The following is a 70,507-nucleotide window of genomic DNA, read 5'->3' as shown; positions in this document are numbered from 1 at the left end:
GTTGGCAACCGTACAAGCCTCACCTTTGTATGGCTGCAAACTGAAACAATAGCCTGTTTCAGAGTCACACAAAATACATGATTTTATGCCATATTTCACTGGTTTTTGTGGGTTGTAAACCCTAAATGAAAGGCGCCCCCGCCACTTCATCATCCCCTCGTTTATGCAAATGTCTTTGTTTGGCTGGTACAGTGCCTTGAATTTTTCCAGCAGGTAATTGAGCACCTGATTGACCCTGTAAAGTCTATCGGATGCGTCAAATGTTGTTGCCGTATTGAGATGAAGGAATCTCAAAATGTTTTGGTCGCGGTTCCTTGCCATTGTTTGACCAAAAATAGGGACTGTATGTAAATGATGTACAGACCAGTACATCGCAAGGGTTGGTTTTTTCACAAATCCTGTGATAAAACTGAGCCCAAAAAATAATTTTAGTTCCGCAACAGTCGTTGGTCTCCATCGCAGTTTCTTGCAGTGAACACCACTGGGGTTTGTGTGAAAATAATTGTCTGCGAAGCGATTGGTGGCATCCGCGGTGTGCTGCAGAAGCTCATCTGTGAGAAACAGCTGCAGGAAATCAGCTGGCTCCTCAGACTCCAAATGGGCAGCGGCATTCAGTGGTCCAGGGGTTGCTGTAAAGTCGATTTTCCTTGCCTTGGTTGCCATCCAGTGTGACCAACAGAAGCAGCATCATGCTCATCTATCACGCCATGCAGGAGAAGGTTGGGTTTGTGGGAGTCGTGGTATTTTTGCTCTCGCTTGAACGTATGCACACACTCAATATTTGTTGAACTGTGTGAGCCTCACAGACAATTTAATTGGGTGTGCCAACGAGCTGCGCCAACGAGCCATCCAGCACGATCATGTGTGTCCACTGAACTTCAAAGCCGGGCAGGGGAGCGGCTTCTCCGACGTCGAGTCGACCCTTGCCCGCTCTCTTTTACCGGACCACCCTCCCCCCCGCGGTTGGATGGCGACGGGAGCCGGGCAGCGGAGCGGCCTCTCCGAAGTTGGGTCGTCCCTTGCTCGCTCTGTTCTACCTGACTCTCTTTAACTCTTTCATCATGTGTAAAGTGGGTCACATGGTTTTCAGCATTTTCTGTCTTCAGGAAGTTCACCCACCATCACAAATTGGTCACCAAAATCCCGGATCGATGTATAGTGGAAGGCCATGTTGGAGAAGGCCACCAGGTACTCGAATATGGCAAAGCATGTGTAGACTGAGGACAACAGAAGGCAGAAGATGCAGCGTCAGTAAGTGGACACTTCCGCTTTTTGCCATGTTTATCATTGAGAAATGACATTTAAAAAAAAAACACGGGCCAAGCTGTAGACTTTGCGAAATTCTCTCTAATGATGCGATTGTATGTGCTGTATTTGCCGGAACACATCTACAAACAAGTTCTGTCTTATTACAATATCCTTTCATGCAATTCCATGACAGACAAGACATAAGTGCTGCTTTTAAGGACATTTAGCAAATGTAGACATGAGTGTACAGTGGGATTTACAAAGTTGAATTACTCAAAAACGGCACAAGTTATTCAGCCTGAAATGACACTTACAATATGAGCAATATAATTAATTGAACATCAGGTGCGCACACACACATACACACACCGACTGACAACAACAATTACTTTACTTCAGTTCCATAGTTACTTTATTTTTAGAGTTGTGACGATCACGTGATGGTCAATTGGGGTCGATCAAGTCATTTTAAGATGAGTCGTATGGGTAAAATCAGATTTGGGATTGGGAAGTCACTATTTTAGATGGATACTGTAATATTCAATACTGGTTAACGTCTCTTCTATTTTAAGAAACAAAAAGATGAGTTATTTAAAAAAAAAAAAAGATAACTGAAACTAGAGATTACGTCATTACAGCGAACTGTAATTACAGCAAAAATGACCTGCGTATTTGCCTTTGACAATTAATTTCATGCAAGAGCTTTATGGGTTTAATTTAAATGTATTTATTTTGGTATAACTGTAAGACTCTTCAGAACAAAGAAGATTGAACTGTCAATTTAACTTCACTTTATTACACAACAGTTTGTGACCTTCACTCCACAAATATGTCATGTATAAAAATGAACTGAAACTAAAAACCAAAACTAATAAAACTCAACTAAAATGAAGAATTTTTAAAACATGTAAAGGAACAAACCTGCTCTAAAAACAAATTAAAACTCGCCATCCATCCACGAACCGCTTTGGAATTTAAAGTTTTAACAAACTACAGTCTAATGTAAACTCCCAAATAATTTATAAACTCATTCCATTAGTCATTATAAGTATCATCTTAATATGAGTCTTCATTGGGTGACAGAAACTAAATCATGTGAAAATTGGCTTCAAAAGTAAAACTACTGTACATGGAAGTAGACCATCCTCACTGTACAGTTATGCTCCACTTTGTAGGTTCTACTATATAGTATCTAATCTCTCACTGCATTGTAGGACAAACAAATCAGGACTGTGAATGAGTCAACAATACCCACGCACTTGACCGAGCCATTAAAAGTGATCACGTCATGAAGGCTCACCTCCATACAAAAAGAAGGAAACCCCAGTAGCCACGCTGCAGCACAGGTTAAAGACAGCGAGGGTCTTCTTGTACCAGTATGAATTCAGCTCCTGTCACGGAAACGTGTTTGATCATTACCAAATCACTGAATACACGCAATGCTTCTCTTTATGAACCTAACTCCATTGAATGAGAAAATCAAAATCCGTAAACTTAAGTTGAATTCACCTCTTTGTTCACAGAGTGACTTGTGATCACAGACCACAGCCTCCATGTCGTCAAAATGTAGGCTGTTGAAGTTACAACGAACAAGACGAAGCCAACTCTGTGAACACCTATAGAGAGGAAAAAATGAGATATTATCCGTTTGGGCTGCACGATATTGGGAAAAAATGACATTGCGATTTTTGGGAAGGCTGCGATATATCCATTGCGATATTGACTAATTAGCAGGGGGCGTGAGCAAACGGTCTGTGCAGTCTCAACAATGGAGAGCATAGTGTAGAGTGCTGCTTTTATGAAACAAACCAAATGTTTCCGTGTTCCTAAAAAAAAAAAAAAAAAGAAACATTGCACGTCCTACGATGTGATTATTGCGCATGCGCACATCGCAATCGCGATGTTCACACCGCATATCGTGCAGGCCTATTATCCATAGTTCATACACTTCACATGGTTTTTTTTTGGGGGGGGGGTAAATCCATGTAGAAATTCTGGATGGGCATGATAATGAATTTTAATGTAGCCAGTGAGGCATGGGAAGTTGAGCTATATATGCGTAGACACAATATTGGTGGGGCACTATACTTACACAGAAAATGTGAAAATGATTTGGTTCTAGGCATGGGAATGATTACCTGTTTGACAATTTATCGTGGTTTTAAAAAGTCACTTTCAATAACGGTGTAACCTGTCCATAAAGGTCCATCTCATCTTTTTTTAGGGCACTTTTAAGCAGGGAAAAAAACAGGCTGATGAGCAACTTTTAGAAGTTCATGTTCAGAGGCCAGTGGCTATTTTTTTCCTCCTTCTCAGCAGAGCAAAGAGAGGAGGGGTGAGCAGAGGACACGGAGGGGAAGAGAGTCTGAACTCGGGAGGGAAGAAAATGAGAGAGAGTAACTGCGCTAATAACTCAACCATACTTAAACTGATGTCTTTTTGCTATATTGATTAATGTTTATTGTATTATTTAGAAAAACATGGTACCAGCCCGCACAAGATAGCCCTAAGAGCAATATGAGTAGCCTGTGAGTCTGTTTAAAAATTGCTCACAAATGATGGGACACTAAGATGAATGAAAACAGAATAAGAATGTGAAAATATTTTCATTTGTGCATTTTTATTCATGTAATCAATTAAACTTAACCTTAATGCAGTGGAAGGCCGTGCATTTTACATGCAGGCCTTCAGTGAAGTCCGACTTAATCCGACTTGAATAAATACCTCTCATAACACCATCATTGATGACACAACGGCTGGAGAAACAATATCCAGAAAGACACTGACGCACTACTGAGTGAGTGTTGGACGACCTAGCTTCTCTTGAAAGGTCAGTCTGGAAAATGTCCTCGCAAGTGCATCTCTATCAAATCCACACTTTTCCCTCCTTCGGCCATTGAGGTTGAAAAAAAGCGAGAATATATTTTAGATTTTCGAACAGTTGCCAGATAAGACTTTCTGGTGTGTTGAATCCGCAAAGCGCTGCCCCCTCACGAGTGAGTATGCAATCACCATACGCGTTCATCGCCTTCAACGTGAGGCCAGCGAGAAGGCCTTACTGTCATCAACTCGTGATTTGATTGGCTTTCGCAACTGTCTATCAACTGTAAAAGGCCCCTTGAGACACAGAACAGAGGCCTGCAAGATTGTCTTTGAAGGCCTTGGACGAATAGTGCGCCCTACTGGGATTGTGAAATCGAGCTAGCTGAATTCTGGATTCTGATTGGATAAAAACTCTAACCTACAAATTCAACACTCGGATATGACCTCAATATGAGGAATATGATCACGATTATGTTAGGCCAGCCGAGAAGGCCTTGACCGCTCACCACTTTCTTAATGTACCAAATATTCAAGATTTTGTTAATAAATAAAATAGATTTTGATCATTGCACAATTATTTTTTAACCAAACAGCTAAAAAAAAAACTGCCATTTGCCAGCTATAATTTCAATGCCGGGATACCGCCAGAAAATAATATCGATCACTATTTGCTGCATGTTGTCTTATCAGAGATTAAATTTGAATGCTAGTTGCGTTTGAGGAAAAAAAGCGTGGTTAGAGAAGTCGGAAAAGTCAATAAGATGAAACGACTGGATAATAGTAAACTACATGCTCTCTGTTTTCTGGCAAGTTGTTAGAGGAAGAAGTGCATATCAGCAGGGATGCACTTTGAAAAACGGAATTACTCCCCCAAAAAATGCCTGATTTAAAAAACAATTATCTTGTTAACCGATTAATCAATTTCGGGCCTTTTCACAAGGCACTAAACATATTCACGGTGTATCTGCTGATGTGGTGGGGCCACAGAATGCCACGTCATGTCACAGAGCGACAGCAACAGCCCGCAAATTAAAAAAATAAATAAAAATTCTATTCGAGAGTTGGTGTCGTGATGACGTCAGGAAACGTCTGTTTCCGACTGCTCTTTTGCTGATTTTTACCGTAAACGTCATAATTAAACTCTACAAGTGCTGTTTGTCTCTCCCTCCTTCTTAAAATGAGCAAAGCCAAGATTTTCTTAAGCCACAATGACAGATACATCTTGCCTTAGGTCGTTCTAATTGTCGTCTAAACCAGCGGGAAAAGCCTCACTGAGCAAGTGCAGTGTGAGAAGGCCTTTTACTCACTGGCGTTCTCCGTGGATGTAACAAAGGTGAGCAGGAGCAGGCAGCAGATTTCAGCCAGGTTGCATCCGAAGGCTGTCCTGCTCAAGGTCAGTGCCCATCCCTTGCTGGCAAAGCGACCACGGTAGAACGAAAAGTAGGTGGTTGCCAACACGAAGCGCGGTATCGAGTGGAGCCCGATGCAAAATTGCCATATATTTTGTGCTGGCACACGGCTGGTTGCGGCGCTGATGGATGGGAGGTGCTTTGCCTGGTGGGGGACACACACTCAAATCAACTGCTTAAACTTCAATAAAACTCAACACCACAACCAGGGCTAGGCAATTATGGAAAAAAAAGAATCAGGATTTTTGATTGATATTAAAATCAGGATAAACAAACACAATTTTTCATTCATTTCAAAACTTCAATACTGAGCTTTTAATATAACTTGAAAGAAAAAAAAGGAAAATAAATTAGCTCACAGCCCTTCGACTTGTTGCCTGACAGGCGCCACAGGTGCATCAAGACAAAGAGTAACAGACTGAAAAACAGTTTCTTCCCGAGAGCCATCTTCATGCTGAACTCACGCACACAACTACCCTTACCTTGTAGAACCGCAACATAATGTGTTTTATTTATCCAATTTGATATTTATTTTCTATTTATTTATTTAATCTTTAATTAATGAAAATTCATAAATTTCATTAAATTATTGTTCTATTGCACTGGAGAGGAGAGCTCTTGAATCTCGTTGCATACCGGGTACAATGACAATAAATTCTGATTCTAATTAAAGAAGATTAAAAATGTAGAAGAATAAAATGAATGAATATTGTCATTTTTTTTCAAAGATTCGGAAGAATATAAAGCATTTGTGGGCATCCATTATTATAAGGAAAATCTCTCCTGCACCTGCTCATGCTAATTCTTACTAGCCACTCAACATAAATATACAACAAAAGGTTACGGGTACATCATACATTTCAGAGTCGGGAATAAATAAAAAACAAATCTTTTACATCATGATTTGAATCAACAATTCAGCTTTTACCATTTTTTTGGGGAGAGGATAAGGACTGTGGCCACTCTGGTTAGGACTTACCTCTTCAAAGTCGTAGAAGATGCCAATGAAGAGGGAGACAATTAGACCAGCAAATGGGACAAGCGCCATCACTCTCACAAAAGTAGTGAACGTCACCTGAACGAGGGGGCGATACTGGTCTAATTGTCTGTCTGGCATGTGAATCATCCTGGGTGATGGCAGAAAACATGGGGACATGTTATGGAAAATTTACATTTTTTAATAGCCTGGATCTAACTCAATCAAATCGGTCCACTTTCAAATCGTATCGAATCGTCTTTTGTGGAGAGATGCACATCCCTACGCTGTTGTTAGGTTTCAGCCCCCCTCCCCCACTTTATAACAAGAATAAGTAAGAAACAACAGTAACAAAAAAACTGATTTGCCATTGCCCCAGGAGTGATCATTTCAGTGAGAAGAGATAAGGTCTGTAAAGTATACTTTAATTCTTGACCCTTGGGGTATTTTGGTGAACACATGTCAGAGATATGCTGTTGATATCTGAAAACTGTGTTAAACAGTGAAAAACGTGACAATATGTCATCTTTTTATAGTTTTGTATTACCACACCTCTCTCATAATGTCACCGAAATGCTGTAGATATCTGGGAAATGTGTTAAACAGTGAAAAAACGACAATAAGTCATGTTTCTATAGCTTTGTATTACCACGTCCCTCTAACTCCATCATATATTTTATTAGTATTTTTTTACAAACGTTCTATGTTCACACTGCCTTGAATGTGTTTTTGCATGAAAATTAGTTGAATCCGGCAACGAGAGAAAAAACGTTGCAAGACGTCAGTTATCCAATCTCAATGTCTAATCCCGGTCATGGAAGTAATGAGGGACAGTATTTCGGTCATTTGTGTGGCATAAACTGCCTTCCCGTGATGTCACTAGACGACGCTACTGAGTCAAAAACTAATAATAAATAATAAACAAACATTTAAATGTCAAATACGTACTTATAATCGATGGGCTATGCTCGGAGGGACCTGAAGAGTACTGGCAGGCAGGAAATTGCAGGGTACCTTTCGAAATAAAAGCTAAGGCATTGTCTGGCATGGGCACCTTCGGGCGGGAAAAGCATTTTCAATCCGGAAGTGGTGGTGGGATTCTTTCAAAATAATAGTAAACACGCTCTCAAACCAACTTTTAAGACGCGCATGAACGGCGCTTACAACCGGCGCGTTATTTTCTTCCCTTTTCGTGACTATGAGGGCAGCCTAACCTCATCATGGTAAAGGATAATGTAAATGGCAGTCAATTTAAAACTGAACAAAGGTTAGACTGCTCGGAGCCACTTTTGTGATCCTGGCATGGAAGTCCATTGTTTCAGAGGGGTCTCGTTCACACCTCCTGTGGTGCAGCTGTGATCTAATCTTCCTGCATTCCTCTCCTGAGTGTCTGGTCATTAGCATGGTCTAAACTTCAGTTACACTTAAAGGATTTCATACTTTTGACTATTAAAGGAATATAAGAGTTTGAGCTTAACATAGTTCATTAGATGTTGGTGCATCCAATGTATGAAAATGTGATATTGTAAAATGCTGAGAGTGTGACTGGTGGCGCGAAACTGGTTGCGGGGGTTGTGCAAGAATGGAATGTTTTAGAAGCAGAAGGCGCTGAGCGAGACGAGATGACTCCGGGAAGGAGCGGCCATCGGGGGATCGCACGCAGGAGGAGCCACGGGATTCGGCGGGAGGAGAAAGACCAATGAGAGCGAGCTAAAGTTAACTGCAATACACATAGCCAATAGAATCATGCCAGGATGCCTTTGTCTGTGCCATTTTGCATGTTGTATAGTATGAATCAGGACTGGGCTAACTCGGAGGTAGAACACATTCGTTGGTGGCACGAGAGGTGTAGACTTGTATTGAGAGGGATCCGAGATTTAGGTGCCATGTAGAAAATCTGTATTGGGAATAAATCCATTCGTGCGTGAAAATGCCGGCTTCCTGATACCTTTCTATTGCAGAACGAGCGCGCATATTGTTGGATGAGTGAGAGTTGGGTAAGGTCGCAAATTGGAGTCAGATTACTAATTTGAGTTTACATTGGGTTAAAGTTAAATTCTAACATTGATATAAAGATAAATTCCAACAATGGTTATCTTATGTCATAAAATGATTGAGTTGTAAAACAGACTCTGAGACCCAGTTAGAAAATGCACATTAACGGCGCTCATTATCGCCGGCACTATCTCACCCCCTTTTTGTGAGAATAGCAGCGTAAATCGCGTGTCAGTCACGTGATCATGTTTTTTTGTTTTTTTTTTAAATACTTTTTATACCGTTACTCCAAATGATCATGATGCACCTGCTCCTGAGATCAGTATGACTATAACCCTCATTTAAGTCAGTTTCCCCTCACTGGATGCTGCGTCAAGTTACTTATTGCCAGTCTCAGAGTTTTTTTGTTTTTGTTTTTTTGTACTTTCGGCTGTGAATAAAGTTGTATTGTTTTGTATGTTTAACTATACTGGCTGCGACAAAAATGATTTTTAAAAAAGCATAAAATCGAGATGGGGCTATGTTAATCAACCAACCATCTGCTATAGTTGACTTATATGATGTTTCCAATATTAAAATTGACACTAGACTGACTGAACGGCTTCATAAATATGTATTACGCTGGAGCATTTATCAAATGACAGAATATGAAAGGTGAGATGGCGACAGTTGTGTCATGACCCGTGCCGGGCATGTCAATGTTTTTGTTATTGTTTTCTTCCCTCCTTCCTGCCATGTGCTTCTGTTTTTGTTTTGTCAGCTGTGTTAGCGTTTCCCCTCAGCACTCGTCATCACCAGCCACGCACCTGCTTCCCATCTGCTCCCCTAATGACTCGGACTATTTAAACCTCCCAGAACGACAACGCAGTGTCGGTCATTTTCGCCTCTGTGTCTCGCTTTGTTGCCGCATTTCATGGACTGCCACGACCGCGTTTATTTCCGGCCCTGTTCATGCTCTCTGGTTCCTTGTCCTTGTGCCCGTTCAGTCTTGGTTAGTTGCCTTTGTTGTTTTTTTGTCCACGCCCCGTTGTTGTCCCTGCTGAGCTCTTCAATAAATCCCCTTTAAGTTTCACCTACCCCGGCTTCCTCGCTTCTTGGGTCCACCTCCTCATCGCCGCAAGGCGAAACCTGACAAGTTGTCTATTTTTGATTTTGCATTTGTTCTCTTTACTTAACTGTAAGGAGTGGGGTTGGATCAAATCAGAGTGTCTTTTGGTCTTTGTAAAATAACATTGTAATCAGATTATCCTCAGGAAAGGGGGGGGAGTTTATTGTATTCAGAGGTCAACAATTGGCTCTCAAAAACAGAGGTGACACTGACACCCACCATAAGTGTTGCGCAGCACAAAGGTGTTTTAGGTCTTGGTAATGCGTATGTAATGAGTAAACACACCAGAGTGGGGGGCACGCATGTTGCAAATTGAGAGACTTCTTTGACATCAGCACGAAACCAGAATGACATCTGTATTTAAGAAAATGGCTCTGTCAGAAACGTTTATTCCCATCACCAATCCAGCCTTGCTCGGCAGCCTCTCCGGGAGGACGCAGAGACAACCTGCTCTGCAATGAAAATTCAAGACACAGTCAGTTAGGATAGTCCATTCTTGCCTTTGATACTTTACCTTCTAGGTCCATCTTCATTCGCCATGATTAATGATTGTAAAAACAATATTCTGTTTGTGTACAACCGACTGTTCAAGAAGACAAACCCAAAAAGTTGAGTCAAGTCAAATTTATTCAATCAAATAGTCTCAAAGGATTTCAAAAGACCACAACGCTATCTCCAGATCTTAACCCCCCGGAGAGCAAAGAAAAAATGAGAAACCTTGAGAAGGGACCACAGACGAGGGGAATCCTCCTTCCAGGATAACCAGGCTGCAATGCATGTCGAGTGGTAACGGTTAACAGATAATGCAGTGCGCAACAACGCAAACTCAAGTCACGTGAGAGTCCATTTAAGAAAGAAAGCGCTGCGGGATGACTCCTTCGAAGAAGTAGGTCCTCCTTAACATCAGGGAAAAAAAGATGTGTTAGAAGTAAGCAGTTTTCATTTTTCTTCATCTTCTGTCTTAATAGAATTTAAGTAGTTTTTTTTTTTTTTTTTTACCATAAGGGAAGATTTCTCAGTTAAAAGAAAACGTTTTTTAAAAGTGGGCTTAAAAAATGAAAATATTGGTGACAGGCACGGTGGATGATTGGTTAGCACGATGGCTTCTAAATCAGTTCTGGAAAGAACATGATCTGGGAAATAAAAATGATGGCAATAGAAGGCTTCGTACAACAAAAGAACGCACGCATTTGATAGAACTCCGCAGTAAGTTCCTGTGAGTGACCCCAACAGTTCTTTCATTTCTTTATCACCAAACCTAAACTGTGCTTGTGCACATTTGGAGTGCAAAAACACAACGACTCTCTGTGTTGGCTTCAAAACCTGCAATTACAGGCAAAAACATTTCAACATAATTTTGGAGACTAAAAGATGATCACAATGTACAGAGCGAAATCTGTGCAATAACAAAGCTGTGTAGTTGGTGAGGAGATAGACATACTATGGGCCCATTATTGTAGCAAAACCATTTACAAATGTGTATTTCAATGCACAAATGAAAATAATAAAACCATCTCCTCAAAAAAACAATGACAGACACCTTTATTATAACACCTTCTGATAATAAGTACAAACAGCATCGACAAATCACGAATGCAATTACTTTCCACGGGGCGCAAGCATGAAAATAGAGGTTTAAAAAAAATTATCCTTACGTTCGACAAAAGGTATAAAATGCCGTGGTGCACGTATTTCTCTCAAGTGGCCATCCCAGAGCTGTATAATAACAAAGCAGTCTTCCCAAACAGAGCTATTTGTGTCATCTGGTTAAAATCTTCCTAGTTTCAATATCGCAATGGATATATTGCAGCCTCCCCAAAAATCGCAGTTTTTTTCCCCAATATCGTGCAGCCCAAATGGATAATATCTCATTTTTTCCTCTCTATAGGTGTTCACAGAGTTGGCTTCATCACGTTCATTCTGACTTCACAAGCCTACATGTTGTTCACATGGTGGCTGTGGTTGATGATCAAGGGTCACTCTGTGAACGAAGAGGTGAATTCAACTTAAATTTATGTATTTTGATTTTATCATTCAATGGAGTTCGATTCATAAAGAGAAGCAGTGCGTGTATTCAGTGATTTGGTAATGATCAAACACCTTTCTGTGACAGGAGCTGAATTTGTACTGGAACAAGAAGACCCTTGTAATAGAGTAGTGTAAATTAAACGTTTGCTCGGTACGTCTAAAACCGAAAGGAGTTATACAAATGGTATTAGGTCGTAACTCTTTTATAAACATGTTTTCTCTGGAATTTTGGATTCCCTTTTCTGGTAACTCAGACAGTACAGCATTACTTGTTGTTTTTGCTGGAAGATAGGTTGAGGGGTCCCATTTTCTCGGTACGGATAACACGGTCGAGTAAATTAAACGTTTCTAGGTACGTTGAAAACCTTGAGGAGAGAAACTGGGTTTCTCTGGAAGTCTACTCACATTTTCACATTAAATTTAGGAAATAAATAAGGCGTGATTTCTGTGGTTTTTATTATTTTTATTTGCATTGGAATTTCTTTGGTAAACAAACTGCATTTTTGACTGAGGAGTGATCTAAAGTTGGTGTGCCTGCGCAGAGACTGGCTGCGAATGAGGAAGTGAGGGACGGCGGAGTCCGAGAAATTCCGTAGAGAAAGCAGCGGAGTCCTGTGTACACCTAAATTCCGTGTGTGTATATTTGCGCAAACCGTATGTAAAGTGAGTGAATGGTGTGATTGGAGATTGCAAATTCCACTTGGTATTTTATCCCATGTAATACAGTAGGGTTATAAACAGCAGACTGGTGTGGATGCAGAGGCAAGAATTCTCCACCTGAAAAGGTAGAAGTGAGAATAACCACAACAGGAAATTTGAGTTGCTGTCCTACTAATAAGAAACCGGTTTTTAGAACACCCTAAGTTTTGACAAAGCAGTCTTCCCAAACTTTCCATCTCACTATGCTCCACACCTGGTACTTTATCATCTGGTTTCCAACCATCTGCATGTCTACCTCTTTGAACAAACCATCCCAATTCTCTCCATCCTAATTCAAAGGGTTTAAATAAAGATATGTGTGGTGTTATTCCCTTGTGTAAATGCTCTAAAGTATGAGGCAGTCTAACTCCAGCACCTACAGTCCCCAGATTATCGGTGTACAAATAATCGAGCACTATTCTTTCGGGTGTGTGTTTGTATAATTCGGTCTCAGTTAAGATCTGGGCCTGGAGTCTGTTTATACCACATTGTTACGTGGCGGGCGTTTTTATCCACTTCATTCTGTGTTTTTTTCAAAAAGTGTCTAGCTTCTCGAAGCAATTTTTCCCCAGTACAAAATGGTGGTTTGTTCGTCACGTGTAACAAATAATAAAAATGTGGTTCTCCAATGCCTTTTATCACACACAAATCTGTTTTTGTTATTTCATGTTTCCTTTTCACCACCATAGTTCCCCCAAATGTCGGTACTAACGCTAACCCCAATCTACACATCCCATCTCTTCCCAACAAATTTACTGGACAATTTGGTACTACCAGTATTGGTATTTTACACGATCCCCCTAAAGGGTCTCTTATCCAAACGGGGTGTGTTTCAGAAACTTCAGATAACTCTCCCTGAGCCGTCCTGACAAATACTTTGTTGTTCGTCATTGAAGCTCCAGGAATTGGTTCTTTAAAGGCAGTTCTACATGCTCCCGAATCACAAAGAAAAGTAATTGGTCTACCATTTACTGTTAGCTGTACTTCTGGTTTGAAATGATCAAATATTAAAATATCTTGTAGATTTAATTCAGCGTCTACCTCAGTATTTTATATCTCATTTTGTGGGATATTTATTTTTCCTAGTCATGCTTTATTTTTATCGTGGGGATTGTCGCCAAAAATAATACGAGGGCAGTTGTTCGCAAAATGTCGTATCTCTCCGCAACTCCAACAAGTGATATTTCTAGGACTCACATAGCCTCGTCCTCGATCTGTAAGACCTCCTCTAACTCTTCCTCTGGGGGGTGGTTTCCAATCCCACCTTTGAAGCAGCCCCGCTTTTTGATTAAAACCTTTAGCACGGTTTTGGAAATAAAATTCATTTTCCCCAGTCTCAACAACGAAAGTATCTGCTTTTTTCTTTTTAGCTTGCAATATTCGTTCAGCATGTAACGCTTGGTTAATGTATTGTTCTAGCGTGCCTGTTGCTCTATCTACCCAATGTTTTTCAACCCATTGGTGAATGGTGTGGTGCGCATTTGCGTGTAGGGCATTATTTAACTGCTCCTCAAAAATGCTCCCTTCAGTATGGTCTTCAGGAATGCCGCTGTTTGCTTTGAAACGCGCAGTTAATCTTGCCCTGTAATCGTCAAACGATTCTCCTTCCTTTTGTGTTATTCTTCCTATAGCCGTATAATTAGCTCTTAATTTGAATTTTTCTCTAGTTCGCTCCATTAGTCTTTGGACGCGATGTGTGAGTTCTCGGCTATCATGGGCTAGAACAGCCTGACACTCTTTTGGTTCCCAATCGCCTCTAATGTTATGCCAATCACCTTTCAGAGCAGCCATCCAGATTTGTTGGACTTCTATTCCGTTTAAGTGGTAAGACCTTCTGAGGTCTTCCATTTGCTGCAAAAATTCGTTAACATCAATCTTATGGCACGTAATACCTTCTACCGCCTTTTTAACGTCATCCTGTGTCCATGTTCGATGCACTAAAATTACTGGTGACGCATCATCAATGTTAGGGTTAGCAACTTCTATCATCGGAAAAGAATCTTGAATTTCTTCTTCCGATGGGGAGCCTTTTAGTGACTCCGGAGAAAAAGTTTTTCCCATTGTTATTGAAAATCTAACACCTAAATTCCCCTTAATTCACGTATGTATAGCTTTATCCACGGTCGGTTCGGGTGATGGTGGAAAAGGAGAAGTAGGAAGTGGCGGATATAAGGATGATTGGAGGGATTTTGTATTTTTTACTACCCCTACGTCCCGTCCTGTTTCGTTATCTTCTTTTCTCTGAAACATAATTTCATCCTCCTCCCATTTCCCTTTATTTGCGGTTTCTTTTTTGGTTTTGTTATTTTTATCTAGTTCTCGTCTTAGTGCCATTGTCATCCAAAATTCTGTATCTTCATATCCGTCTTTATTCATCTTTTTTACATTATTCTTTCGTTTCATTTTTATTTTATCTTGTAAGTCGACTATTTTTTGTGTATTAAGCTGACCAGCGAATTCACATTTTGTTATCCATGAGTTTAAATGTTTTACTTATTCTGGACATTGGCTTTCTATAAATTTCCAGTCCTTACACATCAATTGTTGCTTCGGATCCTTTTTTTCAGCTTTTTTACTGTTTGATTTCCCCATGTTGGAAGACAGCGGCTCACCTAGGGTGACTAAACTGTCCTCCAGTCCCTGAACAGGCTGACAATTACTCTGTTTTAGGTAATTCCCAAGCTTCTACCACAAATGGCGGGGAATTCTTGCCTCCGCTTCCCAGACAGTTGTCAGTTAATTTTCCTGTTCCAAAATGAGGTTGCAAGCCTCCATTCACATCACACTTTTTCATTCACACTATGTTTTTTCTTCTTTTCATTTTTTTTCTTTTCAAACGCGCGTAGGATACACCCTGTTATCCTCTATCAGTTTTATAGACTATCTCTGTCTCTTCACCTAACATTGACTAGTATTCTTACAGTTTTACACAGTTTTAAAGACTTACTCTGTCTAGTCGTAGAGGAGTCCGCCCTCCTATATCCACGGAATTTAACGACTGATTTGCAGAGGAGTCCGCCCTCCTGTTTATGCGGAATTTAACTACGTACTTTCACATGCACTCATTCATCCCATTCGGAAATGAGTGACTTCCCAAAGATGAGCTGAGTATCTTCCGCCGCAGCTTCCCTTCTACCTTCAGTCTCCAGCAGCAGAGTCGAGGACCAGGTCCAAAAAAAAAGGAAAAAAGAAAAAGGAATCTTCGTCGTGGCCACGATTGTCCCCGGCCGTCGGCTTCGCTCCTGGACACCTCCAGTATATTGGGCTCACAGCTCGAAGGACCAATTCTATGTCAGGTTCGCCAATTTGACATATAGGGTTCGTAGCTAAAAGAAGAGAGGCATTCAGCTCAAGTGGAGACAGAGAGGTTAACAAAGTTTATTTGGCAACTTCATCTTCCTTCTGTTCCTCGATGCTTTTCACACATTCCCTTTTATAACATCGGGGAATCAGATTACACTTCAAGAAATCAGATTACACTCAAGGGTGGTACAGTTCGTCTACTCAAAACTGGTTTAGTCCGGTTTATCGTTGGCGTGCCGCTGTGAGTCGCAGCTGACTTTGACGTCAACTTCCTCTATCAGGACCCAGCACGATGTTGATTCCTTCAGCCTTTGATGCCAACTTCTTCTATCAGGACTCATCATGATGTTGTTTACTTCATCCTCACTTCTGAAGAAGTGCCGCCGCCCTGCCAATTGCAGACACCTCCCTGCAGTAGAGGTGTCCTCCTGTACCTCCACTCTGACTGTAAACACTCAGCATAGTTGACTCTTTTAAACTGCAACATGGTATATGCACTACATATTAAAATAAGCTGCATCACGGCAAATGTATAATAACCTCTTCATATTATTCTAACAATACCTGTCCGGTGAGGCGGTCAAGCAGCACAGACACAATGTTGGCAACCGTACAAGCCTCACCTTTGTATGGCTGCAAACTGAAACAATAGCCTGTTTCAGAGTCACACAAAATACATGATTTTATGCCATATTTCACTGGTTTTTGTGGGTTGTAAACCCTAAATGAAAGGCGCCCCCGCCACTTCATCATCCCCTCGTTTATGCAAATGTCTTTGTTTGGCTGGTACAGTGCCTTGAATTTTTCCAGCAGGTAATTGAGCACCTGATTGACCCTGTAAAGTCTATCGGATGCGTCAAATGTTGTTGCCGTATTGAGATGAAGGAATCTCAAAATGTTTTGGTCGCGGTTCCTTGCCATTGTTTGACCAAAAATAGGGACTGTATGTAAATGATGTACAGACCAGTACATCGCAAGGGTTGGTTTTTTCACAAATCCTGTGATAAAACTGAGCCCAAAAAATAATTTTAGTTCCGCAACAGTCGTTGGTCTCCATCGCAGTTTCTTGCAGTGAACACCACTGGGGTTTGTGTGAAAATAATTGTCTGCGAAGCGATTGGTGGCATCCGCGGTGTGCTGCAGAAGCTCATCTGTGAGAAACAGCTGCAGGAAATCAGCTGGCTCCTCAGACTCCAAATGGGCAGCGGCATTCAGTGGTCCAGGGGTTGCTGTAAAGTCGATTTTCCTTGCCTTGGTTGCCATCCAGTGTGACCAACAGAAGCAGCATCATGCTCATCTATCACGCCATGCAGGAGAAGGTTGGGTTTGTGGGAGTCGTGGTATTTTTGCTCTCGCTTGAACGTATGCACACACTCAATATTTGTTGAACTGTGTGAGCCTCACAGACAATTTAATTGGGTGTGCCAACGAGCTGCGCCAACGAGCCATCCAGCACGATCATGTGTGTCCACTGAACTTCAAAGCCGGGCAGGGGAGCGGCTTCTCCGACGTCGAGTCGACCCTTGCCCGCTCTCTTTTACCGGACCACCCTCCCCCCCGCGGTTGGATGGCGACGGGAGCCGGGCAGCGGAGCGGCCTCTCCGAAGTTGGGTCGTCCCTTGCTCGCTCTGTTCTACCTGACTCTCTTTAACTCTTTCATCATGTGTAAAGTGGGTCACATGGTTTTCAGCATTTTCTGTCTTCAGGAAGTTCACCCACCATCACAAATTGGTCACCAAAATCCCGGATCGATGTATAGTGGAAGGCCATGTTGGAGAAGGCCACCAGGTACTCGAATATGGCAAAGCATGTGTAGACTGAGGACAACAGAAGGCAGAAGATGCAGCGTCAGTAAGTGGACACTTCCGCTTTTTGCCATGTTTATCATTGAGAAATGACATTTAAAAAAAAAACACGGGCCAAGCTGTAGACTTTGCGAAATTCTCTCTAATGATGCGATTGTATGTGCTGTATTTGCCGGAACACATCTACAAACAAGTTCTGTCTTATTACAATATCCTTTCATGCAATTCCATGACAGACAAGACATAAGTGCTGCTTTTAAGGACATTTAGCAAATGTAGACATGAGTGTACAGTGGGATTTACAAAGTTGAATTACTCAAAAACGGCACAAGTTATTCAGCCTGAAATGACACTTACAATATGAGCAATATAATTAATTGAACATCAGGTGCGCACACACACATACACACACCGACTGACAACAACAATTACTTTACTTCAGTTCCATAGTTACTTTATTTTTAGAGTTGTGACGATCACGTGATGGTCAATTGGGGTCGATCAAGTCATTTTAAGATGAGTCGTATGGGTAAAATCAGATTTGGGATTGGGAAGTCACTATTTTAGATGGATACTGTAATATTCAATACTGGTTAACGTCTCTTCTATTTTAAGAAACAAAAAGATGAGTTATTTAAAAAAAAAAAAAGATAACTGAAACTAGAGATTACGTCATTACAGCGAACTGTAATTACAGCAAAAATGACCTGCGTATTTGCCTTTGACAATTAATTTCATGCAAGAGCTTTATGGGTTTAATTTAAATGTATTTATTTTGGTATAACTGTAAGACTCTTCAGAACAAAGAAGATTGAACTGTCAATTTAACTTCACTTTATTACACAACAGTTTGTGACCTTCACTCCACAAATATGTCATGTATAAAAATGAACTGAAACTAAAAACCAAAACTAATAAAACTCAACTAAAATGAAGAATTTTTAAAACATGTAAAGGAACAAACCTGCTCTAAAAACAAATTAAAACTCGCCATCCATCCACGAACCGCTTTGGAATTTAAAGTTTTAACAAACTACAGTCTAATGTAAACTCCCAAATAATTTATAAACTCATTCCATTAGTCATTATAAGTATCATCTTAATATGAGTCTTCATTGGGTGACAGAAACTAAATCATGTGAAAATTGGCTTCAAAAGTAAAACTACTGTACATGGAAGTAGACCATCCTCACTGTACAGTTATGCTCCACTTTGTAGGTTCTACTATATAGTATCTAATCTCTCACTGCATTGTAGGACAAACAAATCAGGACTGTGAATGAGTCAACAATACCCACGCACTTGACCGAGCCATTAAAAGTGATCACGTCATGAAGGCTCACCTCCATACAAAAAGAAGGAAACCCCAGTAGCCACGCTGCAGCACAGGTTAAAGACAGCGAGGGTCTTCTTGTACCAGTATGAATTCAGCTCCTGTCACGGAAACGTGTTTGATCATTACCAAATCACTGAATACACGCAATGCTTCTCTTTATGAACCTAACTCCATTGAATGAGAAAATCAAAATCCGTAAACTTAAGTTGAATTCACCTCTTTGTTCACAGAGTGACTTGTGATCACAGACCACAGCCTCCATGTCGTCAAAATGTAGGCTGTTGAAGTTACAACGAACAAGACGAAGCCAACTCTGTGAACACCTATAGAGAGGAAAAAATGAGATATTATCCGTTTGGGCTGCACGATATTGGGGAAAAATGACATTGCGATTTTTGGGAAGGCTGCGATATATCCATTGCGATATTGACTAATTAGCAGGGGGCGTGAGCAAACGGTCTGTGCAGTCTCAACAATGGAGAGCATAGTGTAGAGTGCTGCTTTTATGAAACAAACCAAATGTTTCCGTGTTCCTAAAAAAAAAAAAAAAAAGAAACATTGCACGTCCTACGATGTGATTATTGCGCATGCGCACATCGCAATCGCGATGTTCACACCGCATATCGTGCAGGCCTATTATCCATAGTTCATACACTTCACATGGTTTTTTTTTGGGGGGGGGGTAAATCCATGTAGAAATTCTGGATGGGCATGATAATGAATTTTAATGTAGCCAGTGAGGCATGGGAAGTTGAGCTATATATGCGTAGACACAATATTGGTGGGGCACTATACTTACACAGAAAATGTGAAAATGATTTGGTTCTAGGCATGGGAATGATTACCTGTTTGACAATTTATCGTGGTTTTAAAAAGTCACTTTCAATAACGGTGTAACCTGTCCATAAAGGTCCATCTCATCTTTTTTTAGGGCACTTTTAAGCAGGGAAAAAAACAGGCTGATGAGCAACTTTTAGAAGTTCATGTTCAGAGGCCAGTGGCTATTTTTTTCCTCCTTCTCAGCAGAGCAAAGAGAGGAGGGGTGAGCAGAGGACACGGAGGGGAAGAGAGTCTGAACTCGGGAGGGAAGAAAATGAGAGAGAGTAAGTGCGCTAATAACTCAACCATACTTAAACTGATGTCTTTTTGCTATATTGATTAATGTTTATTGTATTATTTAGAAAAACATGGTACCAGCCCGCACAAGATAGCCCTAAGAGCAATATGAGTAGCCTGTGAGTCTGTTTAAAAATTGCTCACAAATGATGGGACACTAAGATGAATGAAAACAGAATAAGAATGTGAAAATATTTTCATTTGTGCATTTTTATTCATGTAATCAATTAAACTTAACCTTAATGCAGTGGAAGGCCGTGCATTTTACATGCAGGCCTTCAGTGAAGTCCGACTTAATCCGACTTGAATAAATACCTCTCATAACACCATCATTGATGACACAACGGCTGGAGAAACAATATCCAGAAAGACACTGACGCACTACTGAGTGAGTGTTGGACGACCTAGCTTCTCTTGAAAGGTCAGTCTGGAAAATGTCCTCGCAAGTGCATCTCTATCAAATCCACACTTTTCCCTCCTTCGGCCATTGAGGTTGAAAAAAAGCGAGAATATATTTTAGATTTTCGAACAGTTGCCAGATAAGACTTTCTGGTGTGTTGAATCCGCAAAGCGCTGCCCCCTCACGAGTGAGTATGCAATCACCATACGCGTTCATCGCCTTCAACGTGAGGCCAGCGAGAAGGCCTTACTGTCATCAACTCGTGATTTGATTGGCTTTCGCAACTGTCTATCAACTGTAAAAGGCCCCTTGAGACACAGAACAGAGGCCTGCAAGATTGTCTTTGAAGGCCTTGGACGAATAGTGCGCCCTACTGGGATTGTGAAATCGAGCTAGCTGAATTCTGGATTCTGATTGGATAAAAACTCTAACCTACAAATTCAACACTCGGATATGACCTCAATATGAGGAATATGATCACGATTATGTTAGGCCAGCCGAGAAGGCCTTGACCGCTCACCACTTTCTTAATGTACCAAATATTCAAGATTTTGTTAATAAATAAAATAGATTTTGATCATTGCACAATTATTTTTTAACCAAACAGCTAAAAAAAAAACTGCCATTTGCCAGCTATAATTTCAATGCCGGGATACCGCCAGAAAATAATATCGATCACTATTTGCTGCATGTTGTCTTATCAGAGATTAAATTTGAATGCTAGTTGCGTTTGAGGAAAAAAAGCGTGGTTAGAGAAGTCGGAAAAGTCAATAAGATGAAACGACTGGATAATAGTAAACTACATGCTCTCTGTTTTCTGGCAAGTTGTTAGAGGAAGAAGTGCATATCAGCAGGGATGCACTTTGAAAAACGGAATTACTCCCCCAAAAAATGCCTGATTTAAAAAACAATTATCTTGTTAACCGATTAATCAATTTCGGGCCTTTTCACAAGGCACTAAACATATTCACGGTGTATCTGCTGATGTGGTGGGGCCACAGAATGCCACGTCATGTCACAGAGCGACAGCAACAGCCCGCAAATTAAAAAAATAAATAAAAATTCTATTCGAGAGTTGGTGTCGTGATGACGTCAGGAAACGTCTGTTTCCGACTGCTCTTTTGCTGATTTTTACCGTAAACGTCATAATTAAACTCTACAAGTGCTGTTTGTCTCTCCCTCCTTCTTAAAATGAGCAAAGCCAAGATTTTCTTAAGCCACAATGACAGATACATCTTGCCTTAGGTCGTTCTAATTGTCGTCTAAACCAGCGGGAAAAGCCTCACTGAGCAAGTGCAGTGTGAGAAGGCCTTTTACTCACTGGCGTTCTCCGTGGATGTAACAAAGGTGAGCAGGAGCAGGCAGCAGATTTCAGCCAGGTTGCATCCGAAGGCTGTCCTGCTCAAGGTCAGTGCCCATCCCTTGCTGGCAAAGCGACCACGGTAGAACGAAAAGTAGGTGGTTGCCAACACGAAGCGCGGTATCGAGTGGAGCCCGATGCAAAATTGCCATATATTTTGTGCTGGCACACGGCTGGTTGCGGCGCTGATGGATGGGAGGTGCTTTGCCTGGTGGGGGACACACACTCAAATCAACTGCTTAAACTTCAATAAAACTCAACACCACAACCAGGGCTAGGCAATTATGGAAAAAAAAGAATCAGGATTTTTGATTGATATTAAAATCAGGATAAACAAACACAATTTTTCATTCATTTCAAAACTTCAATACTGAGCTTTTAATATAACTTGAAAGAAAAAAAAGGAAAATAAATTAGCTCACAGCCCTTCGACTTGTTGCCTGACAGGCGCCACAGGTGCATCAAGACAAAGAGTAACAGACTGAAAAACAGTTTCTTCCCGAGAGCCATCTTCATGCTGAACTCACGCACACAACTACCCTTACCTTGTAGAACCGCAACATAATGTGTTTTATTTATCCAATTTGATATTTATTTTCTATTTATTTATTTAATCTTTAATTAATGAAAATTCATAAATTTCATTAAATTATTGTTCTATTGCACTGGAGAGGAGAGCTCTTGAATCTCGTTGCATACCGGGTACAATGACAATAAATTCTGATTCTAATTAAAGAAGATTAAAAATGTAGAAGAATAAAATGAATGAATATTGTCATTTTTTTTCAAAGATTCGGAAGAATATAAAGCATTTGTGGGCATCCATTATTATAAGGAAAATCTCTCCTGCACCTGCTCATGCTAATTCTTACTAGCCACTCAACATAAATATACAACAAAAGGTTACGGGTACATCATACATTTCAGAGTCGGGAATAAATAAAAAACAAATCTTTTACATCATGATTTGAATCAACAATTCAGCTTTTACCATTTTTTTGGGGAGAGGATAAGGACTGTGGCCACTCTGGTTAGGACTTACCTCTTCAAAGTCGTAGAAGATGCCAATGAAGAGGGAGACAATTAGACCAGCAAATGGGACAAGCGCCATCACTCTCACAAAAGTAGTGAACGTCACCTGAACGAGGGGGCGATACTGGTCTAATTGTCTGTCTGGCATGTGAATCATCCTGGGTGATGGCAGAAAACATGGGGACATGTTATGGAAAATTTACATTTTTTAATAGCCTGGATCTAACTCAATCAAATCGGTCCACTTTCAAATCGTATCGAATCGTCTTTTGTGGAGAGATGCACATCCCTACGCTGTTGTTAGGTTTCAGCCCCCCTCCCCCACTTTATAACAAGAATAAGTAAGAAACAACAGTAACAAAAAAACTGATTTGCCATTGCCCCAGGAGTGATCATTTCAGTGAGAAGAGATAAGGTCTGTAAAGTATACTTTAATTCTTGACCCTTGGGGTATTTTGGTGAACACATGTCAGAGATATGCTGTTGATATCTGAAAACTGTGTTAAACAGTGAAAAACGTGACAATATGTCATCTTTTTATAGTTTTGTATTACCACACCTCTCTCATAATGTCACCGAAATGCTGTAGATATCTGGGAAATGTGTTAAACAGTGAAAAAACGACAATAAGTCATGTTTCTATAGCTTTGTATTACCACGTCCCTCTAACTCCATCATATATTTTATTAGTATTTTTTTACAAACGTTCTATGTTCACACTGCCTTGAATGTGTTTTTGCATGAAAATTAGTTGAATCCGGCAACGAGAGAAAAAACGTTGCAAGACGTCAGTTATCCAATCTCAATGTCTAATCCCGGTCATGGAAGTAATGAGGGACAGTATTTCGGTCATTTGTGTGGCATAAACTGCCTTCCCGTGATGTCACTAGACGACGCTACTGAGTCAAAAACTAATAATAAATAATAAACAAACATTTAAATGTCAAATACGTACTTATAATCGATGGGCTATGCTCGGAGGGACCTGAAGAGTACTGGCAGGCAGGAAATTGCAGGGTACCTTTCGAAATAAAAGCTAAGGCATTGTCTGGCATGGGCACCTTCGGGCGGGAAAAGCATTTTCAATCCGGAAGTGGTGGTGGGATTCTTTCAAAATAATAGTAAACACGCTCTCAAACCAACTTTTAAGACGCGCATGAACGGCGCTTACAACCGGCGCGTTATTTTCTTCCCTTTTCGTGACTATGAGGGCAGCCTAACCTCATCATGGTAAAGGATAATGTAAATGGCAGTCAATTTAAAACTGAACAAAGGTTAGACTGCTCGGAGCCACTTTTGTGATCCTGGCATGGAAGTCCATTGTTTCAGAGGGGTCTCGTTCACACCTCCTGTGGTGCAGCTGTGATCTAATCTTCCTGCATTCCTCTCCTGAGTGTCTGGTCATTAGCATGGTCTAAACTTCAGTTACACTTAAAGGATTTCATACTTTTGACTATTAAAGGAATATAAGAGTTTGAGCTTAACATAGTTCATTAGATGTTGGTGCATCCAATGTATGAAAATGTGATATTGTAAAATGCTGAGAGTGTGACTGGTGGCGCGAAACTGGTTGCGGGGGTTGTGCAAGAATGGAATGTTTTAGAAGCAGAAGGCGCTGAGCGAGACGAGATGACTCCGGGAAGGAGCGGCCATCGGGGGATCGCACGCAGGAGGAGCCACGGGATTCGGCGGGAGGAGAAAGACCAATGAGAGCGAGCTAAAGTTAACTGCAATACACATAGCCAATAGAATCATGCCAGGATGCCTTTGTCTGTGCCATTTTGCATGTTGTATAGTATGAATCAGGACTGGGCTAACTCGGAGGTAGAACACATTCGTTGGTGGCACGAGAGGTGTAGACTTGTATTGAGAGGGATCCGAGATTTAGGTGCCATGTAGAAAATCTGTATTGGGAATAAATCCATTCGTGCGTGAAAATGCCGGCTTCCTGATACCTTTCTATTGCAGAACGAGCGCGCATATTGTTGGATGAGTGAGAGTTGGGTAAGGTCGCAAATTGGAGTCAGATTACTAATTTGAGTTTACATTGGGTTAAAGTTAAATTCTAACATTGATATAAAGATAAATTCCAACAATGGTTATCTTATGTCATAAAATGATTGAGTTGTAAAACAGACTCTGAGACCCAGTTAGAAAATGCACATTAACGGCGCTCATTATCGCCGGCACTATCTCACCCCCTTTTTGTGAGAATAGCAGCGTAAATCGCGTGTCAGTCACGTGATCATGTTTTTTTGTTTTTTTTTTAAATACTTTTTATACCGTTACTCCAAATGATCATGATGCACCTGCTCCTGAGATCAGTATGACTATAACCCTCATTTAAGTCAGTTTCCCCTCACTGGATGCTGCGTCAAGTTACTTATTGCCAGTCTCAGAGTTTTTTTGTTTTTGTTTTTTTGTACTTTCGGCTGTGAATAAAGTTGTATTGTTTTGTATGTTTAACTATACTGGCTGCGACAAAAATGATTTTTAAAAAAGCATAAAATCGAGATGGGGCTATGTTAATCAACCAACCATCTGCTATAGTTGACTTATATGATGTTTCCAATATTAAAATTGACACTAGACTGACTGAACGGCTTCATAAATATGTATTACGCTGGAGCATTTATCAAATGACAGAATATGAAAGGTGAGATGGCGACAGTTGTGTCATGACCCGTGCCGGGCATGTCAATGTTTTTGTTATTGTTTTCTTCCCTCCTTCCTGCCATGTGCTTCTGTTTTTGTTTTGTCAGCTGTGTTAGCGTTTCCCCTCAGCACTCGTCATCACCAGCCACGCACCTGCTTCCCATCTGCTCCCCTAATGACTCGGACTATTTAAACCTCCCAGAACGACAACGCAGTGTCGGTCATTTTCGCCTCTGTGTCTCGCTTTGTTGCCGCATTTCATGGACTGCCACGACCGCGTTTATTTCCGGCCCTGTTCATGCTCTCTGGTTCCTTGTCCTTGTGCCCGTTCAGTCTTGGTTAGTTGCCTTTGTTGTTTTTTTGTCCACGCCCCGTTGTTGTCCCTGCTGAGCTCTTCAATAAATCCCCTTTAAGTTTCACCTACCCCGGCTTCCTCGCTTCTTGGGTCCACCTCCTCATCGCCGCAAGGCGAAACCTGACAAGTTGTCTATTTTTGATTTTGCATTTGTTCTCTTTACTTAACTGTAAGGAGTGGGGTTGGATCAAATCAGAGTGTCTTTTGGTCTTTGTAAAATAACATTGTAATCAGATTATCCTCAGGAAAGGGGGGGGAGTTTATTGTATTCAGAGGTCAACAATTGGCTCTCAAAAACAGAGGTGACACTGACACCCACCATAAGTGTTGCGCAGCACAAAGGTGTTTTAGGTCTTGGTAATGCGTATGTAATGAGTAAACACACCAGAGTGGGGGGCACGCATGTTGCAAATTGAGAGACTTCTTTGACATCAGCACGAAACCAGAATGACATCTGTATTTAAGAAAATGGCTCTGTCAGAAACGTTTATTCCCATCACCAATCCAGCCTTGCTCGGCAGCCTCTCCGGGAGGACGCAGAGACAACCTGCTCTGCAATGAAAATTCAAGACACAGTCAGTTAGGATAGTCCATTCTTGCCTTTGATACTTTACCTTCTAGGTCCATCTTCATTCGCCATGATTAATGATTGTAAAAACAATATTCTGTTTGTGTACAACCGACTGTTCAAGAAGACAAACCCAAAAAGTTGAGTCAAGTCAAATTTATTCAATCAAATAGTCTCAAAGGATTTCAAAAGACCACAACGCTATCTCCAGATCTTAACCCCCCGGAGAGCAAAGAAAAAATGAGAAACCTTGAGAAGGGACCACAGACGAGGGGAATCCTCCTTCCAGGATAACCAGGCTGCAATGCATGTCGAGTGGTAACGGTTAACAGATAATGCAGTGCGCAACAACGCAAACTCAAGTCACGTGAGAGTCCATTTAAGAAAGAAAGCGCTGCGGGATGACTCCTTCGAAGAAGTAGGTCCTCCTTAACATCAGGGAAAAAAAGATGTGTTAGAAGTAAGCAGTTTTCATTTTTCTTCATCTTCTGTCTTAATAGAATTTAAGTAGTTTTTTTTTTTTTTTTTTACCATAAGGGAAGATTTCTCAGTTAAAAGAAAACGTTTTTTAAAAGTGGGCTTAAAAAATGAAAATATTGGTGACAGGCACGGTGGATGATTGGTTAGCACGATGGCTTCTAAATCAGTTCTGGAAAGAACATGATCTGGGAAATAAAAATGATGGCAATAGAAGGCTTCGTACAACAAAAGAACGCACGCATTTGATAGAACTCCGCAGTAAGTTCCTGTGAGTGACCCCAACAGTTCTTTCATTTCTTTATCACCAAACCTAAACTGTGCTTGTGCACATTTGGAGTGCAAAAACACAACGACTCTCTGTGTTGGCTTCAAAACCTGCAATTACAGGCAAAAACATTTCAACATAATTTTGGAGACTAAAAGATGATCACAATGTACAGAGCGAAATCTGTGCAATAACAAAGCTGTGTAGTTGGTGAGGAGATAGACATACTATGGGCCCATTATTGTAGCAAAACCATTTACAAATGTGTATTTCAATGCACAAATGAAAATAATAAAACCATCTCCTCAAAAAAACAATGACAGACACCTTTATTATAACACCTTCTGATAATAAGTACAAACAGCATCGACAAATCACGAATGCAATTACTTTCCACGGGGCGCAAGCATGAAAATAGAGGTTTAAAAAAAATTATCCTTACGTTCGACAAAAGGTATAAAATGCCGTGGTGCACGTATTTCTCTCAAGTGGCCATCCCAGAGCTGTATAATAACAAAGCAGTCTTCCCAAACAGAGCTATTTGTGTCATCTGGTTAAAATCTTCCTAGTTTCAATATCGCAATGGATATATTGCAGCCTCCCCAAAAATCGCAGTTTTTTTCCCCAATATCGTGCAGCCCAAATGGATAATATCTCATTTTTTCCTCTCTATAGGTGTTCACAGAGTTGGCTTCATCACGTTCATTCTGACTTCACAAGCCTACATGTTGTTCACATGGTGGCTGTGGTTGATGATCAAGGGTCACTCTGTGAACGAAGAGGTGAATTCAACTTAAATTTATGTATTTTGATTTTATCATTCAATGGAGTTCGATTCATAAAGAGAAGCAGTGCGTGTATTCAGTGATTTGGTAATGATCAAACACCTTTCTGTGACAGGAGCTGAATTTGTACTGGAACAAGAAGACCCTTGTAATAGAGTAGTGTAAATTAAACGTTTGCTCGGTACGTCTAAAACCGAAAGGAGTTATACAAATGGTATTAGGTCGTAACTCTTTTATAAACATGTTTTCTCTGGAATTTTGGATTCCCTTTTCTGGTAACTCAGACAGTACAGCATTACTTGTTGTTTTTGCTGGAAGATAGGTTGAGGGGTCCCATTTTCTCGGTACGGATAACACGGTCGAGTAAATTAAACGTTTCTAGGTACGTTGAAAACCTTGAGGAGAGAAACTGGGTTTCTCTGGAAGTCTACTCACATTTTCACATTAAATTTAGGAAATAAATAAGGCGTGATTTCTGTGGTTTTTATTATTTTTATTTGCATTGGAATTTCTTTGGTAAACAAACTGCATTTTTGACTGAGGAGTGATCTAAAGTTGGTGTGCCTGCGCAGAGACTGGCTGCGAATGAGGAAGTGAGGGACGGCGGAGTCCGAGAAATTCCGTAGAGAAAGCAGCGGAGTCCTGTGTACACCTAAATTCCGTGTGTGTATATTTGCGCAAACCGTATGTAAAGTGAGTGAATGGTGTGATTGGAGATTGCAAATTCCACTTGGTATTTTATCCCATGTAATACAGTAGGGTTATAAACAGCAGACTGGTGTGGATGCAGAGGCAAGAATTCTCCACCTGAAAAGGTAGAAGTGAGAATAACCACAACAGGAAATTTGAGTTGCTGTCCTACTAATAAGAAACCGGTTTTTAGAACACCCTAAGTTTTGACAAAGCAGTCTTCCCAAACTTTCCATCTCACTATGCTCCACACCTGGTACTTTATCATCTGGTTTCCAACCATCTGCATGTCTACCTCTTTGAACAAACCATCCCAATTCTCTCCATCCTAATTCAAAGGGTTTAAATAAAGATATGTGTGGTGTTATTCCCTTGTGTAAATGCTCTAAAGTATGAGGCAGTCTAACTCCAGCACCTACAGTCCCCAGATTATCGGTGTACAAATAATCGAGCTCTATTCTTTCGGGTGTGTGTTTGTATAATTCGGTCTCAGTTAAGATCTGGGCCTGGAGTCTGTTTATACCACATTGTTACGTGGCGGGCGTTTTTATCCACTTCATTCTGTGTTTTTTTCAAAAAGTGTCTAGCTTCTCGAAGCAATTTTTCCCCAGTACAAAATGGTGGTTTGTTCGTCACGTGTAACAAATAATAAAAATGTGGTTCTCCAATGCCTTTTATCACACACAAATCTGTTTTTGTTATTTCATGTTTCCTTTTCACCACCATAGTTCCCCCAAATGTCGGTACTAACGCTAACCCCAATCTACACATCCCATCTCTTCCCAACAAATTTACTGGACAATTTGGTACTACCAGTATTGGTATTTTACACGATCCCCCTAAAGGGTCTCTTATCCAAACGGGGTGTGTTTCAGAAACTTCAGATAACTCTCCCTGAGCCGTCCTGACAAATACTTTGTTGTTCGTCATTGAAGCTCCAGGAATTGGTTCTTTAAAGGCAGTTCTACATGCTCCCGAATCACAAAGAAAAGTAATTGGTCTACCATTTACTGTTAGCTGTACTTCTGGTTTGAAATGATCAAATATTAAAATATCTTGTAGATTTAATTCAGCGTCTACCTCAGTATTTTATATCTCATTTTGTGGGATATTTATTTTTCCTAGTCATGCTTTATTTTTATCGTGGGGATTGTCGCCAAAAATAATACGAGGGCAGTCGTTCGCAAAATGTCCTATCTCTCCGCAACTCCAACAAGTGATATTTCAAGAACTCACATAGCCTCGTCCTCGATCTGTAAGACCTCCTCTAACTCTTCCTCTGGGGGGTGGTTTCCAATCCCACCTTTGAAGCAGCCCCGCTTTTTGATTAAAACCTTTAGCACGGTTTTGGAAATAAAATTCATTTTCCCCAGTCTCAACAACGAAAGTATCTGCTTTTTTCTTTTTAGCTTGCAATATTCGTTCAGCATGTAACGCTTGGTTAATGTATTGTTCTAGCGTGCCTGTTGCTCTATCTACCCAATGTTTTTCAACCCATTGGTGAATGGTGTGGTGCGCATTTGCGTGTAGGGCATTATTTAACTGCTCCTCAAAAATGCTCCCTTCAGTATGGTCTTCAGGAATGCCGCTGTTTGCTTTGAAACACGCAGTTAATCTTGCCCTGTAATCGTCAAACGATTCTCCTTCCTTTTGTGTTATTCTTCCTATAGCCGTATAATTAGCTCTTAATTTGAATTTTTCTCTAGTTCGCTCCATTAGTCTTTGGACGCGATGTGTGAGTTCTCGGCTATCATGGGCTAGAACAGCCTGACACTCTTTTGGTTCCCAATCGCCTCTAATGTTATGCCAATCACCTTTCAGAGCAGCCATCCAGATTTGTTGGACTTCTATTCCGTTTAAGTGGTAAGACCTTCTGAGGTCTTCCATTTGCTGCAAAAATTCGTTAACATCAATCTTATGGCACGTAATACCTTCTACCGCCTTTTTAACGTCATCCTGTGTCCATGTTCGATGCACTAAAATTACTGGTGACGCATCATCAATGTTAGGGTTAGCAACTTCTATCATCGGAAAAGAATCTTGAATTTCTTCTTCCGATGGGGAGCCTTTTAGTGACTCCGGAGAAAAAGTTTTTCCCATTGTTATTGAAAATCTAACACCTAAATTCCCCTTAATTCACGTATGTATAGCTTTATCCACGGTCGGTTCGGGTGATGGTGGAAAAGGAGAAGTAGGAAGTGGCGGATATAAGGATGATTGGAGGGATTTTGTATTTTTTACTACCCCTACGTCCCGTCCTGTTTTGTTATCTTCTTTTCTCTGAAACATAATTTCATCCTCCTCCCATTTCCCTTTATTTGCGGTTTCTTTTTTGGTTTTGTTATTTTTATCTAGTTCTCGTCTTAGTGCCATTGTCATCCAAAATTCTGTATCTTCATATCCGTCTTTATTCATCTTTTTTACATTATTCTTTCGTTTCATTTTTATTTTATCTTGTAAGTCGACTATTTTTTGTGTATTAAGCTGACCAGCGAATTCATATTTTGTTATCCATGAGTTTAAATGTTTTACTTATTCTGGACATTGGCTTTCTATAAATTTCCAGTCCTTACACGTCAATTGTTGCTTCGGATCCTTTTTGTCAGCTTTTTTACTGTTTGATTTCCCCATGTTGGAAGACAGCGGCTCACCTAGGGTGACTAAACTGTCCTCCAGTCCCTGAACAGGCTGACAATTACTCTGTTTTAGGTAATTCCCAAGCTTCTACCACAAATGGCGGGGAATTCTTGCCTCCGCTTCCCAGACAGTTGTCAGTTAATTTTCCTGTTCCAAAATGAGGTTGCAAGCCTCCATTCACATCACACTTTTTCATTCACACTATGTTTTTTCTTCTTTTCATTTTTTTTCTTTTCAAACGCGCGTAGGATACACCCTGTTATCCTCTATCAGTTTTATAGACTATCTCTGTCTCTTCACCTAACATTGACTAGTATTCTTATAGTTTTACACAGTTTTAAAGACTTACTCTGTCTAGTCGTAATGTACCAAATATTCAAGATTTTGTTAATAAATAAAATAGATTTTGATCATTGCACAATTATTTTTTAACCAAACAGCTAAAAAAAAACCTGCCATTTGCCAGCTATAATTTCAATGCCGGGATACCGCCAGAATATAATATCGATCACTATTTGCTGCATGTTGTTTTATCAGAGATTAAATTCGAATGCTAGTTGCGTTTGAGGAAAAAAAGCGTGGTTAGAGAAGTCGGAAAAGTCAATAAGATGAAACGACTGGATAATAGTAAACTACATGCTCTCTGTTTTCTGGCAAGTTGTTAGAGGAAGAAGTGCATATCAGCAGGGATGCACTTTGAAAAACGGAATTACTCCCCCAAAAAATGCCTGATTTAAAAAACAATTATCTTGTTAACCGATTAATCAATTTCGGGCCTTTTCACAAGGCACTAAACATATTCACGGTGTATCTGCTGATGTGGTGGGGCCACAGAATGCCACGTCATGTCACAGAGCGACGGCAACAGCCCGCAAATTAAAAAAATAAATAAAAATTCTATTCGAGAGTTGGTGTCGTGATGACGTCAGGAAACGTCTGTTTCCGACTGCTCTTTTGCTGATTTTTACCGTAAACGTCATAATTAAACTCTACAAGTGCTGTTTGTCTCTCCCTCCTTCTTAAAATGAGCAAAGCCAAGATTTTCTTAAGCCACAATGACAGATACATCTTGCCTTAGGTCGTTCTAATTGTCGTCTAAACCAGCGGGAAAAGCCTCACTGAGCAAGTGCAGTGTGAGAAGGTCTTTTACTCACTGGCGTTCTCCGTGGATGTAACAAAGGTGAGCAGGAGCAGGCAGCAGATTTCAGCCAGGTTGCATCCGAAGGCTGTCCTGCTCAAGGTCAGTGCCCATCCCTTGCTGGCAAAGCGACCACGGTAGAATGAAAAGTAGGTGGTTGCCAACACGAAGCGCGGTATCGAGTGGAGCCCGATGCAAAATTGCCATATATTTTGTGCTGGCACACGGCTGGTTGCGGCGCTGATGGATGGGAGGTGCTTTGCCTGGTGGGGGACACACACTCAAATCAACTGCTTAAACTTCAATAAAACTCAACACTGAGCAAGTACAGTGTGAGAAGGCCTTTTACTCACTGGCGTTCTCCGTGGACGTGACGAAGGTGAGCAGCAGCAGGCTGTAGATTTCAGCCAGGTTGCATCCAAATGCGAACCTGCTGAAGCCCAGTTCCCGTCTCTGGCTGGCAAAGCGACCACAGTAAAAAGAAAAGTAGGCGGCTGCCACCATGAAGCGCGGTACAGAGTGCAGCCCGATGCAAAATTGCCAGATGTTACGTGCTGGCACGCGGCTGGTTGCGGCACTGATGGATGGGAGGTTGAGGTTTTCCGCCTGGTGGGGGACACACACTCAAATCAACTGCTTAAACTTCAATAAAACTCAACACCACAACCAGGGCAAGGCGATTATGGAAAAAAAAGAATCAGGATTTTTGAATGATATTAAAATCAGGATAAACAAACACAATTTTTCATTCATTTCAAAACTTCAATACTGAGCTTTTAATATAACTTGAAAGAAAAAAAAGGAAAATAAATTAGCTCACAGCCCTTCGACTTGTTGCCTGACAGGCGCCACAGGTGCATCAAGACAAAGAGTAACAGACTGAAAAACAGTTTCTTCCCGAGAGCCATCTTCATGCTGAACTCACGCACACAACTACCCTTACCTTGTAGAACCGCAACATAATGTGTTTTATTTATCCAATTTGATATTTATTTTCTATTTATTTATTTAATCTTTAATTAATGAAAATTCATAAATTTCATTAAATTATTGTTCTATTGCACTGGAGAGGAGAGCTCTTGAATCTCGTTGCATACCGGGTACAATGACAATAAATTCTGATTCTAATTAAAGAAGATTAAAAATGTAGAAGAATAAAATGAATGAATATTGTCATTTTTTTTCAAAGATTCGGAAGAATATAAAGCATTTGTGGGCATCCATTATTATAAGGTAAATCTCTCCTGCACCTGCTCATGCTAATTCTTACTAGCCACTCAACATAAATATACAACAAAAGGTTACGGGTACATCATACATTTCAGAGTCGGGAATAAATAAAAAACAAATCTTTTACATCATGATTTGAATCAACAATTCAGCTTTTACCATTTTTTGGGGGAGAGGATAAGCACTGTGGCCACTCTGGTTAGGACTTACCTCTTCAAAGTCGTAGAAGATGCCAATGAAGAGGGAGACAATTAGACCAGCAAATGGGACAAGCGCCATCACTCTCACAAAAGTAGTGAACGTCACCTGAACGAGGGGGCGATACTGGTCTAATTGTCTGTCTGGCATGTGAATCATCCTGGGTGATGGCAGAAAACATGGGGACATGTTATGGAAAATTTACATTTTTTAATAGCCTGGATATAACTCAATCAAATCGGTCCACTTTCAAATCGTATTGAATCGTCTTTTGTGGAGAGATGCACATCCCTACGCTGTTGTTAGGTTTCAGCCCCCCTCCCCCACTTCATAACAAGAATAAGTAAGAAACAACAGTAACAAAAAAACTGATTTGCCATTGCCCCAGGAGTGATCATTTCAGTGAGAAGAGATGAGGTCTGTAAAGTATACTTTAATTCTTGACCCTTGGGGTATTTTGGTGAACACATGTCAGAGATATGCTGTTGATATCTGAAAACTGTGTTAAACAGTGAAAAACGTGACAATGTCATCTTTTTATAGTTTTGTATTACCACACCTCTCTCATAATGTCACCGAAATGCTGTAGATATCTGGGAAATGTGTTAAACAGTGAAAAAACATGAAAATAAGTCATGTTTCTATAGCTTTGTATTACCACGTCCCTCTAGTAACTCCATCATATATTTTATTAGTATTTTTTTACAAACGTTCTATGTTCACACTGCCTTGAATGTGTTTTTGCATGAAAATTAGTTGAATCCGGCAACGAGAGAAAAAACGTTGCAAGACGTCAGTTATCCAATCTCAATGTCTAATCCCGGTCATGGAAGTAATGAGGGACAGTATTTCGGTCATTTGTGTGGCATAAACTGCCTTCCCGTGATGTCACTAGACGACGCTACTGAGTCAAAAACTAATAATAAATAATAAACAAACATTTAAATGTCAAATACGTACTTATAATCGATGGGCTATGCTCGGAGGGACCTGAAGAGTACTGGCAGGCAGGAAATTGCAGGGTACCTTTCGAAATAAAAGCTAAGGCATTGTCTGGCATGGGCACCTTCGGGCGGGAAAAGCATTTTCAATCCGGAAGTGGTGGTGGGATTCTTTCAAAATAATAGTAAACACGCTCTCAAACCAACTTTTAAGACGCGCATGAACGGCGCTTACAACCGGCGCGTTATTTTCTTCCCTTTTCGTGACTATGAGGGCAGCCTAACCTCATCATGGTTATCTTATGTCATAAAATGATTGAGTTGTAAAACAGACTCTGAGACCAAGTTAGAAAATGCACATTAACGGCGCTCATTATCGCCGGCACTATCTCACCCCCTTTTTGTGAGAATAGCAGCGTAAATCGCGTGTCAGTCACGTGATCATGTTTTTTTGTTTTTTTTAAAATACTTTTTATACCGTTACTCCAAATGATCATGATGCACCTGCTCCTGAGATCAGTACGACTATAACCCTCATTTAAGTCAGTTTCCCCTCACTGGATGCTGCGTCAAGTTACTTATTGCCAGTCTCAGAGTTTTTTTGTACTTTCGGCTGTGAATAAAGTTGTATTGTTTTGTATGTTTAACTATACTGGCTGCGACAAAAATGATTTTTAAAAAAGCATAAAATCGAGATGGGGCTATGTTAATCAACCAACCATCTGCTATAGTTGACTTATATGATGTTTCCAATATTAAAATTGACACTAGACTGACTGAACGGCTTCATAAATATGTATTACGCTGGAGCATTTATCAAATGACAGAATATGAAAGGTGAGATGGCGACAGTTGTGTCATGACCCGTGCCGGGCATGTCAATGTTTTTGTTATTGTTTTCTTCCCTCCTTCCTGCCATGTGCTTCTGTTATTGTTTTGTCAGCTGTGTTAGCGTTTCCCCTCAGCACTCGTCATCACCAGCCACGCACCTGTTCCCCGTTACCCTCATCAAGCACCTGCTTCCCATCTGCTCCCCTAATGACTCAGACTATTTAAACCTCCCAGACCGACAACGCAGTGTCGGTCATTTTCGCCTCTGTGTCTCGCTTTGTTGCCGCATTTCATGGACTGCCACGACCGCGTTTATTTCCGGCCCTGTTCATGCTCTCTGGTTCCTTGTCCTTGTGCCCGTTCAGTCTTGGTTAGTTGCCTTTGTTGTTTTTTTGTCCACGCCCCGTTGTTGTCCCTGCTGAGCTCTTCAATAAATCCCCTTTAAGTTTCACCTACCCCGGCTTCCTCGCTTCTTGGGTCCACCTCCTCATCGCCGCAAGGCGAAACCTGACAAGTTGTCTATTTTTGATTTTGCATTTGTTCTCTTTACTTAACTGTAAGGAGTGGGGTTGGATCAAATCAGAGTGTCTTTTGGTCTTTGTAAAATAGCAGTAAATCATTTGGGGTGCCACTCATTGTAATCAGATTATCCTCAGGAAAGGAGGGGGAGTTTATTGTATTCAGAGGTCAACAATTGGCTCTCAAAAACAGAGGTGACACTGACACCCACCATAAGTGTTGCGCAGCACAAAGGTGTTTTAGGTCTTGGTAATGCGTATGTAATGAGTAAACACACCAGAGTGGGGGGCACGCATGTTGCAAATTGAGAGACTTCTTTGACATCAGCACGAAACCAGAATGACATCTGTATTTAAGAAAATGGCTCTGTCAGAAACGTTTATTCCCATCACCAATCCAGCCTTGCTCGGCAGCCTCTCCGGGAGGACGCAGAGACAACCTGCTCTGCAATGAAAATTCAAGACACAGTCAGTTAGGATAGTCCATTCTTGCCTTTGATACTTTACCTTCTAGGTCCATCTTCATTCGCCATGATTAATGATTGTAAAAACAATATTCTGTTTGTGTACAACCGACTGTTCAAGAAGACAAACCCAAAAAGTTGAGTCAAGTCAAATTTATTCAATCAAATAGTCTCAAAGGATTTCAAAAGACCACAACGCTATCTCCAGATCTTAACCCCCCGGAGAGCAAAGAAAAAATGACAAACCTTGAGAAGGGACCACAGACGAGGGGAATCCTCCTTCCAGGATGACCAGGCTGCAATGCATGTCGAGTGGTAACGGTTAACAGATAATGCAGTGCGCAACAACGCAAACTCAAGTCACGTGAGAGTCCATTTAAGAAAGAAAGCGCTGCAGGATGACTCCTTCGAAGAAGTAGGTCCTCCTTAACATCAGGGAAAAAAAGATGTGTTAGAAGTAAGCAGTTTTCATTTTTCTTCATCTTCTGTCTTAATAGAATTTAAGTAGTTTTTTTTTTTTTTTTTTACCATAAGGGAAGATTTCTCAGTTAAAAGAAAACGTTTTTTAAAAGTGGGCTTAAAAAATGAAAATATTGGTGACAGGCACGGTGGATGATTGGTTAGCACGATGGCTTCTAAATCAGTTCTGGAAAGAACATGATCTGGGAAATAAAAATGATGGCAATAGAAGGCTTCGTACAACAAAAGAACGCACGCATTTGATAGAACTCCGCAGTAAGTTCCTGTGAGTGACCCCAACAGTTCTTTCATTTCTTTATCACCAAACCTAAACTGTGCTTGTGCACATTTGGAGTGCAAAAACACAACGACTCTCTGTGTTGGCTTCAAAACCTGCAATTACAGGCAAAAACATTTCAACATAATTTTGGAGACTAAAAGATGATCACAATGTACAGAGCGAAATCTGTGCAATAACAAAGCTGTGTAGTTGGTGAGGAGATAGACATACTATGGGCCCATTATTGTAGCAAAACCATTTACAAATGTGTATTTCAATGCACAAATGAAAATAATAAAACCATCTCCTCAAAAAAACAATGACAGACACCTTTATTATAACACCTTCTGATAATAAGTACAAACAGCATCGACAAATCACGAATGCAATTACTTTCCACGGGGCGAAAGCATGAAAATAGAGGTTTAAAAAAAATTATCCTTACGTTCGACAAAAGGTATAAAATGCCGTGGTGCACGTATTTCTCTCAAGTGGCCATCCCAGAGCTGTATAATAACAAAGCAGTCTTCCCAAACAGAGCTATTTGTGTCATCTGGTTAAAATCTTCCTAGTTTCAATATCGCAATGGATATATTGCAGCCTCCCCAAAAATCGCAGTTTTTTTCCCCAATATCGTGCAGCCCAAATGGATAATATCTCATTTTTTCCTCTCTATAGGTGTTCACAGAGTTGGCTTCATCACGTTCATTCTGACTTCACAAGCCTACATGTTGTTCACATGGTGGCTGTGGTTGATGATCAAGGGTCACTCTGTGAACGAAGAGGTGAATTCAACTTAAATTTATGTATTTTGATTTTATCATTCAATGGAGTTCGATTCATAAAGAGAAGCAGTGCGTGTATTCAGTGATTTGGTAATGATCAAACACCTTTCTGTGACAGGAGCTGAATTTGTACTGGAACAAGAAGACCCTTGTAATAGAGTAGTGTAAATTAAACGTTTGCTCGGTACGTCTAAAACCGAAAGGAGTTATACAAATGGTATTAGGTCGTAACTCTTTTATAAACATGTTTTCTCTGGAATTTTGGATTCCCTTTTCTGGTAACTCAGACAGTACAGCATTACTTGTTGTTTTTGCTGGAAGATAGGTTGAGGGGTCCCATTTTCTCGGTACGGATAACACGGTCGAGTAAATTAAACGTTTCTAGGTACGTTGAAAACCTTGAGGAGAGAAACTGGGTTTCTCTGGAAGTCTACTCACATTTTCACATGAAATTTAGGAAATAAATAAGGCGTGATTTCTGTGGTTTTTATTATTTTTATTTGCATTGGAATTTCTTTGGTAAACAAACTGCATTTTTGACTGAGGAGTGATCTAAAGTTGGTGTGCCTGCGCAGAGACTGGCTGCGAATGAGGAAGTGAGGGACGGCGGAGTCCGAGAAATTCCGTAGAGAAAGCAGCGGAGTCCTGTGTACACCTAAATTCCGTGTGTGTATATTTGCGCAAACCGTATGTAAAGTGAGTGAATGGTGTGATTGGAGATTGCAAATTCCACTTGGTATTTTATCCCATGTAATACAGTAGGGTTATAAACAGCAGACTCGTGTGGATGCAGAGGCAAGAATTCTCCACCTGAAAAGGTAGAAGTGAGAATAACCACAACAGGAAATTTGAGTTGCTGTCCTACTAATAAGAAACCGGATTTTAGAACACCCTAAGTTTTGACAAACTGGACCGAATTTTCTAAAACACGATCTTAATTAAAAAAAAATTGGGGTTATATGGAAAACTAAATAAGTTTAATATAAATTCGGAGGTTAGTTAAAAACTCAGAAAGGTACTATACAGAATTAATAATCATAGACAAGACAAAGAAAATCTCTAAACAGATAGAGAAATCTAAGACACAGACACATCGGTACGTTGCTTTGCACTTGGGGCAGATGGGGCGCGGAGCTGAACTGAGCGAGTCGCCTGTCTGCTCTTGGCCTCTCTCCCTGTCGCGACCGGTAAGAAACGAACAACCTTGCCTGGTTTCTTCTGGCCTCGGTCACCTTTTTAATTTCAGTAAGCTCTCCCAAAAGGCATCAGGGCATTTAAACCTGACACGTAATGTGACATACCGCGAACAAAAAGGAGTTATGCGTGTACGTAATGTGAAATACCGCATACAAGCCCCAACATTCTTGGAGAGCCCAAACGACGGCCAACAGTTCTCGGTTGCCGACGTCATAATTTCTCTCCGCAGGGGACAGGCGTCGGGAGAAAAAGGCGCAGGGATGTGTCTTCTGTGTGTCGGGGTTCCGCTGGGAGAGGACGGCTCCCGCCCCGGTGTCGGAGGCGTCCACCTCCACGATGAACTGCAGCGAGGGATCGGGATGTCTAAGAACTGGGGCACTTGTGAAGGCTTCTTTAAGGTGTCCAAAAGCCTGAGCAGCTGCCGGGGTCCACTGGAAGGGGATGACAGTGGAGGTGAGTGCGGTGAGGGGGCTAGCGACCTTGCTGTAGTTGCGGATGAAACGTCGGTAAAAGTTGGCGAAGCCCAGGAAACGTGGTGGTGGGAGTGGGCCACTCCACCACCGCCTGGATCTTGGCGGGGTCCGGCTAGGGTTGGCCCCGGGCGATGATATAACCCAGGAAATGGACCGAGGGTAAGTGGAACTCGCACTTTTCCGGCTTGACAAACAGGCGGTTCTACAGGAGGCGCTGGAGAACCAAGCGAACGTGGCGGCGGTGGTCTTCGAGGGATCGAGAGAAAATGAGGATATCGTCCAAATAAATGAAGATGAAGCGGTTGAGCATGTCCCGGAGGACGTCGGTCATCAAGGCTTGGAAGACCGCCGGGGCGTTGGTGAGGCCGAAAGGCATCACGAGGTATTCGAAATGGCCGAGAGGGGTGTTGAAGGCAGTCTTCCACTCGTCGCCCTCCCGGATGCGAACCAGATGATAAGCGTTCCTGAGGTCCAATTTGGAGAAGACCTGGGCTTCGCAGAGGGGCTCGAACGAGGGGTCTATGAGGGGTAACGAGGTCTTGTTCTTGATGGTTATGCCATTCAGGGCCTTAAAGTCGATACAGGGGCGTAGTGTGGAGTCCTTCTTTTTGACGAAGAAGAAACCCGCCCCCAGGGGTGAGGAGGAGGGCCGAATGAGACCGGCAGCCAGGGAGTCGCGGATGTAGGTCTCTAAGGCCTCCCTCTCAGGTCGGGAGATGTTGTACAGCCTGCAGCTGGGGAGAGGAGCCCCGGGGAGGAGATCAATGGCGCAGTCATAGGGCCGATGGGGAGGAAGGGTGCGGGCGAGGTCCTTACAGAAAACCTGGGCCAAGTCATGGTATTCGGAGGGCACGGCCGCCAGGTCTGGTGGAGCCGTGGCCGGAGGGGAGGATCGGGGAACCGGGTCGGCGGATAGCAGACACTGCGAGTGGCAAAGCTCGCTCCACCCCGTGATGGAGCATCTCCTCCAGTCGATGGAGGGGTTGTGCAACTGGAGCCAAGGGAAGCCCAGAACCAGGGGGACTTGTGGCGAATGGATGAGGAGGAGTTGGATGGTCTCCCGGTGGTTACCGGAGACGATGAGGGTAAGGGGCCCGGTCTGTTGGAAGACCTGGGAGATGAGGCGCCCGTCTAGAGCCACCACTCGCCGCGGGGAAGAGAGAGGCTCCAGGGGAACTCCTAGTCGACGAGCCAGAGCCAGGTCCATGAAATTACCGTCCGCCCCGGAGTCTACCAGAACGGAAACTGAGAGGGACTGGCGTTGCCACAGGATACGAGCGGGGAGGGACATGCGGGACGAGGAGCTTGTGGGTGATAAGATATGGCTCGCCGCAAGGCTCCTGATCAACGGCGAGCCCCCTCTTTTAGCTTCACCGGGCAGTCGGCGATGTAGTGGCCGGGGTTGCCACAATAAAGGCACAGCTGGCTTGAGAGGCGCCTCTGGCGCTCCTGGGGGTCCAAACGGGTCCTTCCCAGTTGCATTGGCTCCTCCTGGGTGTTGGGAGGTGATACCGGGACCCGCGGGGCGGCGACGGCGAGGGGCGCGGGGGGGCGCGCTATTAGTCTGGGCGGCCTCCGCGCGCGATCGGCCTGACGCTCCCGCAGCCGGTTGTCAATCTTAACAGCGAGGGCGATGAGTTCCTCCAGGGAGGTGGTCTCGTCACGGACGGCCAGTTCGTCTTTGAGCTGGTCCGTCAGACCATCGACAAAAACTCCCCGGAGCGCGGGCTCGTTCCACCCGCACTCGTGAGCGAGGATACGAAACTCCACCGAAAAATCGGCGGCGGACCGGGGACCCTGCCGAAGCGCGAGCAGCCGGCGGGTTGCCTCGCGCCCTCTGACGGGATGATCAAAAACCCGCCGCAATTCTTGGCAAAAATCATGGTAGGAGGCCATCGCCGGCGCCGATGCCTCCCACAGGGCGGTAGCCCATCTTGCTGCACGGCCGCGGAGCAGATTGACCATGTAGGCAATCCGTGCGCGATCGGTCGGGTAACTCTGGGGCTGCAGGTCGAAAACCAGTGAGGTGCTCAATATAAAGTGGCTACAAGAGCCCAAGTCGCCGGAGAACGGCTCCGGTGTGGGCACATGAGGTTCCCTGCCGCTCGGCGAGGGCATCGCGGGAGGAGGAGGGACCGGGGGGGTGGTCTCTGGGAGGCCGGGAGCAGGAGAGAGTGAGCTCACCTGCTTGGAGAGGAGCGCGAGTTGGAGGTTGAGAGTCTGGACGGAGGCCATAAGCTCCTGCATTATCCTCTCGTGACGATCCAGTTGTCTATCTTGGTGGGAGAAAGCTTCCTGGAGGGGATCCGCGCTCGCTGGGTCCATGGTGATGGCCGGATTATTCTGTTGTGGTTCAGCGAACCAAGTGGAAAGATGACTGGACCCAAACGCAAGCGTGGAGGGTGGAAGAGGGTTTATTGAGAAGATCGGAAGAGGAGCAGCTGGCTCGGAAGCCAAAGAAGGAAGGCTGGAGGCGGAGCGGCGAGGCAGGTCAGGTGCGCTTGAAGCCGCGGAGCGGAGCTCGCCAGCGGGGGGGGGAGCGGGAGCGACGAGCGGGGAACAGACCAGCGCTGTAGCGGGAGGAGCGCAGGCGGGATGATCGGCGAGGTGGAGAGGAAACCGGCGAGGAGGCGGAGGCGGTGGTCAGCAAGCAGGCGGCGTGAGGACGGCCAAGCAGTGGGCGGCGGCCAGGCGCTCGACGGCTGGCAACGGAGGATCGGGCTCGGACGGGCACCGGACGGCTGGAGGGAGAACGAGGACAGGCAGGGGTTAGCGCAGAGAACATGTCACGGAAAAACCAGGCAAGTGCGAGGCGATCGGAGACGTGAGCCAGGTACCACGGTTGGGAACGGGATAATCCGGCGTCTGGCTCCTGGCAGCGCTGAGCTTTAAACCCCGCGGTGATTGTTGTTGATGAGCTGCAGGTGCGCAGGAGCCGACGCCCTCTCCAGCCGGAGGCATGCCTGGCGGAAGACTGCCGGAGATCTGAAAATAGAGAAGCTTGCCAGGCCCCCCCCATAACCGAACCCCCACAGGCACCTCTGTGGCCTGATATTTGTGCCACTAGAAACGGAATATTTGAATTGAAAACCGAATATTTGAATTAAAAACTGGATATTTGAATTGAAAACTGAATATTTGAATTAAAAACTGGATATTTGAATTGAAAACTGAATGTTTGAATTAAAAACTGAATTATTGAATTACATGAACTGGAAATGGAAGATTCTGATGAAAATTAAACAATAAATATACAATTGTTATTCAATAATTCCGTTTGTAATTCAATAATTCAGTTTTCAATTCAAATATTCAGTTTTCAATTCAAATATCCAGTTTTTAATTCAAATATTCAGTTTTTAATTCAAATATTCAGTTTTCAATTCAAATATTCAGTTTCTAGTGGCACAAATATCAGCTCATACATAGTCCTTTACACAAATAATATTCACCGTTAGCTTATGCTAAAAGAATCAAAGATAGCCTCCACATTTCTGTACACGGTTGCGACAGGCGTAAAGAATGAAGACTTTTCTACAAGAAACAATCTTTCCAAAATGGAAGTTGACTTTCAGTACACTGGACCTAGCTTTTCTTTTTTCCTTACTAGAAATAAAGAGCTTGACATTCCTTTTTCAGATCCCCGATAATAGTCATATTTTCGAGAAACATTTTAAAAGTCAGACCCCGTGAAGACGTATAAAAACGGTTGCAGATTTTCTGGACACGTTCACAATATAAACAGAGAGAGTCTCCAGTATTATGACACTGATCCACTGCCTGGCAAAGCGGAAGTGTCGTCAACATCTGTATGCCTTTTTGCAAGACATTTGCATGATTCTTAAAGGTTTTATTTATGCAGTGAACATGAAATTATGAGCATTTTGGGGGTTTGTTTGCAAAGGTTTCTGATGTTTTTTTTTTTTTATTAGTGCTCATGTTGTCAAATGGCTCGCCATCCTTAAGATGCACAAATACTACTTGCATTGAAGAGACATATTGCCACTCGGGTACACCGTGACACCAAGTGTCAACTTTCGCCAGTGAAAACTCCAAAACGGCTTTCCTTTTTAAACAGGCCACATTTATTACTTTCATAACAGGTTGAATTTGGATTTTTTTTTTTTAATGATTTTCTTACGATCCCCAAATTGTTCATCAAGATCCTAATACCAGTTAGGATTGTTATGCCTTGGAGAAGGTCCTTCAAGTTGATCAATGTTGGAACAATCCTGAAAAGCTTTTGCAAAGTGCGTAATTAATTTAGCTGTGAACAACGGGGACCCACAGTGAACGAGTCAAATTGATAGAACAGCACCAAAAATTGTAAACCAGCAACGTTGGCACTTTTTTCCCCCCGGCAGTGCTCGGACTTTGCACAAGCAGTGCCATCTGCTTCCACCGAGTGGAATAACTGCATAAAAAAAGTCAGCGAATGAAGCACAGTTGGTGGACACTTTATTCTTAAAAAAACTAAAAGAAAAAAAAAACTTAACACAAACCACGGTAAAAGTACACGACTTGTCAAAAACAGCACACCTGATACACATGAACTGAGTTGAGATAGGAAAAAGACATGGTCAAAATTCATGCAAATTATTAAAAATAATTATAAGTGAACAGAGTTAAGAAAATAAAAATACAAATAGAATTTAATGCACAATTCCATCATTAAACATTACAACATAGCTTGTTGTGCTTTTGGATGAAACAAGTTCACGACTGGCAAGAAAACTCGAGCTGTCACTTTCTATGACGTTTGACGGTTCGTACTCGCGATACCAACATTTATTCTGATGGCTCTTGTTGACGGCGTCATAAGTGTGCCACCACATCTCAGGCTCTGCGGTCATAGCCGCTGACCATCTTCTTGATATGGTTGAGTTTGGCCTTCAGGTATTTACTTCGTCTCTTCTTGTCACGATAGTCTGACGACTGAAAACACAACGAAACAAACGCAGGGACTGTCAACATGTGCTGCCCAGGCTCCCTCTAGTGGTGCCTGAAAGAATTGCTGAATTAAATTTTTCAACTGTGAATAATGTTGCAGTAGCTAATCCTTTACGCACCCTTTGTTTTGTATGTTCAGTTGTATTTAACTTATACAAAGGTTGACAAACACTGCTCTAACAGACAAAACACAGACTGATGGGACTCACCTTTTTCATATCCTTGATTCTGTTGTACTCGTCCAGAGCATCCTGGTGGAAAACATCAATGATTATTATTATCATATTTATTCATGCCGTCGTTTAACTCTAGGATCTCTTCTTCCACTGTCTTTGAATGGCACCTTGAAATTAGTCTAAAATAGGAGCTGCAAAACAAAATAGCAGACTTCCTGTGTTTTTTCAAGCATGGTTTCTGGTTGGTTTGATGTTGCGAAAGTAAAATTGGCTTTAGGGTCTGTATTTCAAAATGCTAGAAAGACCGCTGAAAATGGCAAAAGTGGCAACAACAATTGTTTTTCTTTTTTGACCCAACTCCCTTGGGGCTTTTTTTTTTTTTTTTTTTTTTTTTAGGGTGAGGCGGGGGGTCTACTCACAATAGCCATGCCTACCCAATGTCATGTTGCCAAGTCAAACTCTGGAAATGACAAAATGACCACTTCAAACCAAAATGGTCGACTTCCTGTGTCTTTTCGGATAAGGCTTCCAGAGAGTTTTTTGTGGGTCCGCTCATGATCGACATGTCTACTGAATTTCATGTCACTATGTCATACTGGCATTGGGGGCTGTATTTTCAAAGACCCCTGAAAATGACCAAAGTGACAGGAAATTGGGCATTTTGAAAGAAAATAACTGGCTTCCTGTCATCCAGCTGTGACTTTGGCATGTTCTTTGTGATAAAATGTAGTGAACAGCATACGATGCTGACCAGGTACTGCGGGCTTCCCTCCCGCAGCTCGTCCAGTTCTCGGTTGACATCGCTGAGTTTCTTGTTGACGGCGTCCAGCTCAGCCTGAAGGTCTTTGTACTCGAGGTGGTTGCGGTCAAACTCTCGCTTGTACTCGTTTCGCTCCTGCTCGTTGGCGATGGGCGGGAACTCGCTGAGGAAGACAGCTCACCATTAGTTGTCTCAAGCCACGCGGCCATGCACGCGCGTGACGCTGTGTGGGTACATGTCCACCTGTAGAAGTCAGCGTCGTCGTCGTCCAGCTCGTCTCCCGACGAGGCGTAGTCGGCATCTGGGTCCGCGCGTCTCCTGTTGGCTCTTCCGGCCGAGCTGGGAACGTCCGAGTTGGCGCCGTAAGGAACACCGTTACGGACAGGCTGCTCGTCCTCCACCGGCCTGAGATACATGCGGGCGTGCACACACGCGCACATGCACACCCACACACACACACACACAAAATTGCACGCATGATGAGAATAATGATAATCCATCCATCCATTTTTTGAACCGCTTCTCCTCACTAGGGTCGCAGGAGGTGCTGGAGCCTAGCCCAGCTGTCTTCGGGCAGTAGGCAAGGAACACCCTGAACTGGTTGCCAGCCAATTGCAGGGCACACAGAGATGAACAACCGACCGCGCTCACACTCACACCTAGGGGCAATTTAGAGTGTCCAATCAACCTGCCATGCATGTTTTTGGAATGTGTGAGGAAATCGGAGTACCCGGAGGAAACCCACGCAGGCATGGGGAGAACATGCAAACTCCACACAGGAAGGCCGAAGCTGGATTTGAACCCACGACCGCTGCTGCGTCTCACTGTGAGGCCATCGTGCTAACCAGTCGGCCACTGTGCCGCCAATAATGATAATATCCATCAATTTTTTGTGCTGCTTATCATCGCGAGGGTAATAATAATCATCGTCATAATAATCAGAACAGTAATGATAATAAGACATTCGATCTTTTTTTAGTGCGCACAAGGAGACGTCCAATTAAATAGTAAACGTTTGTCATGTGAAGATGACACATGACACATTCACATACTCACACACGCGCACACCCACACAGTGACACGCGTTGTGTCACAATAATGAAACTTTTGTTTTCTGTTGAGTATGTATGACTCAGCATTGCATGCGTCTGACCCTACGACATCATTATTATTATCATCGTCATTATCCTGAGCTGGATGAAGATGCGCCAGTGTGTAAGTGCGCACGTGTGCGATTAGTCAAGCGCAGACTGACGGTGGCGTGTAGCCGTAGCGAGGTTTGCTGTAGTTGGTGCTGTGGTCGTCGTCATCCAAGTGACCCCGCGAGCTGCGCAGCTTCTCCGGGAAGTCGGCCATGGGAAGTTCCTCGGGCGGTAAAGACACGTTGTTCACCTATTGAAAAGCACCAGCATAAAAAATAAACAATAAAAGACTTTTGGGACCTTCCCACTTGATCAAAAATATATTTTTTATTCAAAATATAAACAACATGACTTGGAAAAATACCATGACTGTATATTTAAATGCTTTTGAAATATGACTTTTCATCGTAGGATTCCTTTTCTTTGTTTCTCCCCCCCCAAAAATGATCCGCATTTTTATACTGCCTTTTATCCAAAAAAACAAACCAAATAGACTAGTGTATCAAAAAGACTTATTTGTATCCTGAAAATTTCCAAATTATTTAACTTTGATTTTATCTTCAGAGTAACAAATGCAATATATATTTTGCGGTACGTATTGTTTTTGTTTATTTTTTTTCCAGTGAGGCAAAGAGGCTGGCTGCGGCCTGCGCTGGAATGACGAGCGTGCGCAGACCCGTCACATCAGCTCTTGTGATTCCCGAGAAAACAACTTGACGAGTGTGTACTTTTTCAAACGGTGTGTTATGTCTGACTTCCCGCCGGTGTGTGCGTGTGTGTGCGCGTGCGTGTGCGTGCGCGTGCATGCGTGTGCAGGAGTGAATGACCCCCTCCCTTGAGAATCTGTCACTACCTGAGTGAAACTAAACCAACCCCACCCCCGTCCCCCACATCAGCTGCCAAACTGGTCCAACCGCTTCAAATATTGCTTTGCTCACACTTGACTGCACTTCCTCTGCACCACAACACCTCACAGCAGTTCTATGACAGTTCAGCGATACATGTACAGTGGACTGGGCCAGACGCCGCAGAGCAAAAATCTGAGTAAAATTTACATCAGTTATGATTGCAATTTTTTGGGGGAGGACAAACCAATATTTCTAATCCCCCAAAATTCTTGAAAAATCAGTGCTATCCCACCAATTTGCGCTTCCCGGCCCCCATAAAGCTGAACTGGATTCAACTAGATATTAATATAACTTTAACTAGATGCCACAGCGTGTCATCGATGAGCAAGCCAAACAAGGGAGAAGTCATAGGATACAAGCACCTAGCTCTTGTCGCCCCTCTAATTATTTGTACCAAAGAGAATCTAACATTGCCATTGCAAATGTTGAAAATAGCTTGAAAACAAATCAAACAACAGTGAAACTTCCTCACTCTGAGGGAGCTGTGTGCCATTATGTTGCCTCAAGACTGAAAGTCTGTATGCTTTTGAAACAATAATAATGAGTGAAACTAGTTTGGCCCGATACGTAAAAATGGATCGCTGCCATTTCCACCTATTTGTGTAAGTATCCCTATTTGTACTTGGTACCGTTTTTTTTGTTGGGGTGAGCGTATCTGGTCACATGAAAAGTCAAAAGCTCTCAGTCTGATGCGACGCTGACTAAGCTAGCACAATATTCGACATATTGTTCAACCATTTGTACAAAATTGAACCCGACTATGAAGGCTGAATTTGACATAATTGGATTGTGTACTGATTATAGTGTCACCCTATCTGTCAATAAAATGAGTATTAACGATATCAGCCAAGAATAACCCCCTTCCCCAAAAAAGAAAAGATTATTGATTTCAGCCGTTGCACAAACACGATTGAATTGAAATGGTCTCATATTTACAATATGTGCATTTGAAGGTGTTGAAATGCAAACACAGATTTTGCTGACCCAAGCCTCGACGTCCTGCGGCGGCTCGGCGTCCTCCAGCACCTTAACGCGCTTCCACAAGATGTTGCTCTTGCCGAACTCGCCAATCTTCTTGCGCGTCTTCAGTGCAAACACCAGCATGATGATGAGGGCGGCCGCCACCAGGAAGCCAAACACTACCGCGATGGCCTGCCAGCACACGCAAAAAAATAAATAAATAAACACAATCAGATGAAGGAAAGTCAAACGAAGAAACAGAGTAGGTGGTTGCTCAAGTCCCCGCCCCCCCCACCCACTTTCCGCCGCAACTATAAATTATAGCGTTTTCGTTACCTACACCGTAGAGTTAATACTCGCTGTGCACAACGGGCAAGGAGAGCGCCACTGCCAACTACTGGAGAGGATGTGCAATTACACTTTATTGTAGTACAGCGGAAAAAAAAGCATGTTCCACAGGTTCGCCCACCTCAGCATCGCACCCCCCCACTATTTGAGAAGCACTGGTGTAAGAAAAGACGTGAGACAGCTTCAAGCTTGCCTGGTTTTTCTTATTCTGACATCGCATAACCTGCGCCTCCCACCTGCAATAGGCAAATACCATTCCAAGAGGTGTGGCAATACCACAACCCCTATAAAAATCATTAGCTGGCATATTTACTATTCAGATCCGCTTGCCTTATTATGGTGGTAAGTGTTTCTTAAACCGAAGTGGGTTAACGGTTTGACACCTCAGTTCTCTCTGTCTGTGACATTGCCCCCCCCCCCCCTTGTATCACGTACACAGACAGTCGGTAGTCGACTTCATGGCTGTTGTGAGCACAGGTTTGCAGCTGGCTGTTAAATACCTAACCTTTAGCCTTGATCATAAAAAGTTGTATCGTATTGTATTATGTTGTAATGTGTCAACGGGTATCACAAAATTAATTAAATAAAGAAAATAAAATCAGCCAATTGAATTTGTTTGAAAAGTGAAACGAAAAATAAAATTTTTGTCAAAAAAGATAATAATTCTTTAACTGAAACGACAATGTATGTTTATATAGCTGCCTAAAACTTCTAGCTTAATTGTCCTTTGCTTTTGATTTTTGTCATACGGTTCATTAGAAATTGATTTATTTTGGTATTGCTGTACATCTGTAGCAATACCAAGATTAGTTGTTTGAGAATTACACTACCCAATACTGATTTTTTAATTTCATCTCACACTCATCAAATACTCTCTCTATATATAAAACATAAATGAACAGTAGAACTAATAAAAACAAAATTAAAAGCACCCCCCCCCAAAAAAATTAAATCAACTGAATTTAAAAAACAAAAGTCCAAAGGAAATAAAAAGTAAATCTAGTGGAAAATCCAAATGTATTTGGACTCTTTTGTGATGTTGTCCGACATTTACAACTGCACCTCAAAATGTGATGAAAATCAGAGTCAAAATGTTAGTATGGTTTGACAGCCCTAAAGCACCAAGCAAGAAAGCAAGGAGGTATGAGCGGCGCTCACCTCCTGCGGCTCCACCACGCAGTAGTGGTACAGGTACTGGTTGACAAAGACCCCCGAAACCTGCGGCCGCTGGTACTGCGCACACAGGCCAGCGATCTGGCTACCGTAGGCCGAGCCTTGCGACTGCGCCATTGGGTTGACGGCCATCAGGTAGACGATCGCGGCGATCAGCATCAGCAAGGCCAAGATGGCGCAGACGATGATGGTGGCCAGGTAGAACTTCCTGCTCTCCGAGACGCTCTGGTGAGACACCAGGATGATGAAGATGGCAAGCGCTGCAATAAAAGTGATGGCCGCCATGGCGATAATGAAGCCTTTGGCTGAGCGGGGGTCGTTATAGTTGCCGCCGAGGCTGCCGTAGCCGTAGTTGTTGCCGGGGCCGTAGGCGCCGCCACCAAAGGTGCCGTAGTTGTTGCCGTAGCTTCCCCCCGGGTAGCTGCCGCCGACGCCGCCAAAGCCCGACAGCGCCCCCTGCGAGTCCCACGCCAGGGTGGAGGCCACACAGGCAAAGATGGCCACACACAACACGATGACGATGATGGCCATGATCTTCAGCACGCCCGGTGGCGACGTCCAGCGGTAGAAGTGCTGGAACTCATCATCCGGGTAGTACGAATACGCCGGCTGGGGGGGTGCGTTGTTGCTGGGGGGGGTACACAGTTTTTGTTAGCATTCGGGAGGAAAAAAAAACAAGACTGTTTCTCTTTCCATATTCGCCAGAGCTGGGCACTTGACCCTTTTTTGCCGGCCGCAAATTGTCAGCCTCCGACACCGACCCCAAGATTCGTGGGCCCTAATAAAATCCACCTTTGTTAATTGTACCCTTTTTTAAAAATGTGTCATCCCCCTCCCCAAAAATGGACATCTGGCCAGGCCGGAGGGCCGGAGTGTTCCAGTCCCAGGACTGATTGCACAGCTCTGATATTCACCTGTCACTGGAATTTTATCGGCGGTCTTAAGTGTTGCTACGGTGCCACCGTGGTCCAAAGGAACAATGTTGAAGTGAACTAAACAGTTTCATTTTGACTAAAGCAGTGCTTTGCCTCCAGTCCAGTGTGTGGGGGAGGGGTTCTGTTTGGGGACAAAGGAGGTTTTTGATACTTTTTGATTCTAGTGCTGATTAGATGCTCCGATCAGAAGACTTTAGTAGTTCTTGGCGGTGTCCAGTGACAGCAAAGGGTCGATTCAGGAGGACACCGTGTGAGGCATTGTTTCTGGCTGAACATTTTGTGGTTTAAAAGCACAATGATACATTTTCTTTTATTTAACATGCTGCTTTTACAGTCAACCTCAACTAGAAGTGACAACACTGGGCAGCTTGAAGCAAGAACGCTTGACCTCTTTTTTGGAGAGTATTCGTTTTGTCTCCTCAAAATAATCTTACATGTTCGGCACCCACTTTCCATAATAGAGGACTTTAGCAAAGCGGCTTGGACTTACTAGCCATCCGACTCATAGGGAGGCGGACTCCCGTTGGGTCTGCTGGACATTGCTGCTGCTTCGCTTGTCTTCGACTGCGTCAGAGTTTCTGCACTAAAAACAACACCCACAAAAAAAATCAAAAATACATACAGTCAACATTCCTACAATTCTAAAAGTTGAAACTATTGAATTGTTTTCAAATGGCTTTGAATCGTAATCTAATTTCCATTTTTTAATGCGATTGCAGCAAACTTTTAATGACACTTTATTTAAAAGGGAAGCGATTTCCAGTCCGCTCCACAACAACACTAATTGTTATCCACAACAGAAACCAGTACACAGCCATGTTTTTACACATGAAAAAAACAAACAAAAGAAAATGGATCTGAAATAATCGATCTACTCGATTAGTCATGTCGCACCGACTAGATGACATGCGGAGTGACTCTGACAACAACGTTAGCTTCATGCTATGTAGAAAATGTCCACTATGACATCATTCAGCAGTTTCAGAACTTGAAACTGTATTCAAATTATTGGAACAACACGTACTTTAGTTGAACAGGGGAAAAAACAAATACATCTTTGTGTGGGTGTTACCGTATGCTAAATAAGGTTAGTTTAACATTAACAAAACAATTTAAAAACATTTACCAAACTGTAGAGCAACATAAATAACCATCATTTTTGGAAGACTCACATCAGTAATGTCAGGAAAAATAGCTGTGCTCATATTACAAGTGTTTCTAGTTTGACAAAGAGAGAAAAAAAACTAATTTGAAGCAGTTTAGCCTTTTTGATCAAGCTTCAAAAACAACCACACAACTGGAAATGCAATATGACACGAATACAACATCGTAAAAAAAAATGTTTAAAAAATGTGTAAATAAAAAAATATAATAAAAAATAAATGAATGAAGGAAGCTCACCTGAAACTGTTCCGTCGAAGTGAAATACACGCACACGCACACGCACACGCACACAAAAACAAAAACCACACCTTTACGAGGGAGCAACAAGGCCGCGCCCACTCACAGGTATCAAATTACGTCACAGGAAATGAGGAGTTCAAGGCAAAAAGGAAACGCCAAACTCGAAAATAATTTACTGGCAAGAGAAGTTATGCTATATGAATACGTGGAAGAGTTAGCGAAGACTTCGTTCGTATTTGAGGGAAAAAACAAACATTTGATGAAAATCAATACAATACAATACATACAACTTTATTTACCCTACATAGCACATTGCACAAAAGGCTACAGCTCTAAAAAAGTACTTTACATACACTCGAGCACAATATAGCAGTAATGCATCAACAATTAATGACACGCAACACAAATAGAGTAGACACCAGAAAACATCAAAACAGTGTTAGTGTCTCATGTTGGGTCAAAAGCCAAAGAATAAAAATGTGTCTTCGAATGCAGGACTTGCCTTACATTTTATGGAAGACAAAGAAGGACCAGCATTAGAAGATGCACAGGGGGCAAGGTCAGCAGGGGTGAAAGTAGAAGGGCCATTTGGACCGAACACCATAACTTCTGTCTTCTTTTCGTTGAAATTCAAAAAATAAAGTGACATTCAGATTTCCACTAGACAGGGCAAAAGTGGTCGCAAGGAGAGAGCTGCTTTTTTGCTCAGCCGGACATAGATCTTATTGTCATCCACATAGCAGTGGAAGAATATACGTTTTCATCGGATGGAACCTAGTGGCAGCAAATACAGTGAAAAGCGCCCCAAAATCGAACCCTGAGGAACACCGTACAACAGAGGGGCAGAATAAGTTAACACCAAAAGACCTGCCAGCCAAATAGGATCCAAATCATTCTCGAGCGCGACCCCAAATGCCCACCTGGTGCTGTAAATGAGCCAGAAAAAGCGTTAGGTCCACCGTGTCAAACGCTGCAGTTTGCAGTACTATTTGCCTGGAGAATATCATTAAAAACTCAACATTTATTGCTGGGGGTTTAGCTACAAGGAGTATTTTTATTCAGCAAGTTATAACATGTAGCTCACTTAAAAAAATAGCTTTATTAATAAATAGACAGACGCACCTTTATTAGAATTTCAGCTGACTTGAGCTTGTAGTGCACAAATCTAGAAATATTTCAGGTAAACTAAAATTAAGGAAGCCAACTTTGCCCAACTTTAGCTGCTATACTCAATATGAACAGCTGTGCCATTCAATAATGTGCTGTACGGCATGAAATCATCAAGACAGCCTTGTCAAATGAGGTTTATTCAGTGTTAAGACTCCATACATCATGTATACAAAAGAAACATTAGCTTCATATCCAGGGCAGAAAAGAATCATCACATTTGCGAGCTAGTGATCAAAAATGGCTTTTAATGTTATGCAAGATATTTCAGGAAAATAAAGTGGTTTAATTTCATTTTATTTGAGGTTTCGTTTTAGCATGTTTTCACAAGTTGAGCCGCCATCGTTTAGAATGAGTTGATTATTCATCATGAAGTAGACCCATCGCGTTTTTAATGAGTTTTCCCATGGTTCCAGCACATTTTTAATTAATTTAGCCATTATATATGTTTCAAAGGTATTCACACAGCATCCCACAGAAGCACATGTAACAATAACAGCCAGTCGCCAGCTGGCTCTACAAGCCTCAAGAAACTTAGTTCATCATCCTCTACACTGACACTGGTGTGTCAAACAGGAAACATTAGATTGTGGCTGAATCAAGTCCAATACCATCCCACCCAGAATCCTCACATTCTAAAGTCCCGTAAGGGGACTCAGCTAGGGACCCTTTTTTTTTTTGGCACATGGTGCATTTCAAGAATCTTTCCACGTTAAGCAGAGTTCAGTGCTCACCTGTCTTAGGGTGATGCTGGTGAATGCAAAGACAGCAGTTGCACATGAAGGCATGATACCAACAAAATTGTGGGCCACAGCAGGGGCCCAGAACGCTGCCCAGTGCTTCTCCACTGGAGGGCCTGAGACTTTAAGCAGCCCAGTGCACTGCGGCTGCACGTCTTAACGTGCAACCCTTCTCATTTTTCTTCCCTTTTCTATTTTGACACGTCCTGTCTTTACTACTTGGTCATCTTGACTGCAAGGACGACCTTCTCACAGCTCATCCAACCTAAAGGCAATCACAGAGTGCAAATTGTCAGTGTATGAAACAAAATGCTTAGAATTTTTTAAAAAGAGTTAACACCATTATCAATTCTTAATTGCATTTGTTTTCTTTTATTTCAGACTATCATATTCTTTTTCGTTAAAACTCTTTCCACCATAGTTAGTTTTCTTATTCCTCCCAGTTTCCATGTTGATTTAAAGGATAAATGTTCGACTGACTAATTCTCCCGTTTTTTTCGTCTGCTTATGATTTTTAAATTCAATAATGGGAAGAAAGTGAGGGTGGCACGGCGGACTGACTGGTTAGCACAATGGCCTCACAATACGGAGGTTGTGGGTTCAAATCCGGCTCCGGCCTTCCTGTGTGGAGCTTGCATGTTCTCCCCGTGCCTGAGTGGGTTTCCTCCGGGTGCCTGAGTGGGTTTCCTCCGGGTACTCCAGTTTCCTCCCACATTCCAAAAACATGCATGGCAAGTTGATTGGACACTCTAAAATTGCCCCTAGGAATGAGTGTGAGCGCATATGCTTGTTCGTAAATGTGTGCCCTGCGATTGGCTGGCAACCAATTCAGGGTGTCCCCTGCCTACTGCCCGAAGACAGCTGGGATAAGCTCCAGCCCCCCCCCCCCCCGCGACCCTTGTGAGGAGAAGCGGTACAGAACATGGATGGAAAAAAGTGGTGTCCCTAGTGGCGACTAAGTGTACTGCAGACAGTGAAATTCATCCGCTGTTAATTAAAAAAAAAAAAACAATTTACGATAATCGCGACACACACATTAAAATGAGCGGCTGACACTATAAACCACTGACAAATGTGTGAAATGGTAGAACAAAATGTAAAAAAAAAAAAAAAAAAAAAAAAAAAAAAAGACAAAGAGTGAACATGGGCAGCCTGAAGACATCCAAGGCGTTTGGGATTAAGCTCCAGGTGACGCTGAAATAGTCCACAAATGAACTTTTGGGTCCGTTAGTCATAGCCGTCGTTCCACTCCAGGACTTTGTCGTACTCCTGAATCTTCTGCTTGATGTGCGACAGCTTGTTCTTCAGGTAGTCGCAGCGCTCCTTCTTCTCGAGGAACGTCGGGTCCTGTGGGTTTCCAGCAAAGAGCTCAAATTCCAGCAAAGTCCACACAACCTCCTCGGGGGGGATGTGATGACAACACGACAAAATGACACACTCACGTTTTTCTTCCTCTGGAAATCCTGAAGGATTCTGTTGATGCGATCGGCTTCCTGGAAAAGAGAAGATAAAAAGATGTTGGGCTGTGGCAAAAAGGACGTGGAATGATGTCAGGTGAGGTCACCATTTGGCTACTGGGCTGCTGCGGGAGGTTGCTCATCAGGCCGTCCATCTCGTCAAACTTCTTGCAGGCAGCTTGCACGTCGGCGTGCAGCTCCTTGTACTCTGCGTACTGGTCGTTGAACACGGCTCGGTACTGGTCGCGTTCCTCGTCCGAGCGGATGGTCGGGTACTTCCTGTTTGCCGAGACATGCGCATCCTGGTTAGCATGTTGTTAGGCACTCTGGGATTATCCAGTTCCACAAAATTCAGCACTCACGCGATGTAGTCCGGCACAATGAGCGGCTTGGGAATGTGGCCGGAAGGTATCGCACCCTGCAGGATCTTGGGGGCCACAGCAATGGGCGCGTCCTGGACGGACACCAGGGATGATTCCTGTCGAGGGGTTTTGGTGTCCACAGGAACACCAGCGGGAACCAGCTAGTTAGGAAAGAAATCAGTAAGATTCAAGTTGGTTGGCTTCTCTGCGACAGGTGCGACGCTCACCAGTGACTGTGCCGCTCCAAACTCAGACTGCCGCATCTGAATGACAAAAGAAAAACATGGAGTTAGCAGTGCTAAGGGATATAAACTCGGGGTTGTGGTTTCGAATTGGGTTTCAAGCTAATGCTAAGCCTGGGTTAAGTTTTCAAGTTCAGGTTAGGGCTTTAAATGAGGGTTTAAGGTCATAATCACAGGTTAGGGTGAGTTAGGATATCAAATTAGCACTGGGGTGAGGACTTAAAATGAGGCTTCAAAGCAATAATTGGCATTTTGAAAGGCAGGCTCAATTTGCACATTTTGTGGCAAGGACCTCGTGCGCATTGCTCTCGCGGTATCTGCGCGCTGCTTCGTGGCGCCACAGTTTGAGGCTGACCCCGGCGCCTATCAAGTAGATGACCATGGTGAGGAAGAGGAAGATGATGGCGGCCGTCTGTCCCGCCTCCGTCCTGCAGAAGGCGCCGCTCATGCCGTTATTGAACACGGGGTAGGAGCACAAGCCCCCCCGGGTGGTGTCGCGCACATACACGATACCTGCGCAGACAGAAGGAGAAAACACAATGAGCAGATTACAATGCCACATTGCTGTTCATCGTTGGCACAAACAACTTTTTGGAGGGGTTTGGTTTTGTGCAAGTGCCAATTGAGTATTATGCAACCAGTGTAGTACCACAACACCGAGCTCCATTTGGAGCTCTCCAGCGTCATAACAAGAGAAGAGCGTGAGTTTTGTTGGATGCTCTGCATGTACACATTAGTCACATTAATTTTGCGTTTGTGGAATATGACGAAATCCTGCCATTTTCATCCGTCCTGTATTGCTCTCTGCTGTCCACCGAAATCCACGTCAATGTGGCATCGGGCCCGCATTGCAATTCACGGTTCTCCTGTTTTCCGAGTAAGCTTATGTGACACTCACAACGTGAGCGTAAACTAAGGGACTTTAATGGCAATTTTACTCAACAGTAGAAAGTAGTACAGGCCAAAAAGGCAACACCCTTAAACTGACGAAGGTGGACAGATTAATAATTTTCAATGACACAAACACAAAACCAATCATAATTAGTGCCTGAGTAATTAACTGGCCAGACATAACAAAGAGGGGTGGGGGCGCTACATATGCTTACTTAAAATTATATTTTCACAACAGTATGTCAATTCACAAATAAATAATTTCAAGTGACCATATATGTCGAAACCCCCTTTTTTTTACCAAGACAATGAGTGTTATTCACAGGATTTTACAATATATATATCTTTCAAAATTAATCAACCAATGGGGTATGTGAATTTGTGTTTGAGTTGGCCTTTCAGCTGTGCATCCTACCAGCAGCCATGAAGAGCACGGCGAGAGCCATGTTGATGACGAACTCCGTCAGCGGCCACCAGGTGGAGTCCAGCAGGATGGTGCGGTAGTACATGGTCATGCCCAGAACCAGCACGATGACGGTGACCAGCCAGGCCAGGCCCGCCACCACCAGCACGAAGGGCGTCTTGGGGCCCGTGTAGGTGGTGGCGCCCGTGCCGGCGCCGTAGAAGCCGCCGCCATAGGCGCCGCCCGGAGACGAGTAACCGAACATGTTGAACCACTCGTTGTCCTTGTGGATGTACGCGCAGACGCAGGCGAAGACGGCAGCGCCCAGCAGCAGCTCCACGCATCCCAGAATTCTCAGCAGCCCCGCCCAGGATTTCATGAAGGCGTAGCGCTGGTGGTACTCCTCCACACGCTCACTGTAGGTCAGAGCCGTGCGGTACGTGCGACCCGATGCAGACTCGCCCAGGTCCAGGAGCTCCTTGCCCGAGTTGTAGCTGCCGGCCGAGCCCCCATAAGGATCCCGGTAGGACCCGGGGACAGATGGCGTGTGGGGGGGCGAGCAGCGCACGCCCTCACTGGTGCTGTTGTTGTTGTTACATGACGGCGCCGAGGGGTCGGGCCACGCTCCTTTTTTACTGCTACGATCGCTGGCCCGGAAGAAGTTCTTCCACGAGTCGGGAATGAAGCGATGCACCGGTTTGATGTCCAGTGCTGGGTCCAGATCCTCCTCGGTGGCGGCCCCCTCTCTAGCATTGCAAATGGGAAGTTCAAACAATCAAGAATCATTGACAACAATTATGCATTTGCAGCCATTGAATGTTTTTTAAAGCATCGAAGATTCTACTGATTATGCAACTGATTTATTGGATAAAATTGATTTTATATTTAACATAATCACGTAAATGTGAGGTGCGGGCATCACTTTTCTCCACTTGGGGCCACCATCCTCACCCTGTTACTTTGATATGACTGTCAGCAAACGAGTGTAGATTTTGCTGGATGTTAACCAGGTCACACATTTGTGTGTTGCGTAAATGTGTTTGCTTTCTTGCCATGTTTTTATCAATAAAAGTAACTGGCAGATATTCGACTAATCGTTTCAGCCCTATTATGTCCATCCATCTATGCGAGCAACATGCATAACAAATAAATGTTCGCATAGTTAGCGTGTGTGTATACCTCTTGCCAATAGGGTTTCAAAGGGGCGGAAAATTCCAATAAATTGACAGCACTTTTTCAATGGGAAGTTAAGCGACGGAATTTTGGACATGTTTATTTTTTTATTCGGATCATTTATGGAATTAGCGGTAACTTAATGGTAATTTAATGAAAAAACTAAATTCAAAAAAAAAATCTACCAGCTTGTAATGCACAGAACTTGTATGCCAACCTTGATTTGGTAAATTCCTGCTAGATTTATTTGATTTCAAGCGTACCCGTCACTGGGGTAGTTGAGTCCGACGGGAGGCTGGTCGGGAAGAGGCGGCGGTGGGAGCGGGTCGGCACTGAGGGCGAAATACGGCACAGACTGGACACTCAGAGGGTGAGGCTCGTAGGGCTCGTCCCGGGACAATGTGCCCGGCGGGACCTGGTCGTAGTGAGGCGCCTGGCGGACATGCTCAGTGCGGCCCAGGTACTCGTCACCATGGAACATCAGGATGATGGGGGGCCCTAACACACATGCGCACGCACACAAAAATGTTAGTTTACAAAAAAGAAAAAAAAAAGAAAAGAAAAACACACACACACACACGCCGACATGCAAACACAATATTGGGTATACACAAAAACATTCACAAATAGAAAACACCAAAACACAAACAAATTAATTTGCGCACAAACTCACATCCACAAGTGAACAATCACACGTGGACACAAATTTACAAATGCACGAAAACACCAAACCTGGAGACACACACGCACACGCATGGACAAACACACAAGCCGCCACACTAACACACAAAGAGCTAGCGACGTTAGCAAGAAATCAGGAAATTCACATGCGGTTACACTCATAGACATCAAATGTTTCTGAAGCACAAAAAAAGCTGGGCATTTGAATTAGGGTGAGTGGGCTTTTGATTTCAATGTATACTTGATGTCTACGGTTGCACCGACATGGTCGAGCGACACCTGCACCACAAACAAAGAAGCAACCACAGAAGAGAACATGACTGAATGCACGAGCAAGAAACCAGAAGTTACCCAGAATCCTTCATGCTAGCCATGTCCACAGTGCGTCTCCTGGCCCGCAAGTGGCAGCACGGAGATGCACTGTGGTCACCCAATCAGAACAGCAGCTGATGAGGAGGGGGAGTTGCAAAAAAAAAAAAAAAAAAAAAAAAATAGGAACTGCGGTTAAATACCTCGCTGACACGCAGTCACTCGTCACCACTTACATTGACCGCCTGCCACAAGCCAAGCTTGTTTGTGTGATGCCGGTTAGCACCTGGAACAACACAACAACAATCAGCACTTCCTGACACGTCCAGATTGGCTTTCACGCAAGATCACTTTTGCAAAAAATAGTCGCTGGAGGACTTGGAAAAAATGGCTAAATAATAAACACCGCGACCAAATTGCTATCATCACTATTGACCGCTATATTGTTAGTGTAAGTAGTGCACATCTGCAGGGACACACTTTCACCTTGAAAATGATGCAAAAAAATACTTGCCAAATAAACGATCGATAAACTTGATTCACTCAGCTCTCGTTTCCAATTAAGTTAATAAAGGTCACTTTCAATGTTTCAAAACCAGAACACAAGATGTCATTGTCAGCGTGATTGGACTGTGACATGTCCGTTTGGATTTAGTACTCAAACAGTTCATTAACATGCTACGCACATACATGGTTGATAAAAACACATACTCTAAAGCATAGGTGTCAAACTCCGGTACTGGAGGGCCACATCATTAGAATCAGGTGTGTTGCAGCCGAGAGAGATGGAAAACATGCAGAAAAGCGGCCCTCCAAGACCGTAGTTTGACACCTATGCTCTAAACTATGTATATAAAGATTTAATAAAAGGGATATCAGAATACATTATTTCAAAACGTAAGATGCTTCCCAAAAAAATCATTTTGCGCGACAGTAAAAGCGCAACTCACTGTTTTCACTGTCTTTGCTTTTAAATTATAGCTACTTTACTTTGTAAAGCGCTTTGTGACAACCGCAGCTGTTGTGAATTGCGCCACACAAATAAAGATGTATTGTATTAACACGTAAAATGTCAATAAATCAAATAAAGACGACGAGGAAGCCAAAACTAAAAGCTTTCATGATAATCGGTGAGGCTAAGGGATTTTTTTTTTTTTTTTACTGACATTGTCAGGGTGCACAAATGCATCATATTGAAACTTTTGGACTATAATGACATTGCTAAATGATTTCACAGCATTGTCAGTCGAGAATAAAGAAGTAAAATGCTACAATTTAAACTTTAAGAGAGCACTTTTACAAACTATGTTGCTTTAACAAAGTGCTGAACATAAGAATGAAAAAAAAATATATATACCACCTCAAATAAAAATGTGAATACAAGTAAATAAACATAGGTAGTACAGAGACAAATATACAGATATTAAAAAAAGACAATGAGGAAGCCAAAATGTTTTTGTATGCTTTCATTCAGCAGTGTTTGCGCGATTCTCAAGGCTTCATAAACGCAACATTTTTAAAGCTTTGGGCGACAAATTACGACAAAATGTATATTGCTAAATTATTTGGGGTATTGGGATTCCAACTTGTAAATAAAGACGTAAACCATTAATAATTAAAATATAGAAATAAAGCGAAACTGTAAGATATCACAAATGAGTGAATAGTCGTGATTTTTACGAAGTTCCTAAGCGGTTCGCGAACGTCTCATTTCGAAACGAAAAATTATGACAAAAGTACATTCCTACATTATTTTGAAGGATTTTAATCAATAAGTAAAATGGCAGTAATCCAAGTAAATGAAACGAGGATTAACACTGCTAAATAAATCGTGAGGGTCGAGACAAATTTCAATGTTAAGTAACTATTGCAGCAAAAGTTTTAATTATATACAGGTGACTTGTGTAAGGTGTTCACAGGCGACAGAAAAAAAAAGAAAAAGTAGGAAAAGTAATTGTTGTGTCGAGGCCTGACGACGTTACAGCAACAAGTTCCGTTCAAATACGAGAACAGCGTGAAAACATTCTCGACCCAAAAGCCAAATACGTAAAAGCAAATCACTTGAATGGTGAAGTCTTCCTTTTCGAATCTCGTCCAGTTGGACCGGTTCCGTGGCGCGAGGTGCACTTCCTGGCTAGTTAGCTTCACCAACTCCGTCACGTTAACTTTCGCTTTTCGCTCGAAACCGAACCGATGTTCATCGGAACTGGTACAAAGTTGACCTACCGCGTTGTTGTCTCCTTGTCTCTTTTTCCACACCCCCGTTGATCTTCTTCATGACAGAAAGTTGACTGCGCACCGCAGTAGCAAATTTCGCCCCCACCGCTACCGTGCCACACCACGTGACCACCAGCCCTTCCCTGTGACGTCACCGCACCGCGCAGCAGTGCTACCTGTTTCATATTTTAATGCTGCGTGTCTATATTTGGATCTTTTGTTGCATTACGTTGTAAACTGCTACTTTTGTAAGATATGCAAATTTAAAACAAGGTTCAGTCACTGGGAGTACTCTCACAAAAAAAAGTGTACTTTTCAGTACTACAAATAAAACCGGCATAAACAGTAACGAATTTTTAAGGTTTCTGTACAGGTACTTCAGTATTTTTTTTCGATGACTTTCAAAATGACTTATCTGTGCGTTCTATTTTCTCGTTTCTCACAAGGGTCATTACTGTTTAACCTAATAAGAACACAAGGAAAGATCAAAGGCTAGACGTGGTAAAAGTACCCCTACTCTATGCTGACAGATGTGTAAGAAATTTGGACTAAAAGTATAAGAGCTCATTCAAATCCCGTACTTAAGCAAACAGCATATACTCTGAAAAGTAATTCCCCCACCAAAAAAAAAAAAAAGTCAAGTACAACCTCCCAAACGCTTTCCGAAGCTCTAAGGCTCTTATCCCACTTAATCGTATCAACTCAAATTTTTTTTTTTTTTTTACAATATGTGCGCCTCCGCCCCACTAGTCTAAACATAGTATTTGGATTAATGTTACTAATGTGGAATATGAATTAAGCAGCACAAATTGACTCATCTTCATCCATTGCAAGGGTCGGTGTGTGTGAAAGAGCTCACTTCGATTTTCCAAAACAGTTGGTAGGCGTCATCATCTGAGTTGTAGTACAATCAAAGAAGCTTCTACAAAGTTTTCACTCTGGGTTTTTCTTATTTTTCAAATCAGCAGATGTGTTCCTGACAGCTGACAGTAGTGGAATGAACACACATACATTGAAAACTAAACCATTTCTCAGATGAAACTCATGGGCACAAATGTTCACGTTTTCACAGAGGGTGTGTTAAAGGTAAAATTCAGAAGAGGATGGGTTAAGATTTAGAGTCACGCTGACATAACGACATAATTTGGCCCGGGAGAGGTGAAATCGGCCAACAGGGCTTGCCCGCCATCTTGAAGCTGACATCCTGTGGGGAAATCCCTTTGAGTCCATACAAATTGCATGTTTGCTTGACAGATAAACAGACACAAAGGAAGTTTCACAGTCAAATGACCGAGCTCAAAACACAGCACATGGATATATTTTGCATATAGAGAATCGCTCGGTCCTGTCAACCAAGACGTGGCTTGTTTGTTTGAAAACATCTGAGAAGTCCTCACGAGACACACACAAAGGAATGTTTAATGTGTGTGTATTCTCCTCACTAGGGTCGCGGGGGAGCTGGAGCCTATCCCAGCTATCTTTGGGCAGTAGGCAGGTTACACCCTGAACTGGTTGCCAGCCAATCGCAGGGCACACATAGACAAACAACCATGTGTTTTCACACTCAGGATGAATTTAGAGTGTGCAATCAACCTGCCATGCATGTTTTTGGAATGCGGGAGGAAACCGGAGTACCCGGAGGAAACCCATGCAGGCATGGGGAGAACATGCAAACTCCACACAAGACAGCCAAAGCTGGAATCGATCCCACAACCTCTGCACTGAGAGGCCATCGTGCTAACCAGTCGGCCACCGTGCTGCCATGTAGGGTAACACAAGACGGGTTTGAAAGTGTTTTGGGATACTCTGTGGCATATTAATGATTTAAACTATTAATAGAAGCAATTATTACCATGTTGTGGTGGCGTAATTAAAATACAAATGTTTCCCTTGAAATTCTTACTAGTGAAAAATTATTAAAACCATCTCAGAAGGGATAATAAAACTTGAGATTTTCCAATGTATATTATGTGCCTTGGCTCCAAAAAGGTCGGGAAACACTGGACTGAACACACACCAAAGAAAGTTCCCAGAATGCGCTAGAGAGCCGCTCTGGAATAAAACACTTAGCAGTGATGACTTGTCCTTGTGGCCTGATAAAAAATACAAATATGACATAGCATAGACGGTTTAAAACAGTTGAAAACATTGCAGACAGTTGATAATCTATGAATACTGCAAGAAATAAAGTGCACTGGCGTAAAGATGATGTTGATGATGATGACGATGATGAGGATGAGGAGGATTGCAAACACTTGAAAGGGTGATTTCAAATAGCTCTCTTGGTCAACAACTAACATCTTCAAAATGTTCCCTTTTGGGTTTGTACTTATTGCTGCCTGGGCCAGCTCAGTAGGGAATTTGGTTCTGGTAGTATTGCAGCATGTCGTACGTCTTGCTCCTGGAGGGCAAAACAACACGAAATGGTTGGCACTGCAGCTTTGCATTCGTAAAAAGGAACATTGGGATTCAAATGCAAAAGTTCAAATGATGGACGTCAAACAGTCGTTTTGAGGATTAAAACATTACTTATGTATAATCAGTTACTACAATTGTCTGGCAAACAATTAAACAATGATTTAACAAATCAAATGTTTTTTTTAATACATACATTAATTGTAATTAATTGATTCCAAGAATAAAGAAAATAATCCAGGAAATATAAAAAATTAATTCATAGATTAAATTAAAAAAATAAAATAAAATATTTAAGTGTACGAAAAATAGTTTCTTCTAATAAGAAAACAGTATTTCCTTCTATTCTTCATAACGTATTTGATCAAATTTAATGGAAATCCACACGTTCAAATGGTCATTTTAACAGTATATTTTTTTTTAACGTTGTATATATTAACAACAAATCTATTACCAATAATTCCATGAGATAAATTGATATTTAAATTAAAATAATTAACAAAAAGGAATAAGAAGTAACATTTTACAGTAATGGGACAATTTTGAAGAGAAAAACAGCTAAAATAATGCATTAAACATTAGAAATCAACGTGCATATTAGGTTAAAAAATAACGAAGAATGTTTACATAAAATAGCTTATTTTCATAACAAAATCCATTGGTCACCTTTTAAATTGCATTGTTTACAATAGATTTAATTATAACACGATTTAACAAAAAAAAAATACAAAAGCAACGATGTGACTATTGTTAACTGAGATAAATGAGTAAAACAAAAACGAATAAATACATTTGAGCTGACCTTTGATCAAAACAAGAGCTATAAAACATGACTAAGAGTCCATTTAGCGCAACACTATGCTGCGTGTTAGCATTAGCTGTGCATTTACCTGCTACTGAGGAAGCAGCTTTGGATGACCTTGATGATGAACGCCGCCGCCTCTTTCTCGCTCATCTGAGGATTAAACCTGCCTCTTATTGGGAGAGAAAAACACGATTTACTTCAATCACCTCTGCTGATATGTGTTGCTAACACTAAAAACATGTTTGAGAACAGACAGAAGAGAGTCAGTGTTGACAATTTAGCACCTTTTCAGACACTACTGGCTACCATTTGTGGGGTGGTGGTGGTTGCGAGGGATATCCCATTTGATTTTGCAGCAATATCGCCCCACAGTAATTTGTCTTTCCATGACTTACTTGAGGAGTTTGATGGTTTGTCCTCGGAAGCACGGCAGTCCCGTGTCCAGCATGAGTGTAACCAGAGACACCACGGCGTCCATGTAGGGACTGGAGGCGGACGGCCACATTTAAGACACAGGACATACATTTGAGACACAGGACATGCATTGCGCCACTCGCTAACCGTTGCCTGATATGATCGGTTTCCTACCGTACGGCCAGGTAGCCTCGCACGCACATCTCCATGAACCACTTGAAGGGCGTGGCCTCCATCTTGCCGCCCATGATCATCACCATCTCATCCGTCAGCTTGATGTCGGGCTCCCAGCCCAGGTTGCCGCCCGGGGAGCTCTCAAACATGAAGCCGAAATCTGCGAAGAGAAAAAGGACTCGGCTCAGTCCATTCCATCCTGAAAATGTGTATGTATACACAGAGCTGGGCAGTCCGTCCCGGCAGGCGGAATGGTCTGACCCTCTGCCCTGGATGCCCATTTCGAGGATGGGGGATGACAAATTAAAAAAAAAAACAAGGTTTGATTAACCAAGGCCAGAATTGGATTTTAATCCAGCCCACAAATCTTGCCTCGCGCATGTAGCAGATGGGAGGCGCTGGTTATTTAATGTCAGAATAAGGCAATACAGACACACTTTAACGCAAACATCCATCCATCCATCCACCCATTGGTGCTTTATTATTCTCCCAGTTTTAGGTGCCATCTTGTGGGTACTACACACAATTCCAGACAGCCTTTGTGGTGGAGCTTCTCTAACTATATTCAAGTTTATCTTTTGTGCCCAAGCTACATATGAATTTTTGACCAATAGTTTTTCAGAGTCTTTTTTTTACAGCACACAGGCAAGCAATCCTCTTTGGATAGTTTGCAGATAAACTCCTTCTCAGTGAGTCTCACAACTTTCTTTACTCAGGTCCCTATCTCGATATAACTTAATCAAAAAAAAAAAAAAAAATCACACAGCTCACAATGTTATATTCTTATGCCTCCAGCTCATTGCTTTCTCAACGCAGGTTGCAATGTTATCTGTCAGTATAACAAGTGTTAGTCTGTTTCCAGTTGAGCTATTCTCTTTCTAAATAGTACCCAACCACCAGGAAAAAAAATCTTACCTACCGCTTAAAAGCTTTCAACACTCAGAGGGCACTCTTGCTATACCTTAGCATACCAACTGTTAGCATTTTAGCACACAGACTGTCCAAGACTGGACCACCGAGGAATAGTTCTAGTTGGTGTTTTTATTTACCGATGTGAATAAGATGTCCTTTGCTGTCCAGCATAATGTTGCCATTGTGTCTGTCTTTAATCTGCAGCAGGAAGAGCAGCAGACTGTATGCCGCCATGCTGCGGATGAAGTTGTAGCGAGCCTGTGGAGCAAGTGCACCATTAAAAGGTGGAACCAACTATACTTCCTCAACAATTTAAAACCGTTTCCAGGATTCTTAATAAAAGCTCTCACGACACGTCTGCTTGAACATAGGACAAGAAAGAATAAACAAAGAGCTAAATTGAAGCGAAGAAAGCAATTCAAGGGCAGCACCTTCTGGAAAGCCAGCGTGGATTCGTCGCCGTATTGGTTGCGGAAGTAGTCGTACATGCCAAAGTCCGTCTGCCTGCCGAGCTGGTCGCGAGACTTGCAGTCAGGGATGCACTCGATCACGCCGCACTGAGGAAGACCGCTCGGTCAGTGCTGTCAGGTACTCTCCACAAACGGACAAAAGCTGCAAGTAACCCCCAGCCTACTGAAAACTAAGTTTGTTGTTCACAAAATATTTCAATAGCGTTTCAAACCCATCTTATCACAATACTCTTAAACATAAAAACCGTACTCATGAGGTTTCTTCAAATAGCATTTTGCAGTCTTGCACTTTCTAAAAACTGACAGTAATAACTCCAGAAAACAGATGAATTAAACAGTTTGAGCAGAAAGAGTTCACACTCTCATTGTTGTATAAAACATGCATACAATACGAACATACATGAAGATAACGGTCACAACTATAATCAAGTAAGTTTCAGTAATAAATCGTCGTTTTTCCAAGAGGATCAGGAATATAGGCCTGTAAATTTGTTGAATTGATCGTCTACATGTTGCTTGCTCCATTAGTGTTTATTTCTGAAAGAGCACAAAAAATCTAAATGGACAATTTCTTGCTCTTCCTAATATGACAACCTGTAAAAACAGCAACAGGAAAAAAATGGCCACAACAGTCTCACCCCGGGAGCAGTGGCCACCACCCGGTAGGGGAAGACAAAGAGGTCCAGGCCCACCAGCTGGAAGATGTTCTTGAAGAGGCCAATGATCTGCAGCGCCAGCATATCCTACACCCACGTGCAACGCCGGAAAATAGAAAGAAAGAAACTCTAGTAGTGAATAACCAATTGCAAGAATGCGGGGAAAATTGGAAATTGGATTTTGATTTTCAAAACTTTGATTGAAGGCCATAAGGCCTTGCCCAATAGGAGGAACTTTGGAAGTTTGGGACTCAGGCGAGGCGAGGCGAAGTGAGGCTCACCTGTCGACAGTCATCGCCCACTTTGAAGATGGCCGCCTGCCAGCAGACACGCCTCACCCCATCTGGGTTATCCTCGTCCTCGTCCAGCGAGTCAGACGGGCAGCGTAGGCCCTCTCGCTCCAGCTCGCTCACGCCGCAGCGCTTCACCTTGAACTTGGCCAAGTAGGGAGCCTTGGCCGCGCTGCGGTGGGCACAGCGAGGATGGAGACAAATGGTGGCAAATCACTACTATGGTCTAAATGCAGCTTCTCAACTCAAACTCAAAGCACTACTTTCATTGACATGTAGCTGCTCAACTCATTTCAAAATAGTTCCTTGGCATCAGCATGCAACCAAAGCTCCTCTTTCGTATGAGTGAAGCTCCTGAACTGATTTCAATGTAGTATGTTGGTGCCAAAGAACCACTTTCGTCTAAATGAAACTCCCGTCAACTTGTGTGAACAGCTCCTTCACACAAAGTTGCCGATAGATGGCGCCAAAGCACTTACAAAAATTATTGCTGGATTACGATGTCAAATTATGTTAGTGAAATTGATTCCATGTTGACTTTTTTCCCATTTTCCCAATTTGTCGAGAAAAGGGTGAATTGTGACTAAAATAAAAAAAAGTTGTGCTCTTGTCATACAATAAATGTGTTTGGCACTGTATCTGATTATCATTCATTGTCATTTTCATTCCAGTTGACTTTCTTTTCTTTAATGGGACCCTGGGATGAATTTGGCTGAGCAACCGATGATTGCTCAAACGAGTGGCTTTAATTTGACAGTGAGGAACTTAAACTGCTTCTTTTATCCTTAATGCTGATGTTAACTCCCAGAGGAGTTTTCTGATCTGATGACGGCTTTTGGGAATGCCGTTTTACCTCTGCATGGGTGTTCCAGACTTGTAGTCGATGTCAAGAACGATGGCCTCAGGGTTACTGGGCAGGTAACAACCTAACACACACAAAGGTCGTGGGGACAGGGACATTTTGCATCTTGCTGTTGCAAAAAAAAAAAAAAAAGAAAAAAGAAAAAGATAATATTCTAAAAGTTTGCATTGACGGTACCTGGCTGAACTTTGATATCGGCCAGAGCCTTCAGACAGCCCCGTTTCCTCTCCTCCCCCTTGGGAATTGGCCTAAGAAGCCATAAAGATTAGCTCCTTAGTATCGTCACCTCAAAATGAATTTCATTCTTATAATTGGGCATAAAAAAAGTGGCACTAGTCTGTTTTCCTATATGGTGCCTGATGGAAAATAAACACTTTGGATTGAAGTTTAATGTTGATGTTTAAGTGCATATTTATTCATTGAGCAAAATCGAATTATCTCAAAAGAATAGTACTTAAGTATAACAATTTTTGGGAAAAGAAAATCGTTAAGAATTATTTAGATTACAAAGTTTGCCTCAAGATGTTTATTGACAATCCCCGCAGAATTTTCCTGGGAAAACGAAACATAAAAAGACAGAATTACATGTCATGTATTTAACCTAAACACACAACGTAGCTTTGGGAAAGGCCAACAGCTTAACGCTAATGTACAATCCAAAATGCCAGAGATGTGGTCACAAAACTAGCATTGACGACGTGGTAGTTAACGCTGCCATCAACGCATGCACACCAGAAAAAGGGTCATTGAATTAAAGCATGACATCATGATGCAAAGACTGTTCAATTTTTTACATTCTATTCAATGATAGAACTACTGCACTATTCTGGAGTACTTTGCTGCGGTGGCCGAGAAGATCATAACAATAGCGAAAGCCACAACAAAACATTAAACCGCAGCGCTATAGCAAAAGCTACAATGACGGAAGTGACCGAGGCAAACGAAGTGAACAAAATGATGCAAAGCTGGAATAGTAATGTTAAACATTAGCAATTGTAATGTAAGCCTTTCGTCCTCACAATATTATCATCAACAGAATATTAAGAATTCATTAACGAATTGGACAGGAGCGGTGTGTGAGAAGGAAAGATCCGTATGCGCTCCGAACCACAGCAGCCGTGTTGGAACAATAAAAAAGGAGATAACGGATTGAACGTTGTGTCTTTTGAAGACGCTCCACTATTTTGAAAAGCTCCATCTTATATTTCCAAAGTCGCTTATCAAAAGCGCATTTTAGCACATCAGCCTTGTTTTACCTTAAAATTAACTCAACATTAGCAAAATGTAATACGTGGCTGGCAAGTGACTGCTGTCCTCTCATACATGTTGAGCCCGTTCATCGTACATGCGAAGAAAGAACAGGAACATCACAAATGAATAATTTGAAAAACAGCAGAAATAATTTCTGACATTGCTACAGTCACACAAGCTCCAACAATAAAACAGCAACTTTATTTTACTACTATTCCAACTTTGTCTTGCGTCTTTTTCAATCCCGCGGGAGTTTAGCTCACTATTCTTGCG

General features: G+C 42.4%; 5 protein-coding genes across 10 annotated transcripts in view; all 5 read right to left on the bottom strand.

Annotated features, from left to right (window-relative positions):
• The window catches only part of LOC148319521 (acyltransferase PGAP2-like), a 12,859-nt gene extending 6,253 nt beyond the window's left edge, over window positions 1-6,606 (bottom strand). The window contains exons 1-6 of the mRNA XM_088282084.1: window positions 6,444-6,606; window positions 5,379-5,642; window positions 2,758-2,864; window positions 2,549-2,639; window positions 1,137-1,217; window positions 1-53 (exon numbers count right to left, since the gene is read on the bottom strand). The exon at window positions 1-53 is cut by the window's left edge and continues 36 nt beyond it. Of these exons, the coding sequence (XP_088138210.1) occupies window positions 1-53; window positions 1,137-1,217; window positions 2,549-2,639; window positions 2,758-2,864; window positions 5,379-5,642; window positions 6,444-6,606 (759 nt within the window). The remainder of the gene's footprint in view (window positions 54-1,136; window positions 1,218-2,548; window positions 2,640-2,757; window positions 2,865-5,378; window positions 5,643-6,443) is intronic.
• Window positions 6,607-9,936: 3,330 nt separating this feature from the next.
• Window positions 9,937-22,795, bottom strand: LOC148319520 (acyltransferase PGAP2-like). Its single transcript, XM_088282083.1, has 7 exons — window positions 22,633-22,795; window positions 21,568-21,831; window positions 18,947-19,053; window positions 18,738-18,828; window positions 17,326-17,406; window positions 16,154-16,242; window positions 9,937-10,011 (listed from the first exon to the last, which is right to left on the bottom strand). Exons 1-7 carry the CDS (start codon window positions 22,793-22,795, stop codon window positions 9,937-9,939), a joined length of 870 nt encoding a protein of 289 aa, XP_088138209.1.
• A 21,233-nt stretch (window positions 22,796-44,028) lies between these two features.
• oclna (occludin a) lies at window positions 44,029-52,484 on the bottom strand. Its single transcript, XM_088281205.1, has 9 exons — window positions 52,341-52,484; window positions 51,430-51,522; window positions 49,990-50,632; window positions 48,508-48,675; window positions 46,729-46,865; window positions 45,717-45,878; window positions 45,465-45,636; window positions 44,747-44,788; window positions 44,029-44,522 (listed from the first exon to the last, which is right to left on the bottom strand). Exons 2-9 carry the CDS (start codon window positions 51,477-51,479, stop codon window positions 44,424-44,426), a joined length of 1,473 nt encoding a protein of 490 aa, XP_088137331.1. The 5' UTR covers window positions 51,480-51,522; window positions 52,341-52,484; the 3' UTR covers window positions 44,029-44,423.
• A 2,889-nt stretch (window positions 52,485-55,373) lies between these two features.
• On the bottom strand, window positions 55,374-62,122 carry marveld2a (MARVEL domain containing 2a). Of its 5 annotated transcripts, none has more exons than XM_088281199.1 (10): window positions 61,995-62,122; window positions 59,972-60,054; window positions 59,042-59,276; window positions 57,618-58,351; window positions 56,604-56,824; window positions 56,297-56,332; window positions 56,070-56,230; window positions 55,815-55,986; window positions 55,693-55,743; window positions 55,374-55,597 (listed from the first exon to the last, which is right to left on the bottom strand). In XM_088281199.1, the coding sequence occupies exons 3-10, from the start codon at window positions 59,257-59,259 to the stop codon at window positions 55,478-55,480; spliced, it is 1,713 nt and encodes a 570-aa protein (XP_088137325.1). In that variant the 5' UTR covers window positions 59,260-59,276; window positions 59,972-60,054; window positions 61,995-62,122; the 3' UTR covers window positions 55,374-55,477. The 5 variants fall into 5 exon arrangements, with proteins under 5 accessions (XP_088137325.1, XP_088137326.1, XP_088137327.1 ...); XM_088281200.1 differs by having other exon boundaries at window positions 60,005-60,054; XM_088281201.1 differs by lacking the exon at window positions 61,995-62,122 and adding an exon at window positions 61,830-61,979.
• Window positions 62,123-64,103: 1,981 nt separating this feature from the next.
• The window catches only part of pi4kaa (phosphatidylinositol 4-kinase, catalytic, alpha a), a 27,501-nt gene continuing 21,097 nt past the window's right edge, over window positions 64,104-70,507 (bottom strand). For both annotated transcript variants that reach the window (XM_088281317.1, XM_088281318.1), the window contains exons 45-54: window positions 69,161-69,231; window positions 68,975-69,047; window positions 68,113-68,293; window positions 67,814-67,918; window positions 67,137-67,262; window positions 66,843-66,963; window positions 65,794-65,953; window positions 65,601-65,690; window positions 65,291-65,374; window positions 64,104-64,386 (exon numbers count right to left, since the gene is read on the bottom strand). In XM_088281317.1, the coding sequence (XP_088137443.1) occupies window positions 64,335-64,386; window positions 65,291-65,374; window positions 65,601-65,690; window positions 65,794-65,953; window positions 66,843-66,963; window positions 67,137-67,262; window positions 67,814-67,918; window positions 68,113-68,293; window positions 68,975-69,047; window positions 69,161-69,231 (1,063 nt within the window). In that variant the 3' untranslated portion in view covers window positions 64,104-64,334. The remainder of the gene's footprint in view (window positions 64,387-65,290; window positions 65,375-65,600; window positions 65,691-65,793; window positions 65,954-66,842; window positions 66,964-67,136; window positions 67,263-67,813; window positions 67,919-68,112; window positions 68,294-68,974; window positions 69,048-69,160; window positions 69,232-70,507) is intronic.

The sequence above is a fragment of the Idiotropiscis lumnitzeri genome, chromosome 18 (genome assembly GCF_059441095.1).
Source record: "Idiotropiscis lumnitzeri isolate Australia: NSW breed Sydney's pygmy pipehorse chromosome 18, RoL_Ilum_1.0, whole genome shotgun sequence".
Classification (NCBI taxonomy): domain Eukaryota; kingdom Metazoa; phylum Chordata; class Actinopteri; order Syngnathiformes; family Syngnathidae; genus Idiotropiscis; species Idiotropiscis lumnitzeri.
Note: the sequence above shows the minus strand (reverse complement) of the source record. Positions and strands in the feature narration are given on the sequence as shown.

What these genes read in the sequence shown, in the direction of transcription:
- LOC148319520 (XM_088282083.1), bottom strand. Translation starts at nt 22,795, where the DNA reads ATGATTCACATGCCAGACAGACAATTAGACCAGTATCGCCCCCTCGTT. An exon ending in TACATCCACGGAGAACGCCA is followed by an intron (nt 19,054 to 21,567) that starts GTGAGTAAAAGG and finishes TCCTCTCTATAG; the next exon opens with GTGTTCACAGAGTTGGCTTC. An exon ending in TTGACCGCCTCACCGGACAG is followed by an intron (nt 10,012 to 16,153) that starts GTATTGTTAGAA and finishes TTTTCATTGCAG; the next exon opens with AGCAGGTTGTCTCTGCGTCC.
- oclna (XM_088281205.1), bottom strand. Translation starts at nt 51,479, where the DNA reads ATGTCCAGCAGACCCAACGGGAGTCCGCCTCCCTATGAGTCGGATGGC. An exon ending in AGGGAAGCCCGCAGTACCTG is followed by an intron (nt 44,789 to 45,464) that starts GTCAGCATCGTA and finishes GTTTTCCACCAG; the next exon opens with GATGCTCTGGACGAGTACAA. An exon ending in GAATCAAGGATATGAAAAAG is followed by an intron (nt 44,523 to 44,746) that starts GTGAGTCCCATC and finishes TTGTGTTTTCAG; the next exon opens with TCGTCAGACTATCGTGACAA.
- marveld2a (XM_088281199.1), bottom strand. Translation starts at nt 59,259, where the DNA reads ATGTTCCATGGTGACGAGTACCTGGGCCGCACTGAGCATGTCCGCCAG. An exon ending in CGTGCTCTTCATGGCTGCTG is followed by an intron (nt 56,825 to 57,617) that starts GTAGGATGCACA and finishes CTGTCTGCGCAG; the next exon opens with GTATCGTGTATGTGCGCGAC. An exon ending in TTGGAGCGGCACAGTCACTG is followed by an intron (nt 56,231 to 56,296) that starts GTGAGCGTCGCA and finishes TTTCCTAACTAG; the next exon opens with CTGGTTCCCGCTGGTGTTCC.